The 72089-nt window shown below is 37.4% G+C and overlaps 2 protein-coding genes across 6 annotated transcripts in view; both read left to right on the top strand.

Moving 5' to 3' along the window:
- The first annotated feature begins 8885 nt into the window (after positions 1-8885).
- tnrc6c2 (trinucleotide repeat containing adaptor 6C2) lies at positions 8886-55309 on the top strand. 3 transcript variants are annotated; one of them, XM_026263077.1, is made up of 23 exons: positions 8886-9581; positions 19905-19999; positions 22075-22096; positions 29351-29671; positions 33931-36159; positions 36408-36614; positions 39114-39271; positions 39411-39488; positions 39588-39645; positions 39741-39886; positions 40002-40148; positions 40561-40707; positions 42302-42421; positions 42631-42714; positions 42864-43107; positions 43756-43920; positions 44732-44920; positions 45087-45236; positions 45448-45558; positions 46538-46753; positions 46964-47037; positions 47916-48055; positions 48500-55309. In XM_026263077.1, exons 2-23 carry the CDS (start codon positions 19943-19945, stop codon positions 48879-48881), a joined length of 5445 nt encoding a protein of 1814 aa, XP_026118862.1. In that variant the 5' UTR covers positions 8886-9581; positions 19905-19942; the 3' UTR covers positions 48882-55309. The 3 variants fall into 3 exon arrangements, with proteins under 3 accessions (XP_026118862.1, XP_026118864.1, XP_026118865.1); XM_026263079.1 differs by lacking the exon at positions 45448-45558; XM_026263080.1 differs by lacking the exon at positions 29351-29671.
- Positions 55310-59985: 4676 nt separating this feature from the next.
- Positions 59986-72089, top strand: part of rhbdl3 (rhomboid, veinlet-like 3 (Drosophila)) — a 71004-nt gene continuing 58900 nt past the window's right edge. The window contains exons 1-3 of one of the 3 annotated variants that reach the window (XM_026263081.1): positions 59986-60167; positions 60443-60887; positions 61021-61044. In XM_026263081.1, the coding sequence (XP_026118866.1) occupies positions 60792-60887; positions 61021-61044 (120 nt within the window). In that variant the 5' untranslated portion in view covers positions 59986-60167; positions 60443-60791. The remainder of the gene's footprint in view (positions 60168-60442; positions 60888-61020; positions 61045-72089) is intronic. The other 2 variants (XM_026263082.1, XM_026263085.1) reach the window with 2 other exon arrangements.

Genomic DNA, 72089 nt, shown 5'->3' on the forward strand with positions numbered 1-72089 from the left:
CAAAATGTATTATATAGTTTTCTGTGCATCAGTCTTACCCCTCAAAACATCTAGTCTTTAGTTCATCGTATAAGTCATTAAATGCAAAATGGTTAATCTAGTTGTCAAAAACTGCCAAGCACACTTTTTATTTATTTTTACACATTATTATTAGACTTTTGACATTTTTTTGACATATTTTCATCTTTGTGCCCATATTTCCTTTTCCATATATCACAAAAACATTATAAAGGATTTTTTTTTTTTTATTTATTTATTTTTTTTGGTCAGACCACTAGTACTGTAAAAGTGTAACTGTGAATTATATCCAGTCTCTTTCAATCAATATCCCACATACAGTAATGTTTAAATGTATACTTTTGAAATGGATATATGGCATACATAAGCATATGGCATACTGTTCAATACAGTTGTTTACATCAGAACATACATCAGTTATATCAGTCTTATCCATACACAATGACACAAGGACTTGTCATTCTGATGGCACTGACATGTTCATTGACACAGATATTTATTTTTGAGAGATGAACTAAGGATTTTGAGCAAGAGACTGGCTTTTGCAGGTAATCCATTGTGTTTTGCTATTTCTTACGAGTTGTTTTGAGAAATGCACTTACTGTTTTGCAAATCTCAAGTATGATTCGAGAAATACCCAAAGCAACTGAGAAAAACTGTAATGTGGATACTGTTAGATCCAAAATTTCTGACTTGGTGTCATGAAGCCAGAGTATTCCCCAGAAGTATATATACTATATTTTGTAAATATTGGCCTTGGAAAAAGCAGTACCACTTTATATTAGAAGGCCTTATTTACTTACATTTAAAAAAAGTACAATATATTTATATATGGTGTGACTCTGGTCAGGCGTGTTAGCTGTGAGTCGGTTATATGAATGCTTATGTCGACCATCAGCAACCCCTCCACCAATCTTTGGTTCTTCCAAGCCAGTTGTATTAAAGCGAGTTTGATTACATTTCAGATCAGAGCAGCAGAGAGGCGTTTGCTGCAGAAGTGAATTATGCACTGCTTTACCCCCCTCAGTGTCACCCCTCACTCCCTCTGTTCCTTTGACCTTCGGGTCACACACAGAAAAGCTGCATTAATCACAATGATACCCTGAAAAGAGAGAGAGGGAGATAAAGAATGACAGTGAAACACAGAGAAAGAGGAGGGGTTGTACCATAGACAGTAACACCTCCAATCCCACACTTTTCCTTTTCCTATCTCATTTCTCCCCAGCACTATGTCTGCCTGTGGCAAAAGACCTCTGTTTCTCTGCTTCCCAAAAACTAAATTAACCCATTTACAACCCCTATTACAGCTGTGTACTCCTGAATATCACCCCTCGCCTGAGGGGATAAATGCCTCTAACGTTCACAACAGAGGTGGAATTCATCTGTGCTCTTTCGGCAAATAGAGTTCATAATGTGAGGTTCATAGTTTGAGCCAAGCTCTTCACAAATTAAAGGACAAGATTCATACAGCTGAAAAGCAAATCAAAACATAGGAAATGCTGTAGTGACTGTAGTGGACCAGGAGTCCCCCATGACAGAAAAAAAAACCTATCCATAGTCTAACATGTCAAGAGGCATCAAAGGTTATATTACAAGTAAAACATGTATGCTCAGACTTTAAAGACAATCCACATTTGAAGTAATCTGTTGTGCTTCTACTTGAACCAGGAGGCAGCCACCTAGCAGCAATGTCACTTTTTTGGTTGAGATTTTTGTTGTGTTGGTTCTCTGGCCAGAGTGGGTGCTCGCCTGGAGCTTGGACAAAGCTGTCTGAGCCTACTGGTTGATTAGGATTGTTCAGCTGTCCAACTGAAGCAGCACAATTGCTTGATAGAAACTAAATGTAACTTAAATCTCAAAGGATTTTTTTAAATACATTAGGTTTGGAGCAACATTCAGTGGCAAATGAGTGATCAGAATATTGCACTGGAAACTTCATTCAGCCAAATCCTGTCAATACGTATGCCTTATAAATCTGTTGGTCCATGCGTCTGCTCTGCATTAGGCTTAACCTGAGGAAATGAATGCAATAGAACTACTGGTCTGATAAGGATTAGGTTAGGTGCTCATCTCACTTACAAATTGACAGAGATTTATAAACAGGGTTTTGTTGTCAAAATCATCCTCAATCTCTAGAAGGGTGTTTTGTATAAGAAATGCTAAGTGTTTGTACTATATAATTTACAATATTCCAGAAGTATAAAAGCACTAAAGAAATGCTTAATAAATATACTGTTGAATATAATTGCATTTCTAAGCATTTGCTATGTACCCTTGTGCTTTATTTGTGCAAAACCTAATGATCCAAAGAGCATCTTGTGAGCAAGGAAATTGTACCTTGAATTCAAAGTACTTATTATGGCCAGTATCACACATTTGCACGCATTTGAAATCAGATATCGAGTACATGATTATGATTTTGTTTCACCAGATTTTTTTCATGACGTAAGAACACAATGTATTTTCAGGCGTTTTATTCATACAGAATTATTAGCATAAAAAACCTTACATGCAGCTGGCAACCGATCAAACATGCAGAACAGAAATAATGACACCTTCATGAGTGACAGAATGCTCTCTCTCGCTCTCTCTCTCTCTGCTCGTTGGTCATTATCCTCTTTTCCCTGTTCACTTCCAGGTTTTTGAAACAAAGACAATGCTTATTAGCTCCTCATTATTCATTTAAATCCATGAAGGCAATCAATTAAGTTTAAGTGTGCAATAAATCAGATTAACCAGTCAAGTCCCAAAACACTATAAAACCAGCACTGGACTGATTTTCCATAATTAGTTTGATGAGAGAGGCTGGGCCACAACAGTGCCAACAAGATTGTGTGTGTGTGTGTGTGTGTCATTTAAAGAGGCTTTGTCTTGTTATTTTATATGATTAAGTGCTGTGAGAATGCTGTGTCAGATAATACCTTCCTCCCGTGATGTCAGTTGTATGCAGGTTTCATGTAAAGCTGCTCAACTATAATTTGATCGTTTAGTTTAAAGGGATAGTTCCCCAAAAAATGAAAATTCTGTCATTCTTGCCATCATGGTAATATCAAAAATATAAAAAATCCATAAAAATATATTTTAATATGTGTTCCAAAGATGTGTACTTACGGGTTTGGAACGACAATGAGGGTGAGTAATTAATGACAGAATTTAGATTTTGGGGTGAACTAACCATTTGAATGTAATGGGATTTTTTTCTTCTTTCTTTCTTTCTTTGTACTTCAAAACATCGTATTGGTTTATTTAGAAAATAACTAAAAATAACTAAAATGAACTGTCTCTCCCTCAGCTTGTTTTCTTTTGCCAGCCCTTTCATCCCCCTTTTTGTCCCATGGGAAATTACAACAGCATAAAGCCTTGACCCTGCTGCATGAATCTTTTTCTCTCTTTCTCCCTTTTGTGTTTCAGAATGTCACACTAGGAATCACACTATAGGTCAAACAGAGGCAGAGTCCATACTATATGGGCACATCCTTGAATGTAGATTAAATTACTCCCTTCACAAGTAATGTGTGTCATAGTTAGATGATAAACAGGTCATATGACGTTGCTAAAAAGAACATCATTTGGTGTATTTGGTGTAATGCAAGTTTAAGTGGTATAAAGTTCAAAAAACACATTATTTTCCACATAATGTATATTATTGTTTCTCCTCTATATCCTCCCTCTTTATGAAGTGCGTGTATACGCACATATGGCATACTGTTCAATACAGTTGTTTACATCAGAACATACATCAGTTATATCAGTCTTATCCATACACAATGACACAAGGACTTGTCATTCTGATGGCACTGACATGTTCATTGACACAGATATTTATTTTTGAGAGATGAACTAAGGATTTTGAGCAAGAGACTGGCTTTTGCAGGTAATCCATTGTGTTTTGCTATTTCTTACGAGTTGTTTTGAGAAATGCACTTACTGTTTTGCAAATCTCAAGTATGATTCGAGAAATACCCAAAGCAACTGAGAAAAACTGTAATGTGGATACTGTTAGATCCAAAATTTCTGACTTGGTGTCATGAAGCCAGAGTATTCCCCAGAAGTATATATACTATATTTTGTAAATATTGGCCTTGGAAAAAGCAGTACCACTTTATATTAGAAGGCCTTATTTACTTACATTTAAAAAAAGTACAATATATTTATATATGGTGTGACTCTGGTCAGGCGTGTTAGCTGTGAGTCGGTTATATGAATGCTTATGTCGACCATCAGCAACCCCTCCACCAATCTTTGGTTCTTCCAAGCCAGTTGTATTAAAGCGAGTTTGATTACATTTCAGATCAGAGCAGCAGAGAGGCGTTTGCTGCAGAAGTGAATTATGCACTGCTTTACCCCCCTCAGTGTCACCCCTCACTCCCTCTGTTCCTTTGACCTTCGGGTCACACACAGAAAAGCTGCATTAATCACAATGATACCCTGAAAAGAGAGAGAGGGAGATAAAGAATGACAGTGAAACACAGAGAAAGAGGAGGGGTTGTACCATAGACAGTAACACCTCCAATCCCACACTTTTCCTTTTCCTATCTCATTTCTCCCCAGCACTATGTCTGCCTGTGGCAAAAGACCTCTGTTTCTCTGCTTCCCAAAAACTAAATTAACCCATTTACAACCCCTATTACAGCTGTGTACTCCTGAATATCACCCCTCGCCTGAGGGGATAAATGCCTCTAACGTTCACAACAGAGGTGGAATTCATCTGTGCTCTTTCGGCAAATAGAGTTCATAATGTGAGGTTCATAGTTTGAGCCAAGCTCTTCACAAATTAAAGGACAAGATTCATACAGCTGAAAAGCAAATCAAAACATAGGAAATGCTGTAGTGACTGTAGTGGACCAGGAGTCCCCCATGACAGAAAAAAAAACCTATCCATAGTCTAACATGTCAAGAGGCATCAAAGGTTATATTACAAGTAAAACATGTATGCTCAGACTTTAAAGACAATCCACATTTGAAGTAATCTGTTGTGCTTCTACTTGAACCAGGAGGCAGCCACCTAGCAGCAATGTCACTTTTTTGGTTGAGATTTTTGTTGTGTTGGTTCTCTGGCCAGAGTGGGTGCTCGCCTGGAGCTTGGACAAAGCTGTCTGAGCCTACTGGTTGATTAGGATTGTTCAGCTGTCCAACTGAAGCAGCACAATTGCTTGATAGAAACTAAATGTAACTTAAATCTCAAAGGATTTTTTTAAATACATTAGGTTTGGAGCAACATTCAGTGGCAAATGAGTGATCAGAATATTGCACTGGAAACTTCATTCAGCCAAATCCTGTCAATACGTATGCCTTATAAATCTGTTGGTCCATGCGTCTGCTCTGCATTAGGCTTAACCTGAGGAAATGAATGCAATAGAACTACTGGTCTGATAAGGATTAGGTTAGGTGCTCATCTCACTTACAAATTGACAGAGATTTATAAACAGGGTTTTGTTGTCAAAATCATCCTCAATCTCTAGAAGGGTGTTTTGTATAAGAAATGCTAAGTGTTTGTACTATATAATTTACAATATTCCAGAAGTATAAAAGCACTAAAGAAATGCTTAATAAATATACTGTTGAATATAATTGCATTTCTAAGCATTTGCTATGTACCCTTGTGCTTTATTTGTGCAAAACCTAATGATCCAAAGAGCATCTTGTGAGCAAGGAAATTGTACCTTGAATTCAAAGTACTTATTATGGCCAGTATCACACATTTGCACGCATTTGAAATCAGATATCGAGTACATGATTATGATTTTGTTTCACCAGATTTTTTTCATGACGTAAGAACACAATGTATTTTCAGGCGTTTTATTCATACAGAATTATTAGCATAAAAAACCTTACATGCAGCTGGCAACCGATCAAACATGCAGAACAGAAATAATGACACCTTCATGAGTGACAGAATGCTCTCTCTCGCTCTCTCTCTCTCTGCTCGTTGGTCATTATCCTCTTTTCCCTGTTCACTTCCAGGTTTTTGAAACAAAGACAATGCTTATTAGCTCCTCATTATTCATTTAAATCCATGAAGGCAATCAATTAAGTTTAAGTGTGCAATAAATCAGATTAACCAGTCAAGTCCCAAAACACTATAAAACCAGCACTGGACTGATTTTCCATAATTAGTTTGATGAGAGAGGCTGGGCCACAACAGTGCCAACAAGATTGTGTGTGTGTGTGTGTGTGTCATTTAAAGAGGCTTTGTCTTGTTATTTTATATGATTAAGTGCTGTGAGAATGCTGTGTCAGATAATACCTTCCTCCCGTGATGTCAGTTGTATGCAGGTTTCATGTAAAGCTGCTCAACTATAATTTGATCGTTTAGTTTAAAGGGATAGTTCCCCAAAAAATGAAAATTCTGTCATTCTTGCCATCATGGTAATATCAAAAATATAAAAAATCCATAAAAATATATTTTAATATGTGTTCCAAAGATGTGTACTTACGGGTTTGGAACGACAATGAGGGTGAGTAATTAATGACAGAATTTAGATTTTGGGGTGAACTAACCATTTGAATGTAATGGGATTTTTTTCTTCTTTCTTTCTTTCTTTGTACTTCAAAACATCGTATTGGTTTATTTAGAAAATAACTAAAAATAACTAAAATGAACTGTCTCTCCCTCAGCTTGTTTTCTTTTGCCAGCCCTTTCATCCCCCTTTTTGTCCCATGGGAAATTACAACAGCATAAAGCCTTGACCCTGCTGCATGAATCTTTTTCTCTCTTTCTCCCTTTTGTGTTTCAGAATGTCACACTAGGAATCACACTATAGGTCAAACAGAGGCAGAGTCCATACTATATGGGCACATCCTTGAATGTAGATTAAATTACTCCCTTCACAAGTAATGTGTGTCATAGTTAGATGATAAACAGGTCATATGACGTTGCTAAAAAGAACATCATTTGGTGTATTTGGTGTAATGCAAGTTTAAGTGGTATAAAGTTCAAAAAACACATTATTTTCCACATAATGTATATTATTGTTTCTCCTCTATATCCTCCCTCTTTATGAAGTGCGTAATTTTTAACAATGCTCGTCAGTGTGCTCTGATTGGCCAGCTATCCAGTACGTTGTGACTGGTCAAATGCCTCAAGCGATTGAAGAAATGTTAGAGTGTGTGCCTGACAGGTAGGATAAAATGTCAGGACAATGGCGCGATAAGACAAAATAAATAAAACCCGTTACAAATTAGGCATTTGTTGCATGCAATGGGGAAATAATTACTGATTAAAATGACTTATACTGTCTTTTTATGCATTGCGAATGCGTCAGACCGGAAACGCAGGCTCATGCGAGAATTTTCGCATTTCACTGCATTCGAAAGTTCAAATTTGGTGAACTCTGACCTGCAAATTCGCATCACATGAAGTTGTGTGACTAGCAAATGATGGATACGCGTGACCTCTCTGTACAGAAATTAAAAAATGAAGTGCTAATTTTAGCCGTTGCGCAGCATCCTAATTTATATAATACATTTAAAAGATAATAAAATAAGAAGTTTCATGGTTCGCAGTGTCAATGGAAACAGGAACAGATGGCACATTTGAATGAGGACACGTTCTACATTTTTTTATTGTTTAGTGTGTATATATTTATAGAGAGAGAGAGAGAGAGAGTACAATATAATTAGATGCTTTTGACGCCGTCGCCAAAGACACAGTAAAAGCACAGATTAACCCATGTTGTGATAACTAAGGGGAAACCGCTATTTCTTGCTCCCGCCCATATTCGCAGCGGCGTCCGAAATAATTTTGCACGTTCAAAGGCTAGTGTGACCGCACCTTGACCGGTGGATTGCCGTTGCTGACACTGCCGTCGAGCTAGGTGTGCATGGTTTCAGCAACCAGCTCCCGCCTTTTTGCCCATTTTCGATTATCCGGGAGTGATGCACGGTGATGTGCTGCCAAGATGGCGATGGCCAGCTCCGCGTACTTTTGGCTTCAAAAACGCTCTTCGGAAACTTATGGGTGACATCATAAACACTACGTCCATGTTTTTATACAGTCTATGGGTTAGACTGTTCCATAACAGTGTTGTAAATACAACTTAACCATTAGTTGTGTCTTTCTTTGGAAGGCCAAACAAAGTTGCATCACATTCACAATGAAACAACATGGAGGCGGTGGCAACAGTGAGAATAAAAGTTATGCCTCTTTAATTTGGGGGGCATCATGCAAATCTTTCCACATTATGACAGACATGTGGGAATGTGTTAGAATGAGACGTTTTAGGTAGAGTGGTTAACTCTTAACTTTTATAAAGAATATCTCTTTGGATTTGAGACTTTAGTCTTGCCAACTTTACAGATCTTCTTTATGCACCAAGAGATTGTAACACTAAAAAGAGAAAGGAAACATTTAAATCACATCATATGACCCCTTTAATCAGCTATCATTTCACACTGATTTTAGAAATAATTTATGGTTAGGGTTAGGTTTAGGGGTAGGGATTAAGTTTAGTCTATATTTTTGGACAGTAATGTTGGTCCAGGATCTGATCTTGTAACATGTCGTGCAAAATCACGACTACTAGATAGATAGATAGATAGATAGATAGATAGATAGATAGATAGATAGATAGATAGATAGATAGATAGATAGATAGATAGATAGATAGATAGATAGATAGATAGATAGATAGATAGATAGATAGATTTCACAGCCAGTGTGAAATGAAAACAATGTTTTTTAAATCGTTTGTTTGTGTAGAGAGCGTGCAGAGGTCTCCGCTGAACGCCCATAACAGCCCCTGTGAATTTCAACTGGACGCTTTAAAACATTTTATGGAAAACCAGTCTGCTTGCTTATTGGTTGGTTAAACGTTATATGGAAATGACTTCAGTGGCTAAGCCCCTCCCACTGGAGTTGAGCTGCACGTCTGCTGTGTTGATACCGAACAAAATGGCTGCAGAGGTTTGATCCTGACCCGACAGTCTCAGCGCTTTCTCCGGACACTCCGCACTTATCCCTGGATATTTCCACTGTCGTTTTAAAAGCATCTCTGGATTGTTCGACACGACTGCAGCCAGACTGCTCGCCACATCGCTCGCTATCTTTATTTTTGCACTTTAATGAAGCAGCTTGCATCGTATAATTTCATGTCAGTATACCAGACAGTAACGTTAGCAGCTTCAAACTGCCCTTTTCCTTTACTTGCACCGTAGATGAGATGCTATTTCTGATGACCACTTTATGCCACTGTAATTGACAAACTGCCTCGCTGATTTAATGTATTTTTCCTGGCTTTTCGAGTGTATTTATGTCATGGAAATGTCATCTGCTGTTTTTCCAGCATGCAAGCTTCTATAATCTCCATCAGAGCCCGAGGCTCTGAGTCTGCATAGAAATTTCACAACAGTCCTTTTCCCTTTGCATACTGAATTTTGCGTTTATTTTTGTTCTGTTGCCTTTTTGGGACTCTTTCAGCTGCTCATTCAGTACAGTGTTACCTGGGTCTGTCTGTTTTTACGGGTACATTTTTTTTTTCGGGAAAAAAGGCCTTTTATACCGCCGTACAACATGCAACACTTTTTTAAAGAAAGCTGCCAAAGCTCGACTTGTGAACAAAAAGGTAAGTTAAAATACTGGCTCCGTTTCAAAACCTCGGCTGCTGACTCTTTAACATATACGATTGCAACCGATGTTGTCTAGATAAACAGCTCAGTATTTCTTTTCTTGTATTTTTTGCTAAATCTTTAATCGTCTCTAAAACAGTCTGCAAATTCAATTTAAATCTAATCCGTTGGAGACATGTCTGTGCTTTGGCGTAGTGGTTAAAAATCTGGGCTGTTACTTGAAAGCTTGTAGCTTCTAACTCAGCGACAAGCTTGACCATAAACGCGCCTAACCAAGTTACTGCAGGTAGACTAGTTGACCTGTAATGTGTTTACTGTTAGTTACTTTGCTGACTGGGTCAGCTAAATGATAGCTTGGGTAAAATACTGTTTTAGATGTATCTAACTGCTGTCAAGACGTGTAATCTGTAATTAGAGCCTTTATTTATACTGAAAAGTTTTTTTTTTTCTTAATAGTCTTTAATTTTGTTCTATTTATTTACCCGTGTGTTTATTTTAAGATATACTGTGCTCAAATATGTTAATTAGCATAACAGACTACCAAAGTTCCAAAGTAATAAACTATGCAGTGAATCTGATATTTGAATTTAATATTAATTTGGTTGTGAGGGGAGTGATATCACGTTGTCAATGTCAAAACATATCCCTAAAACGTATGCATTTTTAAATGTTTGAGGTGGTACAAAGTGAAGGGCTGGGCTTTCGCTGTTACTCTTCCTGTCTATCAAAATAATAGAAGATTCAGCTAATTTAATCTGGTGGGTACAACTAACATCACATGCATATGATCCTATTAAACACCACACTTAAAATCCTCCAATTCACAGGTTCCTCACTGTTGACATGTTCCTTCACACTGAAAGGGATCTTTTCACCATGATATTACATTTTCTGTTGGTTGTGTGATTTCCAGCAAAACACACAAAAAGGAAAGCCTGTAACTTATGTACTGACATATATTTTACAGGAAAGAAAAGAGAAAGACTAGAAGTCAAATAGATCAATTAGAGTTTGTCTCTTAGATCTAGCCTAGATTCTAGCTCTGTTAGCTGTTTATATTCACAATCTTGGGGTCATCTGTTTCTCCTTGTGAAAAAATTACATTCAGAATTATTATCTAAATACTAAAGAGCAGTTAGATATTATGTAAAAAAAAAATCATTTTTTAGAGAACCATCTTTACTCTTTATTTGGATATGCCACCCCCCACCCCCCGCATTATTCTAGTACTGTTTATCCATATTGGCATTTTGTTCTTTTGTAGCTTTGCTTATTGTCTTGTTCACTTAATTGAGAACCATAATTTTATTCTTCTATCTATTTTTCTCTTGAAAATCACGTCACACTTGGCTGATGCCATTGATAAGATGAATAGGGCAATTCACTTGTAATTCATAACCTGTCTACCCTTTGAGTGTGTGCTGCTCAACCTTAATTATAAATCACACCAAAACGAGGAGCTCCTTTGCTCTGATACACTCAGATTCAGCTCTCCCCCCTTTCGTCTGGTTTTAGGAAACCACCGTCCCTCATGGCACTGCAGGGGATTGGGGTCAAAGCTTGGAGGCGTGAGACGCCAGTGTTCAGCTTGTGGCAAAAAGGGCAAGCAGTACGGATGAGCGATCACACTCTGGACTATACGGGTGCACAAAAACCCCTGAACCGCAGAGCTTGTAAAAGTAGAATGACACTGGGGATTCCTTGTCTTTCATGGGATTCTCTGTGTACATTGTGGCTTTCTATTTGGTGTCTAGCCCCACTTTATAGCTGGACATAATTTAATATTTGGCTTCTGTGGCTGCACACTGCCTCCGTCTTGCTCTGATAAAATTAGAGCACATTGTTCTTGTCTGCACAGATTTCAAAGGCTGGCTGTGGTGAACTCTCCTTTGCTGGAGTTCAGTTTGCATTTCTGTAACCGTAGAATCCTTTTCCTGATTTTTATTCTTTCCTTTTTTAATGAATTCATTATTATGTTTTTTAAAGGAGGTATTTCTCTTCAGGCAGTCGTGTAGTATAAAACCGCATGTTTGTAATTGCTTAAATTAAAATAAAATATCCATCCCAAGAGGTTAGACAGTGCTGACCTGGCATCAAAACGCATGCTAAATATCGAACAACCAGACAGGGGTCTTCGGTGGTGTTTTGGGATCTTTCCACCCATATTTCTCTCATTACCTCATCATCACACTACAGTCCAGTCCAGCTCAGTTAACATTGAACCCTCTGATGTAAGAGGCTGAAATCCTCTTGTCCATGTGAGAGGAGAATGGTGCGCCACGCAGCAGGACAGGATGGGGTCCGGGTTAGGGAAAGAACTGAAGAAAGGATTTGTGAGCGTTGGCTAGTGTCCCAGAAAATCCCTGCTGTGTTGCTGGGTCCTTCCCCAATTCTGTCTTACGATAGCATTATGCTATAAACTCTAGGCAGAGTAAAGCTTCGAGATTTTGAGTTTGTCGATTACTGTTTCAACACTCGTTCAACACTGCCTATTAATTAGACAGAAAACATACATTTTACACAATGACTTTTATTTATGTCTAATAATTTGTTCAAAATTGATACGATTGAAAAAAAAATTTGTGACCTCAGAGCCTAGATAAAACAGCATGAATAAATGCACCAGGCAAACTCAAAATTAAAAGTTAGTGTGAGAAGAGCACAGATATAATTTCTTTCGATTCTTCTTTGTGGTTTCTAAGTTTAGTTATAGAATAGTTTGTACGTGTAACTAATTATTATTTTAACATTTTATTCTACAGGTATGTCTTCATTCTACAAAAATATTTACATAAAAAGGTGTTTGTAAAATAGTGGTATTTGATGCAAACCATTACGGTCTTCTTTATATTTGTCTAAATATTCTATTTTATTTTAAGAATGCTATAATACATTTTCTAGACATTTTCTAGAGGTTCTAGACAGCTGTTTAACTTCATCTAGCAGCCAAAAACCGAGGGAAAGAATGCATGTGTTAGATTAATGAATGTCAGTGACATTAAGAATTGACCTATTAGGACAAGAACCAGTTTTGTCAATTACCAGCCAGCCATCACTAACATTGAGCCCAAATGTTTGAATGTAAATGTAATGTACTATATGTAATAAGGCTGCATGATAAATCGCATGCAATATTTAATGCGCATCTTGTTTGTAAAGCCTGTAATCTGCGGTAAATCTCGATCACGTGTGTGCTTTAACATAGACATGCGTTTATTAAACAGAGCCATTGTTAACTGACAAGCTGCTCAAAACCACGATTGTATATGAAATACCACTGATTGCAAAACCGTCTTTAAGCGATTTTGTCATGTTTTTGCGATTTTATCATGCAGTCCTAATATGTCAATGATGGGAATTTGCTGATATGAGGAACCACAACAAGAGTGCACCATAATAAATTACTGAGAGGCTTTAACACTGCAAGAAAGTTGAAGCTCGTTCAAGATGGCGTACAAATCTTATTCGTTCTGTTTTAACTGTTTTCTGGTTTGCTAGTTCTCATCATTTCGGATTTCAGTGATTTAATGATTTCTGAATACAGTGATGGTATTGTCAGGTGTATTGATTCAGTGCTGCTTGAGTTCTCAGGCGTACTATTAAAAATGAGCGTCTGGTTTTCCTTTATTTATAAACACTTTCTTTTGCCTTTATTGTGCTTTGTACCCTTGACAGGCTGTCAGAAGCGATTGTCTGTTTTTCTGTGTGTGGGCTCTGTGGTAGCTGTCAGTATAACCTTCAGGATGAAAGGGAGAACCATTTGGGAATGATACTGACTCCATCTCCTGGAGCTGGGTGTTTTTGTATAGTGTCTTATCCGATTTCACTTTGATAAATTTCATCAGAATAGAGCTGACATTGATGTTTTGACAGCTTAGACAAAGCTGTTCTTCTTGTAAGACAATCCTGGATTGTTTAGCCTCAATTCTGCTGTGTGCCTGAATTCTTAAACATCACATGGTAAGGCCAGGATACAACTTGAGGCTCTTTGCTAACTTTAAATGTCTGGTATTCAGTGATTGGTTTCCATTTGGTTGTGAGTTGATTGTTTTGTCTCAATTTACCTCCCGTTGTTTTTCCAGCGTAAACTTCAAAAATAGATCAATCTAAATCTAGGCATTAATTCAACTAATTTAAGTTCCAATCTACGTTTTTATACAAATAACTAACTTTTAATAGTAATCTAAGCAGTTTATGCAATGGGTCATAGATCATTAAGTCAGTGAGTTGGAGTCAAGATCCAAATCAGTTCAGCTGGAGTCAGGTTGTACATGACGAACCAGCATTCTAAATTTAGCAGGTTGTGCCCACTCCCCCCAATCCCGCATATCCTTAACACACAGTAATTCCAGCACGTAGGATGTGCTAAGCTGCTCTTTAGTTGTAGTTTGAGAAGGCCTCTTGATGACCCAGTCAGTGCAGTGAACTACCGAGGGGAGCTGCAGGTTGCTAATACTCTGTGGCAGGAAGACCGAAGGTTAATGGTTTTTCCCCTGCCCTCTGCTGTGGTGTGCCAGAAGTCCTTGTGAGCACACAAGCCTTTGCTCGCAGCCTCCACAAGTCTGGATATAAGCCAAGATGGCCTACTCTGAAACACACCACCTTTCAGTGTGTTTTTCTGTATTCCTCCCCTGTCCTCCCCTGCAGGTCGATAACCACATCCCTTGCACCACTTCACCTTAAGCGTTGCCTGACCTAAGCTTGATCATGCAACTTGAGACTTTTCGTTTGTGAGAATGAATATCACACTTTGTTTATTTAGTTTTTATTTTGCCTTTGAGGCATGTACATTTTAATGATTTTCATCCTCTTTCATTCTTTTTGAGCAATTAGAAAATCTTACTGTTTTTATTATATAGCTGAGTGTGCCCTTCAGGTCTCCTGCCTGGAGAAAGAGATGTATGTATCCTAAAACTAGGGTCAGTTTCCACTGGTATTTTTTTTTTTTTTTTTGCGCATTCTGATGTAACTTTGGTAATTGTAAACAAATAACATTGACTGTGATATTATTCCTAGAGTAGTAGAGTGCTAGCAATGCCAAGGTCATGGGTTAAATTCCTATGGAATGCATTAACTGGCAAATTGTACCATCAATGCAATGGAAGTAATTTGAATTAAAGCATTTGCCAAATGCATAGATGTAGGTTTAAGAGTTTATTGTTTTTACTTTATTGGGTATGGTAAAAGAACTAAAAAAAAAACAGTTTTAAGTTTGGCGTTTCAGCTTATATGTTAGTTCATTTTCAAGAATCTCTTCAATCCATCTTTTTCAATTAACACTCTGATTTCAGCAGTCTGTAGCACGATTCAGGCAGTAATTATTTCTCATTAGGATGTCTGTAAAAATGTATTTACATATCACCTCAGTGATAAAACTCATAAATTCAGATGGCTATTTATTTACAGAGGAGTGAGTTATGTGATCCTACGAACCCTAGAACATGCTGCTCACGTGACAAGTCACACAATTTTTCTGCTGTAAATAAAATTAACTTTAAGCTTATTTACAAAATGTATTCTTATTATTGTGTAATATGAAATTAAAAAACTTTTTTTTAAATGTATTCTTATTATTCCAAGCATATTTAATAATATATAATCCTATTTATTATTAGATTATTTAAATCTCCTGTTTAAAAAGACAATTATACACAATATAGTTATAGCCTATATAATAACAGTTTCTAAAACTAATTTTATAACTGCATTGCATACTACCTGCCGCTGCCATAATAAAGACCCATTTAAAATGTTTGCACTTTTCTTCTCTTTCTGCTCCTAGTCGCTGTGAGCAGTTATGAAGTATTGTTCTTTTAAATACTTTCCAGCATTTTAGAAATGTGTGCAAATTATAGTAAAATGATAAGTAAAACAGTTATATAGAGTTATATAGAGTTAATAGTTATTAAGATGGTTGTTAGGTTTAGGGGCGGGTTTAGTATTAAGAATCTAAAATATTGTCTTGCAGAATAAGGCATTAATATGTGCTTTATACTACAATATGTACAATATTTTTGTGAACCCTTTGAAAATATCTGAATTTCTGCATTGGTCGCTCAAAATGTAATTAGACTTAAAGGGATAGTTCACCCAAAAATGAAAACTTTGTCTTTTAAATACTCGCCTTTGCCGTTCCAAACTCGTAAGATTACCGTTCTTCTTAGGAACACATATAAAGATATTTTTAATGGAATCTGACAGCTCTCTAACCCTCCCATTGACTCAGTCCACAAACTCTTCCTTTGCATATACTGTGAGTTTGGGTTGCTTAACGTTTTTCTGGGAAAACTCTAGATTTATAACGTAAATCATTTATAAAACTATGCAAATACAGGAGTAGGCTATATCAACATATTTCTGTTAAGCTAGTGTGATTTGTTGTACATCACAATTTCAAAATAAAAATTCCAGCCCTGGCCCAGAGTTTGCATGTGGCAAAATCTTAAAATGACATGGATTTAAATGTCATTGAATCACGCTGTAAAGTGAAGCATGGCCAGGCTATTGGTGCCCTCGGCAGATATTTTTTTAATCATAATGTACTCACATTAGGTTATTTTCATATTATTTATAGGCATATAACATATTTTAACAGTAATGCTAAAAAAAAAACATGCGTTTAATTGGTTTTGATACTTTATCTGAACCTATTATTATTACCTCATCGTTAGTTTATATGTAGCCATTATAAAGCCTGTTTTTCACTTAAAATATCAGGTTACTTAGTTGTCAAATATAATCAGTAGATTAAGATTACTTGATTACCAAGATAATCATTAGTTACGGCTCTAGATTAGTTAAATGTTTCAATATACAACATACATTGTTTTGCTTTCTGTGATTTAAAAGACAAATATTTTGTTATTGAAAATTTCTTAAAAATAATTTTAAAAAATTGTCTCATTCTAGCGAATCAAGTATCTGGATTTTGTCTGTTCTCATGATCTAAGTGTATTGTCACACCCCTGGTGTCTAAGAGCATGACATAATTTATAATTTTCCAAGTGTATGATGAAGCTTTTACTCTTCAGGTTAATCATATATTCATAAAAAAATTACTTTGAATGAGGAAAAGCGATAACTTTGCCATAGTGTATTTTCATGTTGCCACAGCCATTGTGTGCTGCACTTTATTTATACCATTATATTTTATTAGTTCATTTATCAGAATTTGAAAGATAACAATATTGTGATCTCTGTTTTTAGTCCTTGAAAACGAAAAGTAGTCCTTAAAGTCCTTGAAAGTCCTGGAATTTCATTATGCAGTTTCTGTACGAACCCTGTGAACTGTAACAGAACAGACACTGCTACTTTGCTGTCATTGAAAGAACAATGAAGTGTATCAAGATGTATTGGTGGAGAATGTCAGTACAACAGTTTATGACTTCAGGAGTGGTTAGGTGAAGCTACAAGATGATGACCCAAAGCACACAAATAAATAAAGAATGGCTGGGGGAAAAAAGGAAAATATGTGTTTCCCTTACCTTAACCCAGGGCAGATTTTGTGCCATAATCTAGGGAGGATTGTTCTAGCATGACCGCTCAGAAATATTGATAAACTGAAATAGATTTGTGGGGAGGGACGGACCAAAATTGGTCAATAGTCTTGTAAGCAACTAGAAGATATTTAGTTGAGGTTTTGCTGTTAAATGAGGATCTGCTATTTACTAAAGTCAAGGGTTCATTGACTGTCTTCATCCTGCACTGCAATAAAAATGTAAAAAACGCAGTTTGTGTATTATTAGTTAATTCAGTTTGTATTTGTATTACATATACAGTTATAAAAAAAGAAATCCAGATATTTTGAAAGGGTTCACAAATTGAATCTTGCCACTGTGTTATTAAGGTCCAATACCAATTCTATTTTATACCCCTTCCCCTTCCCCTACTCCTCCGCCTACCCCTTCCCCTTGTCCCTTGAAACAGAGTGTCAAGGGGTAGGGGAGAAAATATTCCAAGGATTGGGACACCACTACCATGACGTCACATGCCATCATTCGTCGTCTAGCTCTTATAATACACACATATGCTGGTGTGCATTAGATCCTTTAATTATCGTTCTGTATTAATGAGCTGCTTACTGACACACACACATTTCGGAAATCGCACAGCTCACACATCCAGGAGAAAATAAACTTGTCAACGCTTTTATTAAATACAGTTTAAATACTGAATCGCTACATTATATTTTCCAGTGACGAGAGGATACAATCACTGTTTTTAAGTAAACTCACTCTAAAAAGATAAACACATGGACGCCAATACACGCAACTTCCATTTCTCTTTCTCCCTCTCTCTCTCTCTCTCTCTCTCTCTCTCTCTCTCTCTCTCTCTCTCGATTAGGCAATATTTTAGAAAATGGTTTAGCGATTTCTAATTATTTGGGGGATTAGCCCCCATCAATGTCTACGTTAGTTATCACCCTGACCAGACATATGCTGTGCTGATCAGACTATCATGCAGTCTGTAATGATGTGATGTTAGCAAATATTAGCGATTTGTTTTTTGCAAACATTTCTTTGATTAACATGACCATTAATATGAACTCACAATTGAATGTAACATAAAACAAATTATTACTTTTTGTTAAAATCTTTATTTATGCCAAAAAAAGCTTACGTTTACAGTGTATGTGTCTTTTTGTTCGCTGTAGCAGCCATGTTGCCGAGGTAATTCATACCCCTTCGTTTGAAGTGTGGTCCCGAAAAATCTTCATTTGAAGGGCTATCTCCAACCAAAAGAGAATCGAGACACCGCTACCCCTTCATGTGAACGCGCGAAACGGAGGGGTAGGGGAAAGGGGAAGGACTAAGGGGTAGAATTGGGATTGGGCTTAGGTCATGTAAAATGTTAAACTATTAAACATAATTTTAATAGTTTAATATTATTTAATTAATTATTACATTCTAAATTCAATGAATTGTGAAACGTCATTCAAAATTAAACATTTAAAAGATCTTAATTTTTGAAAAACTTGACTTAATTTACTGTAGATTTAGTGCCCTAGGTTGTGTAATGATGTAAGGATGGTTCTTCTGATTGGGAGGGAAAAAATATATAAACCTCAAAAATATTATATTAATATAGCAAAAACTGTATTAAATTGAGTATATTTTCAGTATTTTGATTAAAATATGTCTAAACACATTAGAGACAATGTATTGTTACATTTATTTGTGATGATGTGCAAGTAAAACCTGGAATAAATTATAAACTGGACCAAGTATTTGATTATAGAATGTTCTTTCCATTAAAAACAAATTTATCAGAATCAAAGAATACAGTATGTTTACACAAATCCTAATGGGACTGTATCTGCTCTATTGTCTGTAGCAGATGGTTATATTTTATTAACACCTAAACTGGTAGGCTTTGGAAAATTCCAGCAGACAAAGGGTGGGGGATATTTATAAAGCTGTTCAGTGTCCCACTCTACAAAATGCACCGGGTAATTTCAACATGATCCATTCCTATCCTCTCGCTCTGGACCTCTGCCAAGATGTATGAATGGCAATGACTCAAATGCCTGTGTTCTGATTGGACAGTAAAAGTGGGTATAAGTTTACTAGCCAATGGAAGGGGTTTGAGGCTGAGTCAGAGGTTAAATCAGGACAGCCGATTGGCAACTCTAAGCATTGGTCCAGCCATACTATGGCTCTCTGCCAGTGCGTTGTTTCTAAGCACAATACACTGTTGTCACTTGCAGTTTCACTGATTGACAGCTTTTCCTTTACTAACTGGCAACTCAACAGGACACCCCCCATTATTTCTGGCGTATATTGTTTACGTGTATATTTATGAATTAATACCTGACTTATGACTTCTGAGATCTAATTGTGTGTTGTTGGGTGGAAAATGCATTTAGATTTAGGGTGTTATATATTGTACATGGTCTTAGATTTGGAAAGATGAGGATCATCTGTCTACTTGGCTAGGTCATGCTTTCTAAACTGTGCATGAGTGAGATAAGTGAAGTCAGGATACCAACTGGCACTGACAAAATGTGGATGGACCCCTGTAGCACAATCAATTTGTCAAATCAATGCACGGTCATAGTTTTACCAATGCCTTTTGCGGACTTTTTGTATTAGGATTTTGTTCACTGCAGTGTTGAATGTAACTAGACTTACCATAGAGACTGATCCCCTCAAATTGGCCTCGGGTTGGGTCTCAGAAACCATTACCTGTCTTCAGATACATTAAAGAGTGATAAAGTTGGATCTGGAAACATTGTATCTGTTCTTTTACTGTCCAAATTTTGCAGATCCTACATCCTTCCATCTTGACAATTATTAATATTTCACCTGTCTGTCCTCTAGCTGAGAGAAGCTGAACATCACGAGGAGATAACCATTTGATGGAAGAAAAGAAAACGCTAGAAGAAGAGACAAAGAAGGATACTACTCAGAAAACGGTCAGTTTGTTTTAATTAAAAAAAGAAACAAAAAAATAAATACATTTCTGGTAGCCTGGACCAAGAAGACATATTATACTTTTTTTATATAAGGCCAATAACTGATGGATGACAGTGATATTAAATCTTACACGTAACATCAGAAATTGTAGTATACTTTATAATAGTTTTTTTTTTTTTTTTTTTTACTCTATTTATTTATTTATTGGGTGAAATTAACAAATGTAATCAAAGGGTGAAATATTGTGCACAGTTAAATATCCAATATGGACTGATTTCGATATGTTTCAGAATGTCTATTTAGACATTAACTGAAATGCTACACAAATACATATATATAAAGGTGTCTCAAAACACTTGAACTTGTGCCGACAAATACATACAAAATATTTCAAAATATCCACCTTGGAAATTATGCTCGAAAAAACTGTTATTTCTTAAGTGAAAGTAAACAGTTGAGGGGAAAAAATGGGATGTGTATTATATGGGATGCGTTCATCGTCTCTTAAAGGGACCGCGCCTAATCTAGCGACTGGCTGCTGTAATGTTAATCCAAGAAAATGAAAATCACTCACTGCTCTTTACTGCATTACTTTGTAGTTTTAACAGTCAAACCAAAAATTATTCAGACACCAGGTATCATTTTTGATATATATAGCAAAACTATAATAATGTGAGAAATGTTGAAGGTGTCTGAATAAATGTAGGTTTGATTGTATATTTCATTTTTACATTGAAGATTATCCAGTGCTATTTTACATTTAATTATTTGGTTTCTGTACCTTGACACCTACAAACTTGAAAAAAACGTAAACATTGGTGTGAAACAGGCGTAATGTTGTTTGCACCTTGTGCAATGTGGAATTAGTTTACACCTTTTTCAAGCACTTTGTGATTTTGGAAAAGGCATTTTGGAAACAGGAGATGAGCCCCTTTTCTAATGCACCACCTAGCTTGATAAACCCCTTCTCAAAGACTTACTGTTTGTCAGTTTTATTTGGGTAACACACATACTCTGAATGCCTTCGGCAGAATTCGAATGAGCCATTTAAATCTAGATTAATTTCAAGATCACAGTGAGATTAATCTAGATTAAAAAAAAATAATCTATGCCCACCACTAATATATATATATATATATATATATATATATGTGTGTGTGTGTGTGTGTGTGTGTGTGTGTGTGTGTGTGTGTGTGTGTGTGTGTGTGTGTGTGTGTGTACGTGTGTGTGTACTTGTTTTTCTATTCTGGTGGGGACTTAAACCTGAAAACATACAGACTCATGGGGACTCGTGTCACGGTGGGGACCTAAATTGAGGTCCCCACGGGTAAACAAGCTGATAAATTACACAGAATGAAGTTTCTTGAAAATCTAAAAATGCAGAAAGTTTCCTGTGAGGGTTAGGTTTAGGGGTAGGGTTGGTGTAGGGCGATAGAAAATACGGCTGTTAACAGTTTTTCATCTCTTAAGACTTTTTCCTATTAAGAATTTGTCATTTGTGTTTGAATCAGTGGTTAGATCTTTTGGGATTCAGCAAATGCACATTGAGTACTCCAGTATCTTTATTTTGAACCCGGTGTTCTGAAGTTCTGTACTTAAAAGGGCAGTAAGAAAAGAACAGTCTTTATAACAGTTCTGTAACGGCACCAGGGAATGTAAACTAGCACTCTGGCCTTGCTCCCTTCTCTTACTCCTCTTCCCCCTAGACTCCTCTCTGACAGAGGGCTGTTTGTAATCTGTCTCCACTCGATTAGCAGGCCACTGTTTGTGCCAATATGATTTGCTCCGTAATCTCTTGTCAAGATTACGAGGCACAGTGTATTTTAAGACTTGAAGTAGAGTTTTGTTTTTTGTTGGTGCTTATTTAATCTTGCAGTTATTTTGGGCTGGGTACAATTGTGAACCTCCTTAACCCCAAATAATTTATTAGCAGTAAAATGTCAGGTCAGCCTGCTACAGAAATATGGTATGAATATTCATCATACTATGCAAATAACATGTAATCTACAACACTAAGTAGTGTGAAATATATCATAGCTTTTGCTGATAATGCATCTCTTGCTTTCATTTACAGGACACTGAACAGAAAACCAAAGGTAAGTACTCTTTAAAGTCCTTTTCATCTTTAAAAATACAATATGGTTATATTTCAACAGAAGAGTAATGTAATTCAGCTCAAATTTAATGCGGCTCATGTGTAGTAAGGTCAGCAGATATGGAGATCTCCCTCATTAGTCTGAAGATAGCTTTTGTCGCTCTGATTTCATGCCTGTGCGGACTAATGCTTGGTGACACATGCTTTATTTCATTAGCATATGTTCACTGGGCTGTAGGGAAACCCAGACGGGTAATACTGGGTGTCACTCCTCAGTATCAGCAGTTTGCTGGATTTAATTTATGGACTTGTTTTTTTATTTTTTATTATAAAAAAAAAAAAAAATATATATATATATATATATATATATATATATATATATATATATATATATATATATATATGTATATATGTATATATATATATGTATATATATATATATGTATATATGTGTGTATATATATATAATTATTAAAATGTAATTATTTAAATGCATAAAAACAAATGTAATTTTTTTCCTTAACATTTGGTTATCAAATTAAGACATAAAACATTCATTTAATTTATCTTTTAATTATTGAAAATTAAGCAAACTCAATTTTTTGTAAACAAAGGGGCTTTATTATTTAACATAAAACATGGAAGAAATGTTTTTACATTTGTTTTTATGCATTTAAATAATTACAAATGCTAAATCACAGATTCAGGTAACAATAAAACATATGATGAAGAAAACATAAAACATTTCATAGGGCACTAAACATGTAATATTTGGCATATTTGTTTTTGCAGTAGTTTTGGGGGGATTATTTTTCCTGTAAAGATATCAAAATATATATCGTATATCGAGAAATAACAAAATATATCGAGAAATATTTTTTGCTCCATATCGCCCAGCCCTAGTCAAGACCTTAATAAACATCTCCGTATCTAAACATCAACTCGATTGGTGAAGGACAAGATGGCCTAAGACCCAACACTATCTGTAGTTACCCAGCTCTAATATTTTGGTATTTGCATATGGTTACTATATCATTCACAATGGTCTTCACATGGTACCAGCATGGTATTGAAATCGCTGGTACCATTGAAAACTATTGAAAACTTGATAAATTCTAATTGCAACAAAACTGCTACCATCATTGTTTTTGTTTTTTGTTTTTTGGTCATATCAGTGTATGCGTTGCTTTAATGTTGCCTTAGCAGTCTTAGAAGCTTATTAAATATTTGTATCAGTTTTTTGAATATTGCAGTTGTAAAAAGTTTTCATACGTGAATTCCAGTCTTGCATTAATTAAGTGCATTAAGTAATTATTGTGTCTGGGGATTCTGTCTGCTTTGTTTGCTTGCATTGACAGATTTAAATGGATATTTTGTAGGGGTTGCACAGAGGCGTTGTTAACTGAAAAGATGCGCCAATAAACACTGAAAATTAACGTGATTTGCGCATCTTCTCTATTAACAACGACTCTGTGTAGTAACAGCTACTCTATGTGAAATCACGCACCTGATGGAATTTACCGCTGATTAGAAAACCGGCTTTACTGACGAGATGCGCATTAACGATCGGCTGATCGTGATCGGAGCACCCCTAATATTTTGGTGTACCTTTCATAGGGCTGGCATGAAAATGCAGCCTTATCTTTATTTCTATTCTGAAATATCGATCTAGTGCATCATCCATGTTTACATGAATGTGGAAGATCTATATAATTACAGCTTAATTAACTTCAGTAACTTCTGTTAGATATGGGCTATTGGACTCAAAATAAATGTAAATAGTCTTCAGGGATTGCCAATGTTTTCAAAGTGGAGGACATAAAGGAAGATTTGTCTGAGATCAGGACATTGAGATGAGAGATAGTAGCAATCTTTAACCTACCTCAAAGACATCTCTTGGTAATAGTTGGTAGCCACAGCAGCAGTAAACATGTTTGATCTATGCCTGTGCTTTTGAACATTCAGACTTGTTTAAAAAGGCACATCTCCTCATAACATGCAAAATCATTTACTGTGTAAGTGAAAGTGGCTTTTTGCAAAGGTCACCAATTTCTTAGTGCGGCACAGCAAGGCCACAATAAAACAGAGTTCAAACTGAGGCATTTTCTACCCCAATTATGCCCTGCTGGGATGGAAATTTCCTGCAGTCAGTTGACTTTTTAATGTGTAATGGAAAATTTTAAATGCATTTTTTTTTTATTGGACGTATTCTGAGGTTCACAGTGATTTCCCTTTGTAGCAGAACAATTACAGTCTTGGAAATGATAACAGCATCACTTCTCTGCTTGACAAACCAAAATTCTTGATGCAATTAATTTGCAATTTCTCATCCAATTAATTACGTCAACACTCACCACGAGGCTGATTTTCATGAATTGCAGTCTAATAAGCGGCTAATTTGCCTGAACAGAAAGGAAGGAGGGTCTTCAATTGTGACATTTATAAATACTCAAATTAATCATGAAAGTTTAGATTCTGTTATGTTGATTTATTCTGGAACACATTAATCAGTTTAGAGGCCTTCATTCATCAATTTAACTGTGCTACATTGGAGGGGCAGCTCTCAATGCTGTCACAGTAGAACAGTTTACAATTGTCCATTAGAACTTGTCAGAATGATTTCAAACTCCTGATCCAGAAGGGACTCCATGATTATGCAAATTTACAAAGGCCAAGATCATTTTCATCACTGTCAAGAGTCCATGTCAGCTTAATGCTTATACATTTTGGAATTTAGAAGATTTAGATATTGTAATAATGTAAATAAATAAATAATATGAATTAGAAAAATATACTATAAAGGAAAGTGTCAAAAATGCTCTTTAGTTTCTGTGTATCAGTAATGTGCTTTAACTTTATTTTTAACGTCTTTGAACAATGCTTCACAATATGATGTTTACAAAATAGCTGTGGTTAGTTGTTTTAAATGTCTGTCAGGCTGTCAACTTCCTGTTTTAAGTGGGTAGTTATAAGCCATAATAAGCTACAAAGTGAACCAGATTTATGCCAAAAGTGACAGGTCGGTGAACGGTCAACTTTCTCCATAGCAAGGATGATTCCCTAAAAATTTCCCTGATAAAGGCAGAAATATCTTATGTATTACATTTTTCTTTACACAACCAGGGAGATTGACTTGCCATAGAATTTCAGTGAAGAAAAGAGAGAACCATCCTCCTTTGGGTATTTTGATGTTAAAACCTTGCCTAATTAAATTGTTGCTGAAGAATTTTACTAATTTATTGCCTAAAAACATTTAACACCATAAACGGCGTTGCAATATCAATTACCCAATTATCCAAATTTAATTGCCCAAATGTTTATTTAAAGCTAAATGAAAAGTTTAATTTGTGTTTCATTAAAAAGAAAAAGCTTTAGTAGTCTCAAAACTCTATTCTATTAGTACCAACTGTGTCCACTCTTGAAACATTTGAGATATTTCCAACCAGTAACTAGTCTAGATTGATTTAAAAACTGCTTTCCTTGTTTTCCATTATCAACAAAATGTTCTACATTGGAAACTTCCGATGCAAACTTGCAAACTTGCACACGGCACCATTTTGGTCGAAACGTTGTATCAGTGTTTAAACCTTGGTTTAATTTCAGTCTGAAAACTAAGTAGAATGACTTAAATGCTGCCCAAAGTTTCTATAAATGTATTATTATAAAGAACCATCTCTCATCCTCTGCACTGACTATAATGCGCTTTGTCAGCAGTTCATGCCTGTGCGCCTTTGAGAGTTTCTCATTTTCTCTTTGCATCGTTAAACGAATATCATCCCAAGACAAATGCAAGTGGAATTTGTATTTAGACAGTGAATTATGTACACGTTCTATATACCTCCTAATATTTACTGGAAGAAAAGAGTTAAGGGAGTCTAGGATCTTTTCATATTTGTTGAACTGACAGATGGAATTCTGGGTAATCTAGAGGGAAACTAGAAGGAAATTAGCATGTTCAACTACAGCCAGACTTTTACTGTTGTGACAATAAAAGAAGGAAACACATGCAAACAATTATTAACATAAAAGCACTAATACTGATATTTTTCTGTCAGTGTCCCTGATGATTGCCACCCAAACACAGCAGACATGTACAGTAATAAATTTATTAAAGATTTGGTTTCTTCTCTAGCTTCTGAACACTTTAAAGAGAATTGGTTCCAGATTTTTTCTGGGATTAAGAGCCATACGTATGTGCTTACTTATGTGTGATTTTGAGAGAGAGAGAGAAAGAGAGATGGAGCTGTAGACTGAACACAAGAACACAAGATTGAAGCAGACAGGAAGAGATGGAATGAGAGAGGCCCCACAGCAAATTGCCTGTCTGAGATTGCCAGTGTGAAGATCTCATGGTCCCAGTGTCCATCTGTTTCCTATAATGAATTCACAAGCACTTTGAACAATAGGGACAATGAACGAGTCGAACAGGCTGTGGGGGATGGAGGAGAGAATGGAGAGAGGGAAAGGGTAGAGGAGGAGGGGAAATGTGCGAAGGAGAAGGGCACAGAAGAGAAAGAGACAGGCAAGACTGCTCTGATTGGCTGGAAGCATTGTCGATGGATAGGCACGCTGAGCAGAATGTAATTATAGATGTGCGTCACCATCTTCAGCCAGCGGCCAACAGTGCTCTGTTTTTAAATGACTCCAGGGGATCTCTGTATTCAATTCACAACTGGAAAACATTAAGAGTTCTTTGCTTGGTTTGTAAGTATCCCACACAGTAGACACAAACTGCGAGACTAACTCAAGGCTTTCGTTTTTTTAAATGTGCAAAGATCTGCATGGGGCTGATTGATCATGTTTTATTCTTGCGTGTTAATTTCCAGATCATTTAATTTCCTTTAATTCAGGCTGTTATAAATGTCTCATCTTGGCATGAAGACTTTTCTTCGAACTGTGACTATCCTTAACCCAAAACCTGGGATGAGTTACAGCAACTCTGCCCAGAGCTGCTCAGTGCTTGAGGCTGATGTTAATCCTTTTCTTTTCTCCTGAGCATTGTGTGTAAATCTCTCAAAGAGCCTTTCCCCATATGGCCCTCCTGTGTAGTGTTTACCCAGAATACCTAGAAATTGTGAAAATTTATCTTAGGCCGGCAAAGGGACTTGCTACTGTTGGTAGTCTTTAGTCACTGCAGCTTGCAGCTTTTCCCCATTTTTCACAATAGACATTAGACAGGTTTTTTTTTTTTTTTTTTTTGAGTGGTTTGTAGTCAGTGTTCATGGACTGCCACATCCTCCTCTTCCTCTACAGCATTCATAGTAAACACTGTTGAGGAGGTCTCTTTCTGAATATGCACAATCAATTGACAGATGTTTATTAAAAAAATTAAATGTAATAATAAATTTTTCTTGAAGGTTTATGCCATTTAGACTTTTAAAGCACAAAAAAAAAAAAAAAAAAAAACTTTTCCAGCAAACCCCATATGAGAAAGCATGTGATCTGAGTAATTTATAATAATTTCTGACGTTGTGGGTCAGATTTTTTTCCCCCTTTTGACTCTCTGGATTTTAAGCATTCTTTTTATTTTGAATGAGTGACCAGGGTTGCTGTTCAGAACTTGAAATGTTAAATGCTAGCTAGCTGACTAGTTGAAACAGCATTACTTGTTGTAACATCCAACTGCATCCACACATGCTATATTGTTGTCAGACTATTCTTTGCTCATGGATGTGACAAACAATATTGAATGACATAGGCAAAAAATTTGAAATCTGACTTTACAGCTCAAAATGTTAATTAATCATTTAGGCATAGTGAATAAGGATAATGCCAAAATAAGACAGTTAATTTATAAGTTAATAAATATTGTGTTATTTTAAATATTTGTAATTTTAGTTATGCTCAATTTTGCCAACCAGAAGATAAAGACAAATCAGAACTTTTCATCCCCGAGCAACCTACAGTGGCATTTCATTTCTTAATCCACATTTTGAACAAATTAGGTGAACCATTTGGTGCATTGAACCATTGGCATATGCGTTGACTTTGAAGTGGCACAGCACAGTGTATGTATCAGTGAATGACATCAAATTACCGTGAGAGCGATTCAAAAGCACAAGGAGTCGTCTGTTGTCTAATCTCTTGCGGTACTTTGATGTCACACACTGATCGGTGTTGTTCAAGTCGAACAAGCCTAATGATTCAGTGAACCATTCATAAAGAACCGTTTACTTCACTCCTGAATGAATCAGCCATTTGAACGAATCAAACGAATGAATTAATGACTTGATGACTTAAAGGGTTAGTTCACCCAAAAATTACTCACCCTCATGTCATTCCAATCCCATAAGACCTCCGTTCATCTTCGGAACACAGTTTAAGATATTTTAGATTTAGTCCGAGAGCTTTCTGACCCTCCATTGAAAATGTATGTATAGTACACTGTCCATGTCCAGAAAGGTAATAAAAACATCATCAAAGTAGTCCATGTGACATCAGAGGGTCAGTTAGAATTTGTTGAAGCATTGAAAATACCTTTTGGTTATTAGTGGTTTATTTTTGTACCAAAATGTATTTTCGATACTTCAACAAATTCTAACTGATTTTAACTGATTAAGGTCCGAAAGCTCTCGGACTAAATCTAAAATATCTTAAACCGTGTTCCGAAGATGAATGGGAGGTCTTACGGGTTTGGAACGACATGAGGGTGAGTCATTAATGACAATTTGTTTTTTTTTACATTTTTGGGTAAAGACATTTACCACCACCTACTGGAAGTTTTAATTTTAATATTTAGAATATCATTTTAATATAGAAATAATGTCATATTTTCATAATAATAATAATAATAAAACGAAGAAAATAAATTATTAGTTAAATTTATTGTACACCCAACCCAAAACTCACATGGTCCAAAAGAGTAGGCTATATGTAATACATTTTGTCAAACAAAATATTTCTTGCCGAACCTACTTTTTGTAATGGCTGTTTGATGATTTACACAACAATGACTTTAAATTATCTTTTGGGAGGAATTTCTCAAAATTTATTTGTGTGATTAATTCGATTAATTAATCATCACATCATGCAATTAAAGCCCTAATATATATGTGTGTGTGTGTGTGTGTGTGTGTACGTGTTTGTATAGTTACAGTTTAAAAAAAAAAAAAGCTTTAGTGGTGCAGCTTAGAAAAATTAACAAAGACTGTAAGATGATTGGTATTTTATTGTAGTTTGATATATTGCCACTTATTTCTATAAATTCATTTATCTAAATTTGGATTTTGTCTTTAAATTTCCACTTCTCTCGCAGTGCCAGACTCTGTTAATCCCAATTCCACCATCCCTTCAAGCCCCATTCTGTCCTTGAACCTGCCTGTACCCTCTGCTGCCACCACCAGCAATGGCAAGCGTAGCCCTTGTAATTCCCTGCAACATCAGTTACACCCATTACAGCAGCCCAGTCCCCGATATGTGCCCAGAGAGGTTCCTCCACGCTTCCGACAGCAGGAGCAGAGGCAGCTACTGAAGAGGGGTCAACCTTTACCTACAGGCACTCTGAACCCGACCTCTGCTTGCACTCAGTCCGGTGTCATCTCCCCTCCCGAGACGCCCACCAGCAAACGGCACACGGGTGAGAATCATGTTCTGTTTTTGAAGGAGAAAATAAGTTATTTAGTTTAACAGGCTTTTCACTTGACCAATATCAGGTCTGTGAATAGAGATGAACTTTTTTTTTTATCATTTGATGTCTTGATAGAGACATTGTATTCCTCCTCATGGCCCAGCTGGGATATAGAAGTGTAGAGTGGCTATGATTTAGAGACAGAGGGTGGGATTGTGTCCCCCACACTGCTACACCCTAACAAAGCCTGCCATTGACCTCTTAAGTCTTGTTCTATGCCTGAGGTCATGGGAGTGGCATGGTTGAGGGACTCTGTCTCTAGTGTTTTTTGCAATTATTGTTTACTGGGCCCCTCCCCTACATCCCTCTGGTTGATGACTGAGAGCGTTTGCGATTCACTCCAATCTGCCAAATTTAATGGCAGGTGTAAGAACAGAGCTTGGACAGAGGGGAATCCCTGGGAACAGCGGCACACCGGCTGTTCCATGGCTCCTAATGGCTTTGTCAACTCTTGAATAATTATTGTCTTCACTGTTTCAAATGCATTTGATTTTCTGCTAATTAATATTTTAGATGTGCATGCTTCTGAGATTTTAACACCATCAAAAGCAGAGAACAATTAATTTTTTATTTGAAATTACGAAATGGTCTTTTGAACTGAAGGTTTAATTTTGGGATGTGCAGAACAACATTTTTTTTTTGGTAATTGATTAGTAAGTGGTTTCCTTTAATAATAATTATTAAATGACTCAGCCTTACAGAAGCTCTATGTGGTTTTGTTTTTACCAGACCATTATCAGAAACATTTCTGTAGAGCATTCACCGGTGCATCTCAATAAATTAGAATGTTGTGGAAAAGTTTTATTTCAGTATTCATTAGTTTTGCTTGAAGTCAAGTGTTAAGTTTCCACAGTCTGTGATGGTTTGGGGTGCAATGTCATCTGCTGGTGTTGGTCCAATGTGTTTTTTTGAAAAGTAAAGTCACTGCACCCATTTACCAAGAAATTTTGGAGCACTTCATGCTTCCTTCTGCTGACTAGCTTTTTGAAGATGCTGATTTAACTTTCCAGCAGGATTTAGCACCTGCCCACACTGCCAAAGGCACCAAAAGTTGGTTAAATGACCATGGTGTTGGTGTGCTTGACTGGCCAGCAAACTCACCAGACCTGAACCCCATAGAAGAGAATCTATGTGGTATTGTCAAGAGGAAAATGAGAAACAAGAGACCAAAAAATTGCAGATAAGCTGAAGGCCACTGTCAAAGAAACCTGGGTTTCCATACCACCTCAGCAGTGCCACAAACTGATCACCTCCATGCAACGCTGAATTGAAGCATTAATTAAAGCAAATGGAGCCCCTACCAAGTATTGAGTACTTGTACAGTAAATTAACATACTTTCCAGAAGGCCAACAATTCACAATTTTATTTTTTTATTGGTCTTATGAAGTGTTCTAATTTGTTGAAATAGTGAATTGGTGGGTTTTTGTTAAATGTGAGACAAAATCATCACAATTAAATGAATCAAAGACTTAAACTACTTCAGTCTTGTGTGCATTGGATTTATTTAATGTACAAATTTCACAATTTGAGTTGATTTACTGAAATAATTAACTTTTCCACAACATTCTAATTTTAGAGATGCACCTGTACATAAGATTTATTGTTGCATTCAAAGACTTGTCTTTTCAATGGGCATCTAAATTAATTAGCATGGTGCTAGGAATGGCAAGGTCATTGGTCTGATTCCCAGAAAAAGCAAGAACTGATCAAATGTTTAACTGGAGTACAATGTTTCTTTAGATAAGAGCATCTGCTAAAAGCATAAATGTATGTGTCGTAACTGGACACTCAAAAAACATCTAAACTCAAAGATGTCCTTCCAGAGAGGGTTGTACTGTGCAAACAATAGCACAGCATGTTATTAATAAATAAATCTGTTTTAGCTGTTATATTACAACTAAAGTGAACACAAAGTCCATTTTCAGTCCATGAACCGTGTGAATACAAAGAAAAGTGACTTCTCTCCTCTTTTGGATCAGCTGAAAGAGTTCCAGTTCTTGGTAGCAGAACAAGATTCGAGAGCTGCTTTTTCAGTGCGATTTCAATTTTGGTATTTAGTTTTAAAATGTTTAAAGCATCAGAAATATGAGATTTTAAATATAATCATTAAACAGTTTAAATCACAGCACTTATATTTGTTAGATTTGATTAGCTTTGTTATAGAACAGGCATCGAGACAGGTTTAAAGGTGTGGACATGCAAAATTAGTAGGGTGGTGTTTGAGTTATGTCACAGATATGATTTCATCCATGTCTAAACTAGATATGGTCCCTGTCTCACTTGCCTAGCCCCCTCTAGCTTCATTAGCACAGTGTCTCTCCCCAGCTGATGCCTGCCTGAGTCTCTCTCTCTCTCTCTCTCTCTCTCTCTCTCTCTCTCTCTCTCTCTCTCTCTCTCTCTCCTTTTTTTCCTCACTCTTTTTCTTTCTAATTCTTTCTTCTTTCTCTCAGCGCTCTTCTAAAAGAACACTGTGATCTGACTTTGACAAGTGGAAAACATGACTGATGAGCTTTTAAAACATGTTTGCCATTCCGCTCTTGGGAAGAAGTGAGGCCTTTGATCCAGAAAACAGAATTAGTATGAAAGGAAGTTATTTTCAGACAAAAGCACAGTCTTTTACGTCACTGAAACTTTGGCTAGAGAAAGTCTGGCACTGGAAAGCTGTAATTGTAGACTGTATTAAAGCAAAATGTAAGAAAATCTAAATTTGTTAGGTAAACATGCCAAAAGGTCTGATGTTATTTTCCAAAGTTTGAAAACTTCCTGGGCATACACCAGGATGAAAAACAGATACACAGTTCAGCAAATTATTGTTTCATTCAAGACAGAGGTACTTCAGGCGGTGGAAGGATGCTGTAGAAAGACTCTTAGACAGTAGTTGCAGAAGTATGTTGGTGTCGAATGGTCACAATTTGTATCTCGATTTATTTTTTTTAGGCTAGTAATGTGGAGCTACTGTCTAGGTATATAAACTCCCACTTCCTGTGTCTTCTATTTTGTTTTGTTTTGTTCTGTTCTGGATGCTCAAGTAAGAATGTGAAAGGAAAAAGCCTCCGCCTTATGTGTGATTAATTTATCATGCAGCCTTCTTTCTGTTGCTTTCCCTCTGAAGGGAGAGAATATGACTAATAGCGAGAGTAAGCAGAGGAAGGTATGTGAGGAGAAAGTGAAAAAGGGAATGAAAGCGAGGGTGAGAGAATTGTAGACAGCAGCCTTGTTCTCCTGGCTGCCTTTCAGCTCTGATAAAATGGCGTCTCTGAGAGCGGCTGGCTACAGGAGAATAAGTCGCTGGATTGTCTGAGCTCCATCAAAAATTTGAAAACTCAAAAGTTGTAAGATTATTCAAATGTTGTCAAACTAATGACATTTCAGCTAAATTGTTACTTTGTTGATAGTGAAAACTTAAGCAGTGGTTGCATCGTTGATGTTGAAATGCACTGTAGCTTGAATGAGGCTGTGGCGAAATGAGGGGATAATTGTATAGATGGAAGAACTGCATTATGAGGCACTGGCAATATTGTGGCCTGGCGATATCATAAACCTCACATCTATTTTTTAAGTCTTTGTATCATTCTAGTAAAAGAGCAAATTAATTTACAAAGAATACACTGGTTGCTTAAGCAGGCACTCACCAAGGAAATGAATAAAAAATGTACATGTTATTAACTAAACATTAGGTTAGTCATGGGCACCATATTTGATTTATGCAGTGAATCATTTAGTTGCCACATGCCCCTTTAAGGGGCTCGAGAATACATCTGTGTACTGTTTCTAAGGAACACTCTTAGTAGTTGTAGAGAGTGCACTTGCTTTTGCATTGTAGATCAATGCCGCCTTTCTGCTTTTCACTATAATTTAACACCATCGATTACCTGCTGGCTCATGATTGAGTATAGCTAGAAAGAAGTAATGCTGTTTGTTAGAGAGAGTGAGAGAGAGAAACGTGTACATATTGGTTTAGTATGCATCCTCTTGAGTATCTGTGGAACATGTTGGTGAAGACCACAAAAAACAATGGATGACAAGCTTGGTTTTATTCCAGTAAATGAACACCGTTCCACCTCTTTCTTCCCTTTAAGTGATGGAGATGCTATATATTCATATTCCTTGGTTTTAGTTTAAGATAAATGGCGTCATGTGTGTATATATATAGTTTTTTTTATCTCTTTTTGCTACATAACATCCACCCTATTTATTTATTTTACAGGACTTTCTCATCAAAGTGGACTGAGAGCCCAGCATGAAAATTGTCTTTGGAGCATCCCAGTCAGCAAAAGCAACAGCAGCAACTGTGATAAAGTGATTATTAACTGTAACGACACCGACACTTGGCCTTCCAATAGATACGGCAACAGCCAACAGACACCAGAATGCACCTTGAACCCTGAACGCACATCAGAGGTCGTCAGCAACAGTAGCAGCACTATTATGGCTACAGGAGCTAGCCAGCAGGGTCATTACCCATTTAGCAAAGCCAGCATTAATCTCTCTTCTAATATGGTCTCTAGTCAAAGTGGACCCACCAGGGGCTGGGTCTCAGAGGGAAAGATTGACTTGTCCATGGGCAGTAGAGGGCAGTCCAACTGGGGTGCCTCTAATCTTAACTTAAATCCCAGTGCTAACCCTGCTGCTTGGCCAGCACTTGGACATGAGGGTCCTGGGGTAGGGTCAGGCCCTAGTAGCATGGTTTGCTCAAATCCACTTTCGCTCAGTATGTGTGGCCAAGGAGGAGTGGCACCACCTCATGGCACCAATGGAAATAGTTGCATTGGTTCAATGGAAATTGGAAACCTGGTAGGGGACTGTGCATGGGGCAACCCGGATGTCCCAGAACAGCATCAGTCACCCACAAATGTATCTTTCAACATGAAACCTCCTAACCTTACAAGTGATGGACCAAATAACACTAAACCAGAGCCAATGAGTCCAGTGAACAGCTGGAGAGGAAACCTCAGTCAGTCACCTACTGAGCCTGCCAGTGAAGATGGAACTGCCTTCTGGGGCAACGGCAATGCCAAAAATGCAGAATCAAAGGACGCAGGCTGGGATTCTGCAGGCATTTCCTCTTGGGGGCAGGGGGGAGGTAGCAGTGGTGGTGGCTGGGGTGACTGGGGCAAACAACCAAGCACTGAAGGTACAGGATGGGATGTGAATGATGGTCCTTCCCATGACCATATGAGTTCCTGGGGCCCTGATACTCCAGCAAGTGAGGGCAGCAGGGACAGTAGTGAGGGCCACCCACGAAGAAGAGAAAGGTCCTCAAGTGATGATTTGGCCCCTTTGCTCCCAAGACAGGACTTGGACCCACGTGTCCTCTGCAACACAGGCTGGGGACAGACTCCAGTTCGCCAACACACTGTTTGGGAAATGGAAGAAAGTCCAGACAAAAAGAATGGTGCAGAGACTGATGTCTGGGGGTCTTCCTCCCACACACCTTCATCTGGACCTGCACCACCTCCTCCAGGATGTGCCAGTCCCAACCTCAGTGTACCTCCTAGAATGGAGACAAGCAAGAGTGAGGGATCTTGCAGAGCCATACCAAATGCAGGCTGGGGAGGATCAGTCTCAGTCTCTTCTCAGCATAACAGTGGATGGGGGGAACCTCCTGCAAATAAAAAGGTTCCCAATGGATCCCAGTGTAGCTGGGGTGATCCTGTTGCTGAAGGTCCCAATACCAGTGGTTCTAATGGCCAATCCTGGGCTGAAGAAAAGTCCCCTAGCTGGAATGATGGTACTTCTCAGAAGAAAACACAAGGTTGGGGTGATGGAACCAAAACTTCCTTAGGCTGGGGAAGTAGTGGGAGTGGGAATAGTGGAGAGTGGGGTGACCCTTCAGAAATGCGAAAGAATGGGTCTGGAAGTTCCTCCTGGGACCCTGACAACAGAAACTGGAAAGAAACACAGAGAGGATGGGGTAAAGCAGCACCAGCACAGAGTGGTAGTTGGGGTGATGCTCAACATTCCAATGGTTCAGCCCAAGGTTGGGGTGGAAAACTTCAGGAATCCACATGTGGCAACGGTGGAGCTGGAGGAATAGGATCATGGGGCAGCCCAAATTCTGAGCAACAGAAACAGAGCAACTCTGGCTGGGCATCAGGAGGGCGACAGGAGCTGGGAGATGAGGCCACAGGCTGGGAAGAACCCTCTCCTTCTTCTATTCGTCGCAAAATGGAAATTGATGATGGGACCTCCACCTGGGGGGACCCCAGTGCTTACAGCAAGAGTGTAAACATGTGGGACAGGAATAACTCCCAAAATAATCCAGGAACCAGCAACAGTGGCAACAATAATAGCCTCACTGGGCCAAACAACAATAGCAAGCCTCACCAACACCACAGCCAAGGTCCCACTCAGAACCATGTCAGTGGGAGCAACAACAATGGTTCACCCAATCAAGGTGAATCTCCTCTCAACAGAATGCCCGTGGTGAACCCAGGTAAGAGAATGCAAATATTTTATCTTAATTTTAGATAATGTTATTATTCTGTACATCTGGAAAACTTTAGTAAAATATCCGGAGATTGTTGAAGTCAAGGTTAGTGCAATCTCTAATGTCCACTAAAAAAAAAAACATCCATCAGTTTGGAAGCCTAAATGTGTGTTCTGCTTGATACTATTTTGATAATTTATTGATTATTTGGACATTAAAAAAAAACATTTTATTTTTTATATTTTAATTACCAGGCTGGGGAGAGCCTAGTAATGTACAGCCAAACTCCGAACCCTCTTCATGGGGCGAGCCAGCCAATTCTAACTCTTCTGTGGACAATGGAACTTCAACTTGGGGCCAGCACTCTAGGGGCTGTGGGGGATGGGGTGAAGGTGGCCATGACTCCAGTGGACCCTATGGAAGAGGAAATGCACCTGCTGGATCAGGCTCCTGTCAGGAAGGTAATGAAATAAAGAAACCTTTTCATATTAAAGCACTCGCTATAATGGAAGTTTGGAAACTAAGAAATTGTTGATACTTAAAGGGTTAGTTCACCCAAAAATTTAAATTAGCCTAACTAAAAATAGTCCTAGCCCCTCCAAGCCTTTCAATGGGGCTAAGCGGGTGTTGGTTGTCAACAGTTCAGAAGACATGAAATAAAGTGTGCACATCCGTAATAAAACATCCCTCACACGGTTCTGGGTGGTAAATAAAGGCCTGCTGTAATGAATCTATGCATTTTTGTGAGATAAATATCAATTTTACGAACATAATAAACACTTTTCTATCACTTCCGCCATCTGTCAAACAAAGTTAAACCACACTGGCCTCTGGTGGTTGCATAAATCAAGTACAGATTGCATTAATTCACTTCAAATTTTAAGTTTTAGTTTTTTTCTGCTAAATACTTTAAGTTACAACTTTAAGTTATTTGTATTATAAAATATAAATTCTGTGGCTCTCTGGCATTTAAAAAAATTGCTCTGTTTGCTTGAACATCTCAACCAGCCTGACAAGCACTGACACAACCAGTGACGTGGGTTTGGACCAGGGCTATATGTCTTTACAACCAGTAACAGAATGGGACAGTATTTGAGAAGCTTGTGTGAAAACTGTCATTATGTTTGCAGTTTAATTTGGTGACCCTGGTGCCACAGAAATTAACTTGTACATGTTGTTTGAACATAAATGTGTGTTGGCAGTGTGTGTACACAACCATCCTAAAATCCTAAAAATCCGCCTGCCCCTTTTTTTTAATCCCTATAAATCATAAGCAGTGTCTAAGAGCAAGCCGATCACAGTGCCGAGACGCAGTCCACAATCCATTCAGTTCAGAGCTGTGAGTAATTGTTTAGGTACTGTATTTTACACTGCTGTCACTTGATACACAGATCTAATATAAACAAACTTCACAGACATAGCTGACTGTGTTTTTGTAATTTATGCATTTTTTATTTTTTTTACATAAACGTGTGTGAAAGAGAACTTAGTTTAGTACTCACATGACATGTGAAAGTCTGTGTGTGCAGAAGTTTAAACTGATATGGATTTAAAATGCATTAATTAAGTGCAATAGTCATAATTAAAAACCAAAGCGATGCTTTTTGGCATAGTTTTTTTTTAGTTTTGAGCTGTAAAGGCTAGCCGATTCTGGAAAAGGTGATAGGGAGAAGCAGCTTATTTGCATCTAAAAAGTCATGCACACTCAAAATAGGCTTTTTTTTATTCTATAATAAATGATCTGTGGGGTATTTTGAGCTGAAACTTTACAGACACATTGAAATATCTTGAAAAAAGGAACATAATAGGTACCCTTTAAAGGGATAGTTCACCTAAAACTGAAAATTCTGTCAATACTTACCCTTGTGTCGATCCAAACCTGTAAGAGCTTTTCTTCAGGGACACAATTTAAGAGATGTCTGATGAAATCCAAGAGCTCTCCGATCCTCCCATAGACAGCTAGGGTCCTACCATGATCAAGGCACAGAAATGTATTAAGTAAATGGTTAATGTGACATCACTGGTTCAACTGTAATTTTACAAAGCTATGGGAATACTTTTTTGTGCTCAAAAAAATAAATAAATAACGACTTTTATTTGATGATTTATTCTCTTTTGGGGACAGTACTCCCATGCAATTATTGACACAATCTGACTTTTCTGCAGCCTGGAATTGAATTGCTGGTTTCATCTGGTCGGAGGAGAACTGGCCCCCCAACTGAGCCTGGTTTCTCCCAAGTTTTTTTTCTCCATTCTGTCGCCTTTGGCTTGCTTAGTTTGGGTCACTTCATCTACAGCGATATCGTTTACATGATTGCAAATAAATGCACAGACACTTTTTAAAGTGAACAGAGATGACATCACTGAATTCAATGATGAACTGCCTTTAACTATCATTTTGCATTATTGACGCACTGTTTTTCTAATGAATGTTGTTCAGTTGCTTTGAGTGCAAAGTACGCAAAGTATTTTGTTTAAAGCACTATATAAATAAAGGTGACTTGACTTGACAAGCGCATTGCTTTCCTCTGCTTGTGAACAAGGTGACGTGCATGTGTGTTCTACATCAGCAGCACCTGTCCAGGAAGAAAAGAAATTGTTGAATAATTTTTTTTTTTTTTTTGCACTTAAAAAGTTTTCTCCTATCTTTGTAAAATTATGGTTGAAACACTTGACTGGTGTCACTACATTGGCCTGGGTCGTCATTAGTAAACAATGCAGAGCTCTCTGCTGGACAAAGTAATTACAGCATTTTATCTGCATTATATGTTCTATAAAAAAAAAATATTGGTAGCATATCTGTGGGATATACTCCAATGCAGATATATCTGCGACAGTCTCATATCGGCCGATAAAATTAGCAAAACAATAAATCGATCGGGCTCTAATAAAATGTATGGTAATAAAATTCTGGTTACAGCCCTGATTATGAGCAGTCTTGTCTATTGGTGTTTTGCCAGGTCCAAAATCTATGCAAGATGGCTGGGGATCAGGAGGGGAAGAGCTTGGCATGAACACTGGCCAATGGGATGCTGATGATGGTGACATGTGGAATAGTTCTACATCCCAAGATACCTTGTGTAACTCCTGGAGTCAATCCAAGAAGGGCCCACAAAGGGTAAGCCATTTAAAGCCATGAGTGCTCTGTTGTGTAATGTCATGTCACATGCTTATTGTGTGGTTAAGAAGCTGTTTATGTAAACTATATATATATATATATATATATAAGTAATATTGCTATTGTTTGTTCTTTACAGGGCAAGGTCTTCAACAGACAGGATGATGTTTGGATTATGACCAGACTTATCAAGCAGCTTACAGATATGGGTTTTCCAGTATGTTGAATCCATAAACATTTACTCTTTTGTCATTAACAAGATATGTGAAATAAAAAATATTTAGCATATAAATTATTTTTCTTTTACCTGATACAGAAGGATCCTGCAGAAGAAGCCCTAAAGAGCAACAACATGAATCTGGATCAGGCCATGAGTACGTAGTAAACTTTGATGTTAACTCATAACAGCAGACACGCGTCATCTGATCTTTGTCTTAAATACTGATTATGTACTTGCTGTTTTTTTCAGGTGCTTTGTTGGAGAAGAAAACTGAACTGGACAAACGGGGAATGGGCATGTCAGACTACAGTAATGGAATGAATAAACCCGTTGTGTGCCGACCCACAAACCTCTCCAAAGACCACTCACTGGATCGTGCCCCCTTCCTAGACAAGGTATAGTTTTTTGTTTGTTTTGAAGAAGTCCCAAGAAATTTTCTAGACTGGAGTAGAGAAAATTTGATTAGGTCAGTTTTACAACTAATTTTTGTAACATTTTCTGGTCTCTCAGGATGGTAGGCTGTCAGATGATGCTTCAACCTCACAGTTTATGCCTTCTCCTGGCCTCAAGCTCCCATTGGCCAATAGCAGCCTCCCTAGCCACGGATTGGGTGGGGTCTCCTCTGGCCTGTCCATGCAAAACTTGAACAACAGACAGGTGAGTGTTGTGAAATCTGTGGAAAGGACATATCCACAGCACACGAGTGTTTTAAATTTAGATGCAGCTGTAAAGCTGCTTTGTCTGGTATAAGGTCCTACTGCTTATATATATATATTCTAGCCACTAATACTAGAGTGGTGAAATGAACTTATTTGTATTTATTTTTTATTTATATGAAATTAATATTTATTTATTTTAGTGGTTTATTTTAATCTGAAAGTGGCAGGAGAATTTGACGTTGTGTTCAGGTCAATGTTAAAAAGAACATACTATTTTTTTTAAGAGGCTGCATTGTAAAAGAGATTTCAATTTGTGCTGAAATGTTTTCTTGTTAAGTGCATCCAGCCATTAGGAGTATATAAAAGCATTTTATTTTTATTGGTCTATACCCCCACTCTCTGTTTTCTAGATGCAGAATGGAATGTTCGGCACTAACGGAGCAGCACAAACTCGGGTCATGCAACAGCAGGCCCCGCCCCCTCAACCACCAGTGCCACCTCTTAGCTCCGCCCAGCCTACTCTACGTGCTCAAGTGCCTCAGCTTCTCAACCCTCAGGTACAAATTGATTCTATTATTTCAAATTCAAATTTCATAATTCTTAAATTCAAGTCAATCCTCTAGTCCGAATAGTCAAGTCAAGTCACCTTCATTTCTGTAGTGCTTTATACAGTACCATTTGTGTCAAAGCAGCTTCATAGAGATAAACAAGAAAACAGCAGAATTCATTACGGAAGTTCAGCTGTGGAGACAGATTCTGCATTAAAGCAGCTCTAAAAGACAACAGTGTCATTATTTAGCTAAAGTCAGTTCAGATAACATAACAGTGTGAATTTAATCAGCTATAAGCAATGTTGTTATTCAACTCAAGTCAGTTCAGTGCTGATTTAGTTTTACAGTGTTGATGTAAAGTAGCTAAACTGAAAACAATAGTCCCATTATCCAGCTAAATTCAGTTCAAGTACTGTTTTCATCTGACTGTGTCAGTCACTGTGGTCATATTGATAAATTACTGAAGATTAAGTGTCTTTCAGACCCCAATAAATCAAGCCAGAAGGCAACAGTGGCAAAGAACCGAACTCAATCACCAGAAGAAGAATAATACACTATAGGGCTGTTACATGTAGAGATATTTCACTCAAAAATTAAAGTTCTGTCATTATTTACTCACCCTCAACTTATAAATAAAAGACCATTTGGGTTACCCCACATTTAAAGGTCCTGTATGTATTTGAGACTGTTAAAGCATAAAAATACCATAATATGTCTGCAGATATTTAAGAAACATGCTAAGTTAACATACTTTTGTGTATCTGAAAAACAATGCTACAGTCAGTTATTCTCCTTTGAAAATGTGTGCTACGGCCCGGAATGTCAGTCTCTGTGTTGGTTTGTGAAACCCACCCACTGCCAGTTTACCCAGTTGTATTTTGTATAGTTGTATTCCAATAGTTGGTGAAAAACACAACGTATTTCATTTCATTCATCATCAAGTGCACTCGTTCCTGTTTTTGTCATCAGTCTGGCAACCGTTGTGTGTGTCAAGTCTAAGGAGGAGGTGCGGGGCGAAAAAAAACCCTCTCCAGTTATTTTTATTTGGCCTGCAATAACCACTCTGTGTCAATCGTACATACAGGACCTTTTATTGTCCCCATCAACAAAACCTGTATAAAAACACACTAAGTACAAACAAATTACTAAGATTAAATGTATTTAAATACAAAATACATTTGACTTTTTCCAAAGGTATTAAAATACAAAGTAGTTTTTCAGATACATGTATTTCAAATGCTGCCCATCCCTGCAGGAAATCAGCAGTCAGATAAGTAGGTTGATACCTTATGTATTTAGAAAATTTATACTCAGATTAATTGTTTAAATGCCAAATATATTCTATTTTTTTTTTCAAAGGTATTTAATTACAAAATAGTATTATGTATTTCAAATACATGTATTTGAAATACTGCCCATCCCTGGCTGTTGTGAATAATTAAGAGAAGCGTCTTCTCATAGGATAAGAACATGAGGTCTCATGAATAATTGAAAAGACACTGAAATGTCATCAATGTACTATAGTCTGTGACGTCAACAGAATGGATGTTGTGGATCATCAGGCTGTGCACAAACCGTTTTTTTGTTTTTTCCACTCTAGGTTCAAGCACAGCTCTTACAGTTTGCGGCAAAAAACATTGGACTGAATCCTGCACTTTTAACCTCACCAATAAATCCTCAACAAATGACCCTGCTGTACCAACTACAACAACTGCAGGTGGTGAGTCACAGTTCACTCGCCTGCTCTGATGTTTCCACATGAATACCAATGATTGTCGTCTACCCACTGGCCTGTCTGCAGGGAGTGAGATGCTAGTGCTTTCTGTCTTGATAATGACCCCATCACCTTTCTATCTCTTTTTCTACTTCTTTCTATTTCTCTGTAATTTCCTCTCTTTCTCAAATTGTGTCTTTTTCTCTTTCGGTTAGGCTTATCAGCGTTTGCAGATTCAGCAGCAAATGATGCAGGCTCAGCGTAATGTCTCTGGTCCCATCAAACAACAAGAGCAGCAAGTATGACATTTATTTTACTGGCCCTGGTATTTAGACACTTACAGTAATTCTAGTCCTAAAATATTAGCTTATAGTTATCTTTTCATGAGCATAACAAATAATGTTCCATATACAGTGAAAAAGATGATCACCGTCGTCCTCTCACACAGGTTGCACGTACAATCACAAACATGCAGCAGCAGATCCAGCAGCACCAGCGTCAGCTGGCCCAGGCCCTGCTTATGAAACAGCAGCAGCCTCCACCTTCCTCTCACACTGGCCTGCACCCAAATCTTGGCAAGGCAAGCCTGGATACTTTCACAGGTCATCCTCACACTTCATGCCTCTCCGTCTCAGACCTGCAGACCAAAGAGCAGCAGTCTTCTCCAAACTCCTTCAGTCCTTATACACTCTGTAAGAGAACAAGCCTCATGTGCACACACTCTTGTATGTCTGTGTCTGTGTGTCTGTGTCTGTGTCTGTGTGTCTGTGTGCACTTGTCACTTTATTTTACAATGTCCATGTTGTGCATGTTCCATGTACGTACTGTAGTAATAATACCAGTAAATTTTGCAGAATTACAAACAGCTAACAATAGTACAAACCCTAACCTTATAGTAAGTCCAAGTTGTTAATTGAAAGCACATCTTAACACAGTGTAAATTTTATATAGTAGCTGAGTTCTGTATCATTTGTAATAATACTATGACTGTCAATTTAAAACTTTGCTTTAGTCACAAGTAACAATCTAATGCCTTTCAGTTATCTTCATTTGGGGTTTCATTAGGGGGTTTTCGGCGCAAACATTGTTATAAATAAATAATGTATTAGGCTCAAGTGGTAGAGCATTGTGTTAGCAGCACAAGGATGTGAGTTTGATTCCCAGGGAACACGTTAGGTAAATTTTTTTAGCCTGAAAGCACTTTAAGTTGCTTTGGATAAAAGCATCTGCTAAATGCATAAATTTGTATAATTTATTTATAGTTTTAGTTATTTAGATCATGACATGTTTTCCCCCTTTTGTGCATTAATCTCCTTGTCTCTTTGTCTCCCCTTCTGTAGCTGGTTTGAACCCGAACATGAATGTAAACTGTATGGAGGTGAGAAGTCTATCTCTTAAAGACCAACCTCAGCCTCAATCCCGGCTCTCGCAGTGGACTCATTCAAACTCCATAGATTCCCTGTCAGCTAGCGCTCAGCACTTGGAAGCAAACCTCAATAAGCACGGTATTAATTTATTCATTGCTCCAGACATATTATGGGCGTGATTTTGTGCTGTGACTACATAAATGTATCTAATCTAATCTATAAATGTCAAGACAATCATATGATAGCCTTAAGGTCTTACATCCTTTAAAACAGTGGCATGCACCGGGAAGGGGGACGCTAAAGTGCCCTTTCGGTCCGGTCTATGTGTCCCCTTCTACTAAGGGGGGCATCCCCCTCCCCCATTGTGCCCTAGCAGTGTTGCTTTGCTCCTGCTGCTCCGGAAGTCTGTGCATACTTCTGCTTCAACAAACAACATTCCACTCAATGAAAACACAGCAATATATTTAATCAAACACCAAACTCCAGACACCGAGTCACAATTTCTGTTCCTGAGATTTGTGTATTTCAAAAGGACCGACAAAACTCCCTCTCAGATTAAGTGCTTGCAGACATTCCAGAGTTATTTTTGCTCTGAGTCAGCAGGGCCTTTTAAAGTATTATCCTTTCTTGGCATTTGTTCTCCGTAAACTTGGCCTGAACAGTACTACCAGCCGAGCCGCTGCAGTTTACTGGAGTGAGTTCATCTGAGGACAAAAGCTCAAGCCTGTAATCTTGAAATTTATTACGCCGATTGTAACTTTGAAGATGGATTTTTTTTTTTTAGAGAAGCAAAATAGTTCAGATATTGGGCATTAAAATATATGTCTTGCTTCGCCTCTAAATGTTTTATTAAATTATGTTGCTTAGTCTTTAAATGTTTTATTAAATTATGTTTTGAGTAAAACCCCCTGTGAATAGAGAGATTAAAGAGACCATTCTTTTGTTTCAGGTTCAATCTCTTCTGCTCAGTCCCATGTTCCTGTCGGAAAGAACACCATGGAAGATTCTTTCAGCCCATACAATTTGATGTCAAGCTCCGAATCCCCCACCAGCACCTTGGTGTCTCCAGAGAGCTGGACACAAGGCAAAAGTCACAATGAGAAAATGTCTAATAACTCCAATATCAACTGGCCTCCTGGTAAGCTTCACTGGCACATTATCCCCACTGATCACAGCAATATATATTTTTTATTATGCGTCTCAGATGGCACAGTGATTTTCCCAGAAAAAAATTAGGTTGCCGACCCGTTACATACTTTGAGTCTTGATGCTGAACAACCAATTATGTTCTTATGTTATCTCAGAATTCTGCCCTGGGGTGCCATGGAAAGGTCTTCAGAACATTGACCCTGAGAATGACCCCAACATGACCCCGGGAAGTGTTCCAAGTGGCCCCACCATTAACACTAACATACAGGATGTGAATCGCTACCTGTTACGTGACAGGACTGGGGGTAAGGATGATTAATAGCATATGAAATATGTAACAGACCAACAGAACTTGTTACTTAAAAGTTCTGAAATATTTACTTCTAAATGAATGTTGACTATCAACTTTAAAGCTATAACAGAAATCACTGTTTTAAGGATCATTACACAATAAATGTTTTGTACTGTTTCTTCACGCCCCTTTTGCTATCCACTTGGGACATATGGCCACAATAGCCTTTTCCCCATCTCCGTTTGGGACAGTGTCTTCCTCGAGTGAATGGTCAGTCAGTGCCTGTAACTCATTCAGTCTGTCCCCTCAGAACGAGAGGGATGCTAACAGTCCAGGTACAGCCCTAAATCCTAAACGGCCCTGTCCCACACTAGACCTACTTACCCCTTATTAATCCTTACACCTAGACAGGCCCTCACCAAGTGTGTTCTCCTAAAACCCACATTCACCCTTGTTCTGTTATAGTTTTTGCTGTTTTAAATTTGGATCGTTGTCAGAATCAATAAACTAACCATAAGTTTATGTATGTATCCATATATGTAAATATGTAGATATATACAGTGAATATTTTAATGTTTAAAAGACCTGCTGAGGGAGGTTGCAGTATGTTATATGAGCAGACATTTATAATTTTATTCTAATAAAAGTTTACAAAAAAAAAAAAAAATTGTTGATAGCATATGGAAAGCTGAACACGCTATTCCTTGTAACATTCTGTTAAATCAAATTTATCAGTCACACAGTTTCCCTGATTTTCAGTTTCGATAATACCGTTTTAATATTTTTTGTGATAATTATTAAAAAGTATTTTTCACCTAGTCGGCTATTATTTATGTATAATACACTAAAATGGTAAAATTTAGAAATATTACTACAAACTGTTTTCTGTTTTAATATTTTAAATAAAATATTTAAAATTGTATTTATTCATGTGATGGCAAAGCTGAATTTTCAGCAGCCATTACTCCAGTCTTCAGTGTCCCATCATTCTAATATGCTATTTGGTGCTCAATAAATAATTCTTAGTAAATGAGATAATAGCTGTGCTGCTTAATATATGTGTGGAAACTGTGATTACAAATTTTTCAACATTCTTTGATGAATAAAAATTTTAAAAGAACAGCATTTATTTGAAATAGCCATTAGAACGGACTTTCTCTGCCTCATTGTGGCTGTTTGAATAATCCCAACCAGAACAAATTTCTGTTTGCATATTGTTTCTGTTACCAATCCTTAGAGACAGTTATTTGTGAGACTGTGCCTACAGCTGTTATTAATTTGTCCCTCTCTTTCCTCCACTCCTCTCTTCTTCAGGAAAACTCTTGGAAATGAAGTCTACCTGGTCCCCTGGACCCATCTCCCACACACAGGCCTCTTTATCTCATGAGTTATGGAAGGGTTCTCCAGGGACACGTAACTCCTGTGCTCCCTCACGCCCCCCTCCAGGCCTGACCAACACCAAGCCCTCCTCCACCTGGGGAGGAAACTCTCTTGGCCTCAGCCAGGGCTGGACCAGCTCTTACTCCTCAGGTAAATCCTCAGAACACCTGTGTGGTACAAAGCAGCAAAACCAGTTACTCACGAGGTTCTGCTGTAGTGTGGCCGACCAGTCAGACTTCCCTCTGTCTGTCTCAAGTTGTGTGTTTAGATTTGCAAATGGCCAAAAGTCAAGAATTTAGTCGAAAATATGCTCAGCTGCAACATGTTTTTCCAAACCGGTCTCATTATTTTTTGTTATAGAAGGGGGAACTTGGAGCTCTGACAGTCCCAACAGAGGAAGCAGCTGGCTGGTGCTGAGAAACCTCACTCCTCAGGTGCATAGAGCAAACAATTGATATTATTGTGAAAACTAGTATGATTTATTCAGATTCATAGCATGAAATTACAGAGATTTATAAGTATGTCACTTTTCTTTTTTTTTAATACAGGTATTGAGGTTTTTTTGTTTAGCATTTATGCACTATTATTTTGTTAGTTGCACTCTGCTGATTAATCTTTTTTTTTTTCAATATAAAGGTTTTTTAAAAACTACACTTCTATAAAAACACTTTTTTATTACTGCTGCATTATAACTCACTGTTTTTCCATCATCTTACACATGAGCACAAAAAGAAGTTTTGACATATAGCGCACCTCATCAGTATCAATTTCGAAACATTGGGCCAATCAGAAGAAGCCGTAGGCTGGCATATTCTGAGTATGTGTTTACAGCAGCATCTATGTATCATTTTTAGCATTTCAATAGGAGTTCCTACACTTCAAAATCAGTCCAGTCAGAGAATACCATATATATATTTTTTGAGCTGATTTTATAATTTTTTTTTTATTTGTCATTCACCTTCTAGCAACGAGACTGATTTCTTTGTGTTCAATGCGTGTGTAAAGTCTGGTAGTGTGTGATCCTGCATGATGCCCAGTTTTTCTTCTTGGCAAGCCTTTTATGGCTATAGTGTTTAAAATCTGTTCAGATTTTAAAAGTAGCACAGTGTTTTGAAAGTTGCCCAGCTTTTATGTTTGTTTTGGCTAAAACATGACCAATTTAAAAAGTGCATTTCAAAACCGTTGTGTTCTGTGCAGCTTCTTTTTACCATTTCGTCCTTGTTATTAATGCAAGAATGCATTCTCTCTGAACTGCCCCTTAGCACTTGAATATGAATAACAATGAATTTAATAATTTATGTGTGTTCATCAGATTGACGGCTCCACCCTGCGGACTCTGTGCATGCAGCACGGCCCTCTCATTACCTTCCATCTGAACCTGACGCAGGGCAATGCTGTTGTACGTTATAGCTCCAAGGAGGAGACTGCCAAAGCCCAAAAATCCCTACACATGTAAGACTACAAGCTCTTTTGTTTCAAACATCTCTGAGGCCTTGTCCCAAATGGCACCCTAAACACCCACGGTCTTCCTCTAAGTCCACACTTTTGAGATATGATGCCCCTTTGACTGTTGGGTAGAAGTCTGCTGCCGAGCCCTTCGGCATTACAGACTTTACAGTCATGTCTACATGACTGGCATTGTATGTCTACAAGACTGCTAGTGCACATGAAATGTGCCATTTGGGACAGAGCCTAAAGAGGATATTTGAGAATAGCTTTTATATACAGTTTATAGTTTTAGGTATTTGTTGTTTCTTTACTTTTTTTCTAAATTCAAGTCCTGTAGATAAATGTGCATCATGTCATCTTTCTCTCTTCAAGCTGATTACGTGTGTTCTCAATCAAGAAAGCTTTTTAATACTTGAATCCCTTCCAACGTTTTGTCTGGCTCTCAAGGTGTGTGCTGGGTAACACTACCATCCTGGCAGAGTTTGCCGGTGAGGACGAAGTGAACCGCTTCTTTGCACAGGGCCAGTCCCTTACCCCCACCACCAGCTGGCAGGCCAGCCCAGCACCAGGCTCCAATCAACCCCGGCTGTGCAACCCTGCTGCCAGCCACCCCACAGGCCTCTGGAGCGGGGGTGGAGGAGGTAGCAAGACCGTCTGCAGTACCGGGAACAGCAGCAGCGGAAACGGAAGCGACCTGCTGTGGGGAGGTGTGCCACAGTACTCCAGTTTGTGGGCTCCCCCAAATGGAGACGACACCAGGGTAATCGGCAGCCCCATCCCAATTAACACTCTGCTCCCGGGAGACCTGCTGAGCGGAGAGAGCATGTAGGATGTATCGGACATCATAAACCAACAAAGTCAAAAGACCTAATGGATCAAAACCCAAGCAAATCAATGTGGCGATAATCATTTTTTGTGGAGCTGTAATGGAGGTTTAGGGTGAAACAAAGCTGCAAACCTCCCAATGCTGTTTATTTGTCCTCTGGTTTTTACGTCAGACTCTCTGTTGTGTTCGTGGATCTTGTTCTTAGTGTTCAAAGACCTTTGAAAGCAAGAATCAGTAGAAGCAGAAACCTTTTAATGCTTTTTTTTATTTCCAAAGGTTTTTTTTTCTCAGAAGTGTTGTTCAGGAGAAGCCATCAGCGAGGCAGCCATCTGAAAGCGACCCAGGCACAGTGAGACCTCGTGACACCTTTCCCTATAACGACACTGTTCTGATGATTGGAACGATCCTGGTACTTTTTTGGTTTTCAATTTTGCATAGTTTCTTCAGAACTTATATTAGCCGTAAGTGCTCTCTCTCCAGGTCCTCCTTGAAATGTTACTTTTTTTTAAAACCAACAAGAAAAAAACTATCAAAAAAAAAAAAAAAAACTTTGTATCTTGCACAGTTCTGTTTCTGAGCCAGCGAATAGGCCAGAGCAAATGAGAAGAACACTCCTAGCAGTGGCCTGTCAGCATGACTAATCACCAATGATCTTTTTTCTTTAATTCTTTTAGTTTTACAAAAGGGAGCTGCACTGCTCTTTGATTTCTATTGACTCATGCCAGTTTGTTTTTACAAAAATATGTGTATGGTTTAAAAAATAACAATAATAAGCTGAATGTTAAGCTTTGATGTAGATGAATGGATGTCAGTGTGTCTGCTGGAACTTGACCAAGCATCTGTGCGCGAGAACATAACCACTGTTAAAACGCTCTCAGTGGAGGCTTTTTAAGTATACCTTATGGACTTCAGTGCTGAACCAATCAGAAGTTATTCAGTTACTATGTGAAGTATCTGGTTGGCCACTTTCATTGAGATACTATCAAGAAAAGAAACTCATTCTGATGCATTGTGCAATAGAAGCCAGAGACCCTTTCTTCCGTCCACACTGAAGCTTACTGAAACTTAAGACTCCTTTTTTTTTTCTCGAAGATTTTTGAAGAATTTAACCTTTGAACTCATTTTCCCATCTTGCCTCTGTCCGTCTGGCTTGCTGGCTGTTCGGTATTTGCGTGGAAAGGAGAAACTGTTAATTGTGTTTGACATCACTCCATGCAGTTTTAAACTCGGCATGTGTTGGATCTCACAGTCTCCCAGCCACTTCTTCACCAAACAGAAACGGAATCCAAAGCAGAGGCACATGGCATGGGAGTCAGGCACAATACCAAATACAATGGGTTTCTCTTAATGCAGTACAGAATAAGAGACCTTTGCATTTGGTACAAACATAAAAGACTTCTACGTTTTCTATGTCTCTTCTTAAAGGGGTATTATCATAGCACTTATTAAAAGAGTTATGCTCCTTCTGTGAAGCCAATAAATCAGATAAATGGAGTGTATAGTTAGAAAAAAAAAAAAGAAAAAAAAAAACCTTCTTATGGCAACTTTTAACTTTTTTTTTTTTCCTTTGTTTTTGTACCTTACTGGTAATCAAAAAAAATGCATTTGTTTGTCGTCCATCTCTGGTCCAGAAACTTGAGTGCAAAAAAAAAATCAGAATGAAGGGAAGAACAAATTCTACAATCATACAAAACTTGCAATGTATGTTTTATTGTGTGTCTGTACTTTTTCCCCCTCTCTTTTAAAGTGAATGTCATTGTTACTCAAATGAAATAGTCTAATGTCTTTATCTGTCTGGAGGAGGCACCTCGATTAGAAAAAGATTGAAAAGGTGAATGTGGAAACTGATAGGAGGAGGTTTGATTCTCCAACGCAACTTCTCCGTGCACCTACTACAATGGAATGCAAGGCAGGACAGTAAAATGACGTCTTGATATGGACATTGGCGTCATCATTTATCGTATGCGTCCTTGTTGTAGTAACTAAGGTACGGATCTTCGAATGTCCCCCGTTCCTTCTCCAGATAACATCACACCTCTCATGGTCATTGCATGATCTTTTTCGCTGGAGCTTGAGATGGAATGGAATTGCCAGTGTTGTGAAAAGTTTTTTTTGTGTGTGTGTGTTTTTTTTTCACATTCTGTTGGTCTTCATGCAGTGTTCTTGAACTGCCTTCAGTGCAGGTGCCTCTGTATACCTGTCCTGTATAACGAATGCAAATGAAGATCTATGGTGTGGGCCATATTTTTTTTTTTTTTTTTTTGGCTGTTAACAGTGTTCTTAGGTCATTTAGATTAGGGCCTCTTCTGTTGATGCACCTCACCCTGGGTGTCCCACCTCTAACTCAGCTGCTAACATCCTCTTTTCTCTTGTGTGGCCTCGGTGAAGCCAACCCTGTTGTCGAGACAAGTCGCCCGTACTTGAAAAGCCCTGTCCGAGCAGCGTTTCTGTGGACAGACTCTTTCTGCCACTGGCTGTTTAACTACAGCACACGGTATGCTGTCACTATGCAAAGTTAGAGAAGATGGGCAAGTAATGTCAGCCCTGTGCCAATCTGGAACTATCCCACAGTCCTCCCATAATACTTTCTCACAAACTCGAGGTCATTGCCATTCTTGTAAACTTCAAGCCAATTTCATTTTTCGGAGGTCTGTGTGGTAATTCTGCTGAATTTGATAAATCTCATTTCAATGCAATCTCAGGGCACGACAAGATGAACTAAATTTATGTTTATTGAAAGTTGGTCGTTTTGACGATTTATCATTTGTAAGTGGTTTTACACATTCAGCGATGTGTATGCAGCTTACAAAGTGTACATTAAAGAAACGCAAGAGGATATTTAACAGTGGGGCAATACATTTAGGAGGGTGGCTAGTTTAGGTCTGCTGCAGAGCCATCAGTTCATTTATACAGTAAATGGGACCTGCGTATCTTACCTCTCTGCTGCTGGTTGTGTTGAATTCCCCTTATGGTCTCATGTGCCAATATATACATAGATATATATGTAGAGTACACTGTGGCATCTCTGACTTCACATCTTAAATTCCAGTGTGTGTCGTTTTGTTGTAGAGCACTTCTGTTTGGAGGCACTTTGATGATTCTTGTGTGTTTGAGGTGGGGTTGGGTTGGAAAGGGTTGAGGATATTCGTCAGATATATTTGTCACCTCATGCTGACTATTTGTGATAATCTTGTTGCTGTCATTGGAATAATCCTTTATAACAAGCAAGAACTTTAACAGCATTGGGGATTATGGTGTGCTGATGGCATACAGATCACGAGTGATCCCTGGTACTTTTTTTGAATACCAAAAATGTAATAGCATTTTAATATCTTGTTTATAAAAGTTTGACAAAAACACAATTGAAAATGCACTTCTTGCTGATATGATCTCCTGCTTGCTGGTCACATTCTGAAGGTTGACCGCAAGCTGGAGGGCCTTTTGTGTATGCTGTATTAACTGTTTGTAAAAATGGGGACTGAAAATGAACTGTGCATTTCCATCTCAGTTTCAGTTCGTTTTGGGCCTTTATGCTGTATAAACCTTTTTTGTTCTTTAGGGAAAAGACATTTCAGCAGATGTGTCTTAAGAAATTAAAGTGACTTTTTTTTCTGTTTCGGGGTGGGGGTGGGGGTGGGTATCACTGTTGCCTGTGTATGTAACTGCCTTGTTCCAAACTCAGTCGCAGCTGACTGACAGTGAACCACAATGTGGCTGTATTTCCAAACAGCCAAACATCACAGGAAGTCTCTGGTGACACCAGCATAGGTAGACTACAGCTAAACATTATCTTGTATATTATCATGCTCATTATGTAGGAAAAAAAATGCTATCAGATTCTGAATCCTTCCCTTGTGAAACTAATGGGTAAAATATAATTAGAATTAAGCAATAGACCTTGATCCTTACAGTGTGTCATCTGAGAGAATTTTCCTAAAGGAGTGATCAATGATAGATATGAACCAAACAGTCTTACTGGAGAAGCATGTTTAAAATTAATTGACACCGGACATACATGCAGTATTTGTGTATACCTTCAATCATTATGTTGTATCCCTTAATTATGAACCATGTTTTTATCTCTAGGCAAAGAATGAAAAATCATAAACATATCAAAATAAATATCTTCACCGATACTTGAATTGAAGTGCGCCAATTGTAAAATGTGAATTTATTTTTTTCTTACATTTTTGTTTGGGTCTGACCCTTTCAAGGGTATTGATACCATGCTCACAAGATTTAACATTCTTCACTATAAAAAAAAAAAAAGCGATCTTAAAAAAAAAAAAAAAAAGTTTGAATGTGTTTGGTTTTGTATGTGCGCTCTCTAATCACTGCTTCTTGTCACGGGGCGACTGTCTGCATTTATAATCCATTCATTTACTTACAGTAATATGTTGTACTGTCTGTTATTTGTGTGTTTTAAAAATTGTTCAAACATGGTTACTATCTAGCATTGCACTGAGTGTCTTTTTTTCCCTTGCTCAGCTATACTAAAAAACTGAAAACTGCAGGGGAGATGATGACATTTCATGTGTTACTGTTTACTCAAGGACTTTATGGATTTATTGTCATCTTAAAATGTTTAAAACCTGTAAAATTGTATCCTCATAGTGGCTTTTATTGTGGATTCATTCCCACACAAGTTATCATTTTGAAGAGTGTTGCATCATTTCAATTGCATTATTAAATTAAATAAATACAAAAAAAAAAACTGAGCTTTGGCTATAGTGAGAAAGTTGGTAGAGAAGCAGTTACATTCATGGATGAACAGTAAAGATGACCAGATGCTAGTTAGTGACATTCTGACTCATTTCAAAAGGTGCCTCTCTTCCATTCTGTGAAATTCTTTTTCTTTTCAAATCTACCTACCGTTTACAAATGGTTGAATTGTCTGAACTTGCAAAAATAAAAGAAATTGATTACAAGAATGCAAGATAAAAAAACTTCCATTTAAATAAATAAATTTAAAAAAAAAACCTTTTAAAATGAAGATGTATGCTACTTGCTGAACTCTGGGATTGTTTCAGTGTTGCATTGTGTTTTGCTTATAAATTACATTCTTGTTGCTTAAACTGATGCCGAAGCTTTCATTTCTGTAAATGTAACATGATTCTGTCACTGTCTTGCACACTGACAGGGGACTTGGATATTTTCTCAGGAAGATTAGGGGTCCAGAGTTACAGTTCCACTGTTACGATGTTGATTATCATGAGAATTTAACAAGTGGGTTAATGAAAGAAGAAAAAAAGATGCTGATAGAAATCCAGCTGTAAGCACTGAAGGTTATGGATTTAAAAATGTCTTTTTGAATTTGAATCCGTAGCAGATACACATTTACCAAATATTAGATTCGTAGTGAACCTATGCGTAATATTTCTTGGAATACTTTCTATCTGAAATATGTTTGTTTGAATCTGTCGCTTTATGTACAAATACAGTTATGTTTATTGGTTAGGTTGTGGAAGGACCTACCACTGTTTGATTTTACCTTGCCTGATGTTTCTCAACGAGGTCCAGTAAAAGATGCTTGATATTCCATCCTCTTGTCTTTACTTGTTTTAAAAAAAAATTCAGTAGAGGCCTGAATGCAAAGGCCAGAGAATTGTAGATTAACACAGAACTTGAACTCTTACCAGAGCTTCTTACTAGTTTTTAGAGTTAATTCTCCATCAAGTTTTAACACTAGATGCAGAAATAAGATGTTGTGAAAGGATTAAGAATCTATGCACAAGTTTGAGGGGGACAGTATGTCTGGACTCGCTATTGTTACTGGGGGTGGTGGGGGGGGTCCAGTTTTCATTTTAATCAGCAGAAAGTGTCATCATCACTGTCTCTCAACCAAGGATCATCATCAACCAAGCACTGTGGGTTTATGCAAATCTCTGACTTTCTTGTGTGTAATGATGGGTTGTTAAAGGGAATTAAACTGTTTCTCTTTATTGTTCAGATATTAAGAACATGACTGTACTGAGATTTAACTAGTTGTTGTTGTCCCCCCCCCCCCCACCCCCACCCTTCTTACCCTAGCTGACACAAAAATGAAAATACTGTCATCATTTACTCTTTCTCTGGTTGTTCCAAATCTGTACGACATTCTTTCTTCTGGTGAAAACAGAAGAAGATATTTTGAAAAATGTTGGGAACCAGATAGTTGCTGGTAGCCATTGACTTCCATAGTTCCTTTTCTCTCTCTCACTACACTATAGAGATACCAACAACTGGTTACCTACATTCATCAAAATATCTTCTTCTGTGTTCAATAGAGGAGAGAAGTTTATACCCGTTTGGAACAACATGATGATGACATTTTCACTTTTGTGCGAAATATCCTTTAATAGAATGTGATAGTTGAGGACTTGCACCGAAAAAGTCTTTCCATGTGGTATGGAGATTATTTCAGCCTATATTAATAAACAGCATTTTTCCTCTTGAACTGTGTCTGTTTGAATTTGTTGTGAGCTAATATTTTATTTACACCAGTTTAGTCAACATTTGAGTAGGTAGTTTATATGCTGGCTGACAGGGTACTCATCTTGAACTTGTACAAAAAATAAAAGTGAGTTTGGTTATGCCAATATGCAATATATTTAGCTGTACTTGCATGACCAAAAAATAGTTTGCTTTCTGAGTTGACTTTTTAGCATTTGGACATGATTAATTTGTGTGAGAAAAGAGAACTGCAAGCATTATTATTATTATTAAACTTTTGATAAAAGTACAAATCATGTCTTAGTGCAAACGATTTAGGAATGAGGAAAATATTACTGAGCTAATTATGTTGCTGAATGGCACATGCAGAAAGTTAACATACTTCCTTTGATCATCCTGGTTTAGTTTTGCATTGCCTTAGGCTTAGAACATTTACAAAATAGTAACATGCAAACTACCTGAACCCACTGCCAAGGAACAGCGATATAGGCTAAATATATACTGTATATATTTAAAACTAAATACTATAAACTCTCTACCTTTTTTCTTAATAACAATTTAAAATATATCTGTGTTAACTGCTATTTTAACAAATTCCTAAATGAAAGCCTTGTCTTCTGGCTCTTGTGTTGCACTTTTACAAATCGTACACAAGAAGGCAGTATAGAGCAACATTTATTTTTGTATCTTCACCACAGTCCTGAAGGACAGCATATTTACTCATACTCATCAGGCCTCTGAGACTTGTTTGCCTGATGTTTGTAGTATAAACATTTAAGCCTTTGTTAGTATTCTTTGGACAAGCGATTTCAGTTATGACCATAAATCATATTTACATAATCGAATGTGAGTAATATACATACTATAATAACGTGATGCATTATGGAGATCTAATAATATAATGGTTCATCTCTTTAAAAATTAATTGTGAAAATCTCAAATTTCTCTCACTTTTGCGTCACTTTTCTGGAATATCTTTGGCTATGGTACAGAGAAACTGCCAAGACTATAAATGCTTTAGGTGTTATGCTATAAATAACTAAGGTCTGCATGTTGCCATGGAAATACGTCCTCAGGACCAATGCCAGGAGTTATGTGAGGGAAAACAAGCATGCTAAGTTTGTCGCCACCACTCATATGAAAAATAAAAAGTGCTGAATGAGTAAGTTTTTTTTCCATATGCATTTTAGAAGTGGCTAATTATAGAAATTACGTAATCCTTGATAGACAAATACTGTAGACGCTGACAGACACAAGGCCACCGATAATCACAGCCCTGCAGATATTGAGAACAAACTAATGATGGTGATAGTGGTATATTAAAAAATAGATAGATAGATAGAAAATCCAGATAAAGAGAATAACTGTAACTTTGCAGTAACTTTGCAGATATTGTTCATACAGAAGCAGCAACATTATGCACTAAAGGAAGTTAAAAGTGTAAAAAGCATAATAGGACCCTTTTAAATGTGACAGGCTCAGCTTATAACTAAGAGTACTGGGCAGCACTGGGACTTTTCACTGTTTGTAACACACTGCTAGTCTTTCTTTGTGGAGTTTCAGTCACACTGTCAATGTGAGTATTAGTGGTGGGGATATTTTGCAGATAACATCACCTATTCAAAGTAAATGTGAAGCATTAACATTGATGCCCCGTGTGAATGTCCCATGAGTGGGTCACTGAATAATTTGCTCAGCCAATTTGTTCAAAATCACATTAATTCAGAAAGAAAACTGTACTAATGTGTGTTCCTTGACGCACAACTGTTTATTTCCATTCTGTCTTTGGACAGAACTGGTCTTGTTGGGGAAGACAAATAGACTAAAAGGATGCATATTGTCTGTTCGGTATTTAGTTAGAAACTTGAACATGCCTATATATAGAGAGAGAGAGCTGATACCAACAAGCTTCTGTTGGTCATGAAAAATCTGTGTGTATAAATATTTCAAACAAAATTTCAGATTGTGCAGATTCCTATTAAAAGTACTCAATTTGACTGTTAAAATGCCCCAAACAACAGTAAATGTTAATTCAATTTTCACAGCAATAAATAAATAAATTTTTGTATAAGGGTGAGTTCCAGTGTTAATTTCACATATAAAAAAATGTTTTTGTCAAGGATTTTATTTTTTATTTTTTTCACCAATGAAATAAGTAAATAAAAAATGTAATTACAAAAAATATGATGAAAATCTGATGACATTTTTGTCAACAAATAAAAATGAAATTAAAATGTTAGGGAGGTTTATTTTGGAAAGAGATCCAATAAGAACTGATATCTTGCCTGGTAGGGAAGTTAGATGTGTAAACATACTGATCTACCTGGCAGGGCATAGGTTGGCATAGGTTGAAGAGCAGACATATGTATACATTTGAAACAAGTTGATGATGCTAAGGAAAAATCAATTTGGTACTGTTTTCTGTGCACACAGACTAGAAGCCTCCATTGAAATGAGTCGCTCAAATATACACAAAAATGTGTCAAATTTTTTGGTTTTGCTTATGCTCATACACGCTCAGAAAAAAGGTACAAAACTAACCTTTTAGGTACTAATATGTACACTTTAGGTACTAATATGTACCTTTACCAGTACGGACTCCTTAGGTACAAAGGTGTGCCTTTTGAAAAGGTATCTGTGACAACTTTTGCACCTTTTTTTCTGAACAGTTGGTTATGTATTAGATGAACGTATAACAGCTGGGAGAATGTATTAGGTCTTAAAGTGATATCAGCTAATAAACCTGCAGCTGTCTCTGTCATCAATGTTAAACAATCAAAAAAAAAAAAAAGAGAGAAAATCATTCACTATATGCTTGACTGAATAACTTCAGTAGTTTTAATAAGGATTCATCTATATTTAGTCCCTAATTTAAAATTTCTAAAATTTTTCTAAAATGTATTAAAAGAAGACCTTTTTCTTATTTCTTAATGAGTTTTACTCGCTGAATTTCTCCGCACACTGAAATCTTTTTCAAATCGGACCAAAAAAGGTCTCTCAAAAATGAAGTTTTTATTATCCATATACAAAAGTAAAAAAAAAAAAAAAGCAAAATATTAAAAACAGACAAAAGAGCAGACTTTTAGCCCATGGTTTCTTCAGTGCTCATGGGGCAAGAAATTCAACAACACAGTTATAGGCACAAATGCAAATTGTTGACAGATGGACAAACAGAGAAGTGTGATCTTGTCTCCTAATAGCACTCATATGTTCAACAATTCTAGTGTGCAATGCATGTTTTCTTTTACCAACATTTAGTAAAGGGCAAGTACACATGATTATGTATATCATATAAGCTGTTTCACATGTGATCAGTTGTTTATTTTTTGGGACTTTACCCATTTGTGGATGTGTAAATTACTTATTTCTTAATGAGAAATTATTTTTATTTACATTTAATTTAAATAAAAATGGTATATTTCACAGCAGTTAAATATGTGTCTCTGTTGCATGTTCAAAACTTAATACCATGCAAATTGGACTATTAGATGTTTTCTGCATGAGAAATGCCTAAGTTTGGAATTTTAGAAAATGTTTGATAATGCAAATTTTTACAAAACCCATTAGATTTTAATGACTTAATCTACTAGTTAGTGGTATCGCGATAGCCTTGACGATTGACGATAATGTGATATTCGCAACAACATTTTTCGATATCGTGTTCATTTAGTTTGTGACAATATACCGGTATAAGCGACAACCCCAATATTTAAAATGAATAGTTCTATTATGATAACACCACATGTAAATACTCCAGTGCCAGTACCTGGTTGAGCTCCCAGGTGGCAGTATTGTGCCTTAACGCTGACACCTGTCACACAAGAATATTTCTACAGCATTTATTAATCTTCGTTCATGTTAAATTCAGCATTTAATAATGCATTATTAAAATCACAAGTTGTGTTTGTAAACATTAATGCACTGTGAACTAACGTGAACAATGAATGGCTCGAATTTATTAACATTAACATAGATGAATAAATTGTGTAATAAATGTATTGTTCATTGTTCATTCATGTTAGTTAATACATTAAATTGTGTAATAAATGTATTGTCCATTGTTTATTCATGTTAGTTAATACATCCACCATCTATGCTGTTGAACTTGATATTTTGTCTCTTGTTATTCAACAGGAGCTTCAAAGGAGACAGAGAAAGCCTTGTGCCCTGCGTTTATTAGTAGCATATCCTCATGTCTGTTGGGTGAAAAAGAAAAACTCAACAAACAAAGCAAAACATAAAAAACATTACCACCACCTATATATCTCGATATATCGATACCGTAAATTTTGGCCACAATACCGTGATATGAAAAATCTAGTATCGTGCCCTACATCTACATTTAGTCAACATAGTTGCTGTTAAAATTAACACTGGTGTCACATTTATTGTTGTTCGGCAAATTTGGAAAAATCCAGTCGTTTTAAATAAATTTCCAATGAGGGTGACTTCTGTGCGAGTTATTTGTCTTTTAATCGGACCCACAACTCTTGCTCATGTTTCTTTTAAATTACCCTAGTCGCTGTAAATAGATGTACTTTATTGATCCAGTAAACAGATCCACTGGAAAAACCGCAGCGACAAACTACAAAAACGAACATGAGGAAATATGGACTATCATACACGCGCATCCATATTCATCTCCCATCATCACTCGAGACGAGCGCTTGTAAAAGCGCCCACGCGACAACGATCAGTGAAAGGAGGCGGGTGCCTCTCGTTTACCTCCCCATGCTGTCTGCGCTTCGCTCGGTCACAGTGAACTTTGGCAAAGCGCTCTGTGGATGCTGGCAGGAGTCGCTTTTTTTCTCGGGCGCTGCTGGCACGCGCTGTGGATGCGAAACAAACAACAGCAAGGTACAATGACGCACCACAAATTAACACTTACGCATTTCACACTGTTTTATTTTTAGTCTTGCGTGGTTTTACGTTGGTACGATAAACAAGACAAGCCGCTGTTGTAAATAACCTGATCATTTTGCTTTATCATGTTATCGCATTCTTGTTTGGTGACATACCGGGTATTCAGTTTGAGCAAAATTACGCCAGACACGACACTTGATGGTAATAATTTAAAACGAAACTCAAAATACCATAAGGGATTTGAGAAAGAAACGATGTTTCTCTTGCAGGTGACTGTTTGATGATGAATCCGGACGCTACTGGGAAAGACAGTCGTGTTTAAAAATCCAACGCGAACTTATGTGTGACGTACCGTGGATTTTCAGTGTCTAAAACATTCTGTAATGAAATATGAAAGCGAGGAGGAATTCCACATACCCCCTTAGTATGGGATAAACTCACGTGCCATAGGAAATGACAGAGCTGGGAAAATGCCAGTTTAGCTCTACATAAAGTTTGGAGTTGTCAAAACCATTTATGTGGCGAGATGCGACGGAATATACCTGAACAAGACATCATGGCAGAACTTTATGAGAAGAGATAATCATTGTTTGGGTAAATTGAGAGGGGACAGAGGCTATGGTGAACTCATCCCCAGCAGTCGCTGCTCACGCAGAGGGTGAAGAGATCGAGGTGCTAGAGAGCACTGATGTCCTTCCTGTAGCTCCAGAAGATGTAAGTGACCATGATTTATGTTGTTGAAAAGCAGAAAAGAAAAGAGATGAATTTTAGAGTCGATTTATCTTTTTCTCAACTATATCTCCTTTCTTCTACCTCTTTCTCTATCTTACACAAATGCTTCACTCAGCAATGGAAGTGTCTTTTTGACAAGGTAGGATTACTGCTCTTGTTCTTGACTGTGTCTGTTTGGGTTTGGTGTTGTGCAAATCTGTACATGTAAAAACCTTGCTTGTTTACTAATATGATGATAATAACTGATAAAATGGTTCTATACAAAATATACGAACAAAAGACAAAGGGTTAAATCATGGAAAGTGATACAGATTTTCAGTTAGTGGTCATCCAATATTAGCCTATATATTATAGCATCATTATGTTATTTACATAATACAATTAAATGAAAGCACAAGTGGATTGGGAAATTTGAGAATTGAAGAATCAAATCTCTTTCAGTTTGTGAGTTTGTATCACCAGCATTATTCAGGTTTTGCATTTCAGTTTGATTCTGAATGACTGGAAGTGGAACTTGCTGAATCTCAGTTTAAAGGAATTAAATACAGTGCACTTTAAATGCCCAGATGACGCTCTTAATTGTGTAATGTTAGACACTTAATGAATTTAACTCTATCTCAGCTTTCCTCACTTGGCAGAGGGGGGTGGGTGCTTGGCTATCAGACCACGATGTTGGGGGACAGAATAGCCTTATAAAAATCGTATATTATTGCGTTTACTGTGTTGTTTGGGACACAGTGTAAGGTCTATAATGTACTATGAATCGTCAGCAAGAATTGCAATTTAAAAGGCATTCTGTTAATTTATGAAAACTTCACAAACTTTGTACACAAACGGAACTAAAAAAAAAAATTATACAACATTTACTCAAAATTCACAAATATGAACATAAATTGTGTTGTCAAGATGGCCAGTAGACTTTGGAGCTGACAAAGGAAGGAAATAGACACTTCTGTTAAATGGTGAAGTAGACATGGTTATTGGCTGATGCTAATAATCTCAATGTATTGGTCTGTGACTAGTCTCAGGGGAAGATGTGATTTAAATACACATACACTATCATGGTTACAATTCTTAGTCTGGTCCACTCAGAATCCAGCATTAGGAGGGGTTAGTAAGTGGTTGCAGGGAGACAAGAGAGCCGGGTGACAGACGGAGAGCGCACCCCCCTCCGCCCTTTCTTTCCCTTGCTCTCAGGCTTTCTTGCTGTCTCTGCACCTGCCTAACCTTGACCCCCCACACATACTCCCCAGGGATAAAGATATGAAGGATGAAGGGGGCCCAAATGCAGAAGAGAGAGATGGATATCAATATAAAGGGAAAGAGAAATTTTAGGGTTAAGAGGGAGCCAGACATGGGAACAGGAGCTGTAAGGGTGCCGAAGGCTCGTGGCACACCCCCTCCGTCCCTGCTAGATTTGACAGGGGAGGGAGGGGACTGCCACACAAGTGGGCCTCTCACTCTGCTCCATTTATATAGCCAACACTTTGAGTCCCTCAAGTAGCCTGCTGTTTGAGGTTTAGTCCAGTTTTGGGGTCACTGCAAGGCTGTAAATTGTGTATTGTGGGATCTAAAGGCCAGCAACACGCTTCACAGACTGCAGATGTAACAGTCTAATGAAAAAGAGGAGGTGGAGCTGGGTTGTTTAATGACACAATGTTAGAGTTCAAACAAACTATATAATTCACACATACATATTCATATGCTTAAACCTGAATACTGATGAAAAGCTGTTAGCATCAGATGATTGCATTCTTACCCTGTGGTGCAAATGACAGCAAATGGCTTGTTTGTTTTTGACAACTTATTAGATGATTGTATTCAAAAAAACGAATCCGTAAACATGGAAAGCTGTTAAATCACTCATTGCAGATAGATAACAATTCTTTTACAATAACAGTATGCTAACTTCTCTCCCCAGTAAATTTAAGTTTCATGACTGCAAACCAGTAAATACAGTAATTCAGTTAACAGACATATTTTGTTTCTCAACTCACTCACAATACTAATTATTTTAGCTTTTTTTTTCTCCATAAATTACGGTCTGACTTAGTTAATTATCTTTTTTTACGCACAATTTTTTTTTTTAAATGTGAGGAAAAATTGACAACAGTCTACTGAATTATTAAAAACAAAAATAAAGCATACCCGAGGTGGTAATGCTGTTGCCAGTTTTATCTATTTTTGTTCCCCCATGAAAATAGTTCCAAATGCTTGCCAAAGCAGAAATAACCATTGTGTGTCTCTGAGCAACATGCAGAAGATGGTGTTTTGTTCCTAAATAATAATAATAATTCCTGAATAAAGCAGTGTTTTTGCACAAATCATTTGAGAGAATTAATGCACAAAACACAATTATTTGTAATCCACAGCTGTAACAGTGTTACCTGATAATAAGAAAAAATCACTGAAAAATCTCCACCAATAACAAGACTGACAGCCTGTCCAGATCCCTGAAAACACGGACACATAGCATCATACAAACGTTAAAAAGGCCTAGTGCTGTTGGACGGTTATATCAAAACTCTTGGATTACCTCTAAATCTGTTAAAATCATAAACTGTAACTTATCGAACAATAGTAATTAACAGCAGAACCCTTAAGTGATTACTTGCGGTTGATATTTGTTGTGTAACTTCACAGGAGATGCTGTTGCACTGTTATAATTCTGCTGCTATTTACCATAAACTGGGTTTTAGATATGACCTTTGTGCTAGAATTTATTTCATTGTTTGGATTTGTTGCAGCTCACGAGGTTCTTAGAATTAATACGGTGGATAGAATTAGCATTAATGATTTCAGTGGGTACCTAACTGTAATACTCCAAACATAAATCCAATACATACTGTAGATACATTCCACATATATTTAGCTTTACAATGTCCAAAGTCACTTAAAACAACTGCTGAAAATTTAAAACACAAGCAACTTCAAGCCCCATAAAACACAAGCAACTTCATTTAAAATGGATCATGAACTGAGAAATCAAGAAAGACCTTTGATCTTTTGATATATATATAAGGTTATTTTGCTATACATTCTGTAAGTTTCAGAACTCAAAATTTTCTTGTTAGTCTAAAAACAGCTTATATTGAAGCCAATCTGCCAAAATCACAGGTTTTGGAATGTGCCACTTTATGATGTAATAGTATGGCTAAGAACCGCCTCCACAGAAGAAGATTAACGCCTACTTTCTACATCAATGTCTATGACCAGAAAGGTAATAAAAACATCATCAAAGTTGATGTACAACGCTGCTGACGTGTTTTCTGGTGCGCCCAATAGCGTTTGTAGGACTACTTTGATGATGTTTTTATTACCTTTCTGGACATGGATAGTATACCGTACCTACATTTTTTAATGGAAGGACAGAAAGCTCTCTGACTAAATCTAAAATATCTTAAACTGTGTTCCAAAGATGAACGGAACACAGATGACGATCTTGGAGGTGAAAATATAGTTGTTTCCCCAGTAAACGCAGTACACAAAGCTGGCGTGCAGCGCTCAGATTTATTCAGTGAAATCGTAGCCTTTTGAAGTTTAATTATTAAATTAATCGATATACGTAGCTAGATATTCTTGTCTTTCCTCCCCTTCTTATAATTTAGACTTTTTGTACCATTTTAGAGTTTTCATGGCCTTAAATGTAAATAATTTAGCTGAAGACGGAAATTAAAGTGTGTCACCTCAGGTAATTAAAAGTTGTATACACACTTATGGTCTTCATCCTCACTTGGACACTTGAGCCAAATACAGGACATACGTCATATAAGTAGTCAAGTGATCAAGTGTATATGGACAAGGCAGATGTTTACATTAGAGTGCTACTACTCTGAAATTAAAATGGGGAGCGGCTGTAAAGTAGTGACCTCACCTGGTTGGAGATAGTAGCCTATTAATATCATAAAACTGAAAGCAATCTTTATGCGACTTGTTTTTCAAATGTTTTAAAATGTATCATCCATGTCTAATATGATCCATTGGATGGGCTGCCAGTTGCCCATCCCTGTTCTAAATTATAAGAAGTATATTTAAAATGTACTTCTATTTAACAAGGGACATTTAAAATCTCTGGTATTTTGAAGAGGCAGCCCATTAGTGTGCCGTTGCTCACCACCTGCTCCTTATCGCTCATTCTACAAGCTGAGAGAGGTTTTGTCTATGAAAGGACGAAAGGAATAAAAAAAAGAAAGCGACAGAGAAGGGGGCCGTGTGCATATACGCAATCCTGTATGTCCCAGTGGCCAATTAACGCATAACAATCACATACATTGTGTGTGTCCCTGAGCTCTTTGTGTTTCTTGACATTCAGGGATGAAAGTTTGCCAAATATCTCTATATGTGGCCTTGTTTCTGTTTTCAGGCACAAGCAGCGAGTCATTGTCCAATATCTCTTGTTTAATTTTCAGTGTACTTTCCTTGTCTCTCCCTCGCTCTGTATTCTTTCTTCACAGCCCACTCTTTCTCTGACACTTTACTTCTAAGAGTGATAATAAGAGGGAATCTCCAACTTTCAAAGCGTGCAAAAATCCTGAAGTGTTTGAAAAAAAAAAAAAAATAGACAGTTGCTAAAAATATCAGTTCAGTAGGACTCTGGTGCTTGGAAGTGGGGAGCAAGTTAACAACCAGTGCAGATGTCTTCTTTGAACTGTGTAAAACGGTTGTCAAAAAGCATGGTGAATGTGTGGATACACAGAACTGCTCTGGTTAGGGACGAGTCCAAGTACCTGACAATGGGGGGGGGGGGGTGTTGGGGTTCTGAGAAGGGGGAATGTGGTGCACAATTTCTACAGAGGTGAACGCGGAGAGTAATTTCTACCGGGAGGAACATGATTTTTCTCGGCAGAAAGAATGTTGTTTCTGCCGAGGGGAGACCAACATCCCCCTCCACAACCCCGAATGTGGGGGCCCGTTTGAATTTATCCAAGTGATGTCCTGCAGAGTTTAGCTCCAATCCTAATTAATAAATCACACCTGAAACAGGTAACAATGGTTTTACTAGGCAGAGTTTGTTTTAAGCCCCCCTGTATCACTGTGTCACTGTATCACTATGTGATTTCTGTGCGATTTCGTCAAGGAACCAACTCTGTACGAGTAGATCGCATGCGATGTAAAGCCAAAGCTCGCTATTATGCGCATATTATGCGCTCACTGTAAGGTCCGATCGTCGAGTTGCGATTTGACTGCTTACACTATACGTGGGGAATCAACACGTATGACCCCTCAGAACCCGGATGTTTGTGGCCGTTTCAGAATAAAGATGCTTTCCCTGGATAAGTCATTTAGTGTAAAACATGTTGAAGATTTATTAAATGTGACCCTGTACCACAAAACCAAGTAGCACAGATTATATTTGTAACTAGCCACAATACATTGTATGAGTCAAAATTATATATTTTTTTCTTTTATGCCATAAATCATTAGACTGTTAAGTAAAGATCATGTTCCATGAAGATATTTTGTACATTTCCTACCATAAATATATAAAAACTTAATTTTTGATTAGTAATATGCATTACTAAGGACTTCAATTAGACAATTTAAAAGGCAATTTTCTCAATATTTAAATGGTTTGCCAGATTTTCAAATAGTTGTATCTCAACCAAATATTGTCATATCCAAACAAACCATACATCAATGGAAAGATTATTTATTCAGCTAAATCTCAATTTTGAAAAATTTACCCGTATGACTGGTTTTGTGGTCCAGGGTCACAAAGTATAAGCTGTTTCCTCTAAACAGCTGTTTATTCAGCTTAGCATTAGCCATAATTCTTCTTTGGCTAAAGGTAGCAGACTTTCTGTCTAGTGACTTTGTACTTGGTATATTAGAAACTTCCAGGCAGGTGTGTTGAGGCAAGTTGGAGCACAACTCTGCAAGACACAGTCCCATCCAGGACCACTGGAGATTGCATAGTTGTGTCCTTGATTTGACGCTTTTTTTAATACTGAATAAAGTTTATATGTTTATATAACATTTGTCTAGATAAACTGATAGATGGATAGATTTATACTGTCTACTATATAATAAAGGCACTATGTAATTTCATTCAATTTTAAGTTTAAATATTTAAACACATAGATTTTATTTTTTTATTTTGTCAACAATAACACCTGAACATATGAATCCTTCCTCTTTGTTCAAATTCCAACCTGTTTCAGATCTGGGCAAAAAATTAGATTTTTTCCGGCAGTGTAAACACAGCTGGAGTGAATTGTGCCATCCTTCGGTCTAGAGTCCAGAATAAAAGGAGGAGAATGATAGAAGAAACAGAGAGACTGGGCATAAGGATGTCAATGGCTACATGTTTGACAGCTGTGTGTCCAAAATAAAGAAGCTTGATTGCGTTCATGCTCTACTGTTCTTGTCACTTTGGCTGAAAATTGAGCTCACAGCCCACCTGCTGTCTGCCCAACACACAGCTATCTCTCTCATACTCACATATACACAGTATGTGATCAGCATCTGCTCATATGTGGGGGTGGTGACAGTATAGTGGTCAGAGATGAAAGTTTCATGTTAAATCTCAGGTAGGGGAAACACATGAGTCACTGAGACTTCTCATAAGTGAGTCCTTCAGTTAAACACCCTATGTTCCTCCTGGAAAGCAGTCCCTACAGTTAGTGTAGTGTCCTTTTGATAAAAAAAAATAAAATAAAAATAAAAGCAGACTGAAGACAGTGGAAGTAAAAGAGTCATGTGTGCCTTAATGTCCTGTCAGAAAAACACATATAATCTCAAATTCAGTTAATTAAATTTAAGTTATTTGGTAAGCTTAACTTAAATGTACACATTTATGATGTGATGAACCACAAGTGTGTTGCAGAACATGGTATTTCTTTATTACACTGCATGCAACAAAACATACAGCATGACGTGTGTAGTCTGATTAATTAGCAAATTATTCGTGTTGGTTCTGACAATGAAAAACTCACAATATTAGCAGTTATTGGTTTGAATCCATCTCATGAATCCTCTGACTAACTTTTAATAGCTTTTAAATTAACATACTGTGTGACTCACTGCATTACAAGTTCCATATCACTGCATAATTACTATAACGTAACCACTGGGCTGATCTAACTTGCTGTGTTATAAAGAACCCAACAATATATTGGAAAAGTTCATTTATTTCAGTAATTCAAATTGTGAAAATCGTGTATTAAATAAATTCAATGCACACAGACTGAAGTAGTTTTGACAACATTTTTTGTGAATTGTTGGCCTGCTGGAAATGTTCATTTACTGTACATGTACTCAGTACTTGGTAGGGGCTCATTTTGCTTTAATTACTGCCTCAATTTCTCCGTGGCATGGAGGTGATCAGTTTGTGGCACTGCTGAGTTGGTATAAAAGCCCAGGTTTCTTTGACAGTGGCCTTCAGCTCATCTGCATTTTTGTTCTCTTGTTTCTTATTTTCCTCTTGACAATACCACATAGATTCTCTTCTATGGGGTTCAGGTCTGGTGAGTTTGCTGGCCAGTCAAGCACACTATCACCATTGTCAGTTAACCAACTTTTGGTGCTTTTGGCAGTATGGGCAGGTGCCAAATCCTGCTGGAAAGTGACATTAGCATCTTCAAAAAGCTGGTCAGGAGAAGGAAGCATGAACTGCTCAAAAAATTTTTGTTAAATGGGTGCAGTGACTTTAGTTTTCAAAAAACACAATGGACTAACACCAGCATATGACATTGCACCCCAAATTATCACAGACTGTGAAAACTTAACACTGGACTTCAAGCAACTTGTGGTATTGTGGCAACTTGAGCTTCTCCAACCTTTCTCCAGACTCTGGTACCTTGGTTTCCAAATGAAATACAAAACTTGCTTTCATCTGAAAAGAAGACTTTGGACCACTGGGCACCGTCCAGTTCTTCTTCTCCTTTGCCTCAGGACTCAGGTAAGACACCTCTGGCATTATACATGGTTCAGGAGTGGCTTAATAAGAGGAATATGACAACTGTAGCCAAATTCCTTGACACATCTGTATGCCTTGACACCAGCCTCAGTCCATTCCTTGTTAAGTTCACTCAAATTCTTGAATCGATTTTGCTTGACAATTCTCATAAGACTGCGGTTCTCTTGGTTGATTGTGCGTCTTTTTCTTCCACACTTTTCCTTCCACTCAACTTTCTGTTAACATGCTTAGATACAGCACTCTGTGAACAGCCAGCTTCTTTGGCAATCAATGTTTGTGGCTTACCCTCCTTGTGAAGGGTCACAATGATTGTCTTCTGGACTACTGTCAGATAAGCAGTCTTCCCCATGATTGTGTAGCCTAGTGAACCAAACTGAGAGACCATTCTGAAGGCTCAGGAAACTTTTGCAGGTGTTTTGAGTTGATTAGCATCTCATCATCTAATTTGTTAAGATAGCAAAATTGGTGTGTTTTTGTTGAATGTGAGCCAAAATCATCACAGTTAAAAGAACCAAAGACTTAAACTACTTCAGTCTGTGTGCATTTAATTTATTTAATATACAAGTTTCACAATTTGAGTTGAATTAATGAAATGAACTTTTTTCACGACATTCTAATTTATTGAAAAGCACCTGTATGGTAACCCATACTCGGAATTGGTGCTCTGCATTTAACCCATCCAAGGGCACACACAACAGTGAGTAGGGAACACACCATGAGAACACACACCCAAAGGAGTGGGCAGCTATATTCAGCAACCGGGGAGCAACTGGGGGTTCATTGCCTTGCTCAAAGGCACTTCAGCCATGGGTATTGAGGGTGGAAGAGTGCTGTTAATTCACTTCCCCGTGCTCTACATTAAACCCATCCAAAGTGCACATACACAACAGAGAACACACACACACACTGTGAAGTTAATTAAATGTACACCACCGTTCATAAGTTTTAAATTTACACTTCTATTCTAATCCTGTGAAACAGTCCGCGGTGTTGTGTGACATGCGAGCCGTGACTGTAGGTTTCACTATAGTAGTTTCAGGGTGTTTGAAAGGTGATACTCAGATTTCAGTGCTTCTACATGTAGTTGATGTGATCAGACACTGAAGCATTTCAAATTTTTAAGATTAAAACGCTACTATTGTCACAGCTAAAGTTTCAGCCACGGAGGATTTTCTGTGCATCTTACAGTATAGCTTAGATTTATTACCTGTCAGCATGTGTCTGCATACATGTGAAAATGAAACTTTTATACACTGCAGACACATTCCAGCATGTCAAAACATATTGCCTTTTTCAAGAAATGTCTTGTTTAACAGGTTTAATGTTGATAAAAGCTTACCAACCATTTCTTCTTATTATTATTATTATTTTGGGTTCACTTGAAGCCCGCTTATTGTCATTTAATCTAACTCCATTGGCAGACTGGTTCATTCCTGAGATATAAAGTATTTTCATGTACTCAATATATAATAAAATTTTGTTACTTTAGAACTTGATTTCCTCGCCAGATCCAAGTTTCAGGTGCAGACAAAGATTTTATGATTTCTAATCATTTTAATGTTTTTATTCCCTGTGGTTTAGCACTACATGAAGTTGGTAGATGAAGGTGGTGGCTTCAATATAGAAGTGGCAGCACCAGCCTACTTCAAGGCCGCTAGCAACAAACTTTTAATGATGATATCAGGAGTCTTAATGAAACCTGACTTCCATTTTTTAGCAGAACTAATGTGAACTGATATGATCTGCATCACCTACTCACTATAAAGCGAGCAACAAATCCCAGAATACTTCAGGGAAATAATCTGTGTCCCTGAAAAGTGCACAGTTAACTTGCTTTGGATGATCATGTCAACCAAAGTAAAATGTACTACATATCCGTTTTTATGCTGGAGATTAAAGTCATTATTCTTACAGTGTTTCTGAAGTGTGTTAGTCTTTTTATAGCTGGAGGAACTGTCAATCCTTTATTGATTTAGAGCTTTGTTATGCATGAATTCTGCAGTTATGCATCCTTCATATATTTGCGGTCAAATGTTTGTTTCAGGCCTCTAAATCCATTAGCTTTTCATTTGACTTCATGAGGCAGCAGCTGCCTTGTCGTGTTGTGTGTGCATGTGCCTGAGGTATGTGTACATAAATTTCAATAGGTATGATTTTATGATTTTATTTTTTTAACCTCTATAAGTATCTTCCCTCTCAAAATCTTAAGTGTCTATCTCTAAGCATGGGTGTCCCGCCTGTGTTTATGCTTAATTACAAGCCAGTAATCCTGATTTATGACTTAATTAGAAGACTTCAGTCTTTAGAGTGTGTAGTGTGGAGCCTTTCTGTCGTCATACAAATTAAGGATTTGAAGATTTGAAACACTGTGGTGAGCCGCAGTTTATAAGATTGTTTTTGGTTCTGGGGTTATTTGGTATCTTCATATACACTGATGTTGATGAACAACAGTTTTTATTAGCTTGGGTTGTGTGTACCCGAGGCCCTGTCCAAACAAGCAAAGCTTTTTCTATATGGTTTGGCCATTCGTCCACACGCAAACGCAGTGGCAGGTTACTAAAACCTATTTTTGAAAATGCCTGCCAGGGTGAAGTTTTTCAAAAACTCTGGTTGCAGTGTTTTCGTGCAGATAGGGAAACCGGCGTTTTTGGCTTTGGCGTTGGAGCCAGCGCTGTTATCTCCGCCTACTGGAAACTTTTTCAGGCTTTTGATTGGCCAACATGGATTTACGGTTGAGATTACATCGCCACCTGTTGGTTTGGCATGGTCTTGACAGTGCTTCTTGGCCTGCGTTTGCGTTTTCATGTGGACAGAGATTTTTTTTTTTTTTAAATGGAAGAAGGAAAAACTCAGTGTACGTGTGGACATGGCCTGAAACATTGAGTAGGAATACCCTCCTGATCTGATATGAAGATCACTTCCTTGTTTGTTCCTCATTACAAAAACAGACCTGTTTGTCCCTGTTTTGTACCCTGTAGGATTGCAGTAAAACTATATAGTTGTGCAAATTCTGAGGAAAATTTTTGTTCCAAAAAAGGATGTTAGGTTGTGCAAAATTGGTCAGTTCAAGTGTTTTGGGAGGTCAGCAGAGCATTATATTATGGTGGCTATGATGTTCAGACAGTGCATGTAAATTTGAAAATCTCTTTTGTGTTTGGAAGCTTTCTTGCAATAAGCAGTTTTCTGTTCAATTACAGTTTGTATGCCCCATATATAAATGATTTACCTATAACTTTGGGCACTTTTTTCCCATTGTAATTGTCAAG

The sequence above is a fragment of the Carassius auratus genome, chromosome 6 (assembly GCF_003368295.1).
Source record: "Carassius auratus strain Wakin chromosome 6, ASM336829v1, whole genome shotgun sequence".
Lineage (NCBI taxonomy): Eukaryota > Metazoa > Chordata > Actinopteri > Cypriniformes > Cyprinidae > Carassius > Carassius auratus.

Bases quoted from the DNA above. Each gene is read 5' to 3' on its own strand.
- tnrc6c2 (XM_026263077.1), top strand. From the start codon at position 19,943: ATGGAAGAAAAGAAAACGCTAGAAGAAGAGACAAAGAAGGATACTACT. The intron at 39,887-40,001 runs GTATAGTTTTTT...CTGGTCTCTCAG, and splicing joins GTGCCCCCTTCCTAGACAAG to GATGGTAGGCTGTCAGATGA. The intron at 47,038-47,915 runs GTGCATAGAGCA...TGTGTTCATCAG, and splicing joins TGAGAAACCTCACTCCTCAG to ATTGACGGCTCCACCCTGCG.